At 37.3% G+C, this 72,089-nt stretch overlaps 2 long non-coding RNA genes and 2 other non-coding genes across 5 annotated transcripts; 3 read left to right on the forward strand and 1 right to left on the reverse strand.

Annotated features, from left to right (window-relative positions):
- The first annotated feature begins 1,738 nt into the window (after nucleotides 1-1,738).
- LOC145626966 (uncharacterized) lies at nucleotides 1,739-4,552 on the forward strand. The gene is made up of 3 exons (XR_014111219.1): nucleotides 1,739-1,918; nucleotides 2,035-2,680; nucleotides 4,402-4,552. It is a non-coding gene; the product is annotated as an uncharacterized LOC145626966 (long non-coding RNA).
- A 1,233-nt stretch (nucleotides 4,553-5,785) lies between these two features.
- On the forward strand, nucleotides 5,786-5,890 carry LOC145629749 (small nucleolar RNA R71). Its single transcript, XR_014111898.1, has one exon. It is a non-coding gene; the product is annotated as a small nucleolar RNA R71 (small nucleolar RNA).
- Nucleotides 5,891-24,755: 18,865 nt separating this feature from the next.
- Nucleotides 24,756-24,862, reverse strand: LOC145629537 (small nucleolar RNA R71). Its single transcript, XR_014111703.1, has one exon. It is a non-coding gene; the product is annotated as a small nucleolar RNA R71 (small nucleolar RNA).
- Nucleotides 24,863-39,766: 14,904 nt separating this feature from the next.
- On the forward strand, nucleotides 39,767-42,694 carry LOC145629113 (uncharacterized). Of its 2 annotated transcripts, XR_014111571.1 has the most exons (6): nucleotides 39,767-39,974; nucleotides 40,079-40,162; nucleotides 40,516-40,585; nucleotides 40,716-40,816; nucleotides 41,494-41,539; nucleotides 42,527-42,694. It is a non-coding gene; the product is annotated as an uncharacterized LOC145629113 (long non-coding RNA). The 2 variants fall into 2 exon arrangements; XR_014111572.1 differs by lacking the exon at nucleotides 40,079-40,162.
- Nucleotides 42,695-72,089: the final 29,395 nt, after the last annotated feature.

A 72,089-nucleotide genomic window follows, 5' to 3' on the forward strand; every position in this document is an offset into this window, starting at 1 on the left:
GTTGTTATAAAAAAAGGGTTGTTGCCAACTCAAATTATGCTACCTAAAAACCTTAATCAATGAATCCATACCACTCAAACATTAATGCCAATTGAATATTTGGTATTAGATGTTAAGATTAAATTATTAAATTAGAGTCAAAAGCATTCTATGAAAATTCTATGAAAAATGAATGAACATAATTTGTAACATGTTATAGAGACCCTAAATATTAAATTAGCCTTACAAAGAATCACTAACAACGAGTAATGTGTTATTAATGAAATAATCATGCATTCAAATGTCAAAGACTCTTTGAAAAAAAAGGAATTAAAACCCCAACTCATAACAACAATTAAAATTTGACTATGAAAGGACCAAAATTAGAGAAGCAAATACATGCAAGTCATCTTATTCATTCACTTACAAATCGTTCTAGCCTACATGCTACATCTAAACACCAACTCATAACCATCCTTCAAGAACAGAAGGGTAAATAAACATTTGTGAAGCATTGTCAACAAGAAATAAGAATCCTCAACGGAAATAATCAAACAGGGTTGCTCCAAACAGTTCCCCAGAACAGGAATGGGTACTAAAACCCCAAACTTACTATCAAGTCTCCTAAGGCTACTAAAACCTTATTAAACCCATAATCTAAACTAAGAGAAAACAATTGAATATCAATATTACAAGAAAAATAAAAAATGGGTTTCGGGGATTCAGAAAATTACAATAATTATCGAACAAGAGGGACTAAAAAAAAATTAATCGACATGTTCACCATGTTCATTGACCTCATCACAACATAACCCCAACTAATTCAGTCAAATTCCCTATCATTTCAATTGTTCATCATTAATAAAAAATTAAAAAAAAAAGTAATTAAAAATCAGAAACCCTAGATTTCAAATCGAAGAGCACATACCTTCGTGAAGAGATAAGAGAGATGGCGCTGCGGGGTGGGATGGATAAACGAAGCAACAAATAGATCGCCGGAAATTGAATCTTTAAGTCTAATTTTGTCGTCGAATTCGTCGAAGGAAGAGGAGGTGGAAGAGCAAGGAGAAGACGTATTGATGAACAGAAAGGGAGGTTAGTGAAGGTAATAAAAATGGTGAAAGAGAGAGTAATGGTTGAATACAGAAGTTAAAGAGGACGACAAACCCAGTAGAGGTCTGAACGAAGAGGAGAGAGGAGAGGAGAGGAGAGAGAGAGCGAGAAGGAAAGAGAAACAGGAAAGAGGGCCGGGGTTTTTTTACTCTAATAAATTCCCACCGGTTTAAACCGGTGCTATTTCAAAAATTTAGCACCGGTTTGGTTTGAACCGGTGTGATTTTCATTATACTAAATTCCGCCCAATTTTTTTGCCACCGGTTTTTAAGAACCGGTGCCAATAACTCGGTGCGCATTTGTGTTTTTCTACTAATTAGTTTCACTAGTACAAAATTGGGCTTAAGTAACACCCATTGGTAACACAAAAAAAAAAAAAAAAAAATTGGATTATTTGATTTTTACGTAACACTTTTGTAACATTGTCATATTAAGTAACATTTTTTGTAACACATTAATATTATGTAACATTTTACGGTAACATTTTAATATTAGGTATCACTTAGTTGTAACATTAAATTTATGCTCAGTCCTTTTTATTTTTTTCTTTATTAAACATTTTTTTCTTCTAATCTCATTGTAGAAAAAACTGAGCGGTACCCTTTATTATTATTTTTTTTAAACTTCTCATTCTATTCCATCTCATCCTCTCATTCTTGCTCAAATACCCGTTCTCTCTCTGAATGACTTTAGATTATACAATTAATGGAGTCGCCTTCATCACTAGTAGCGTCATCCTCTGAATCATCATTATCAATCAATGCCATCATCTGAATAACAAGCAACATCATCAAATGAATCGAGAGCGAAGGATTCACAGCATACGGTACTACAACGGTGTTCATTACTTCATTATATCTTTAGTTATACAGTTCATCAATTCATTATTGCCTCGCGAAATTCATCACAAAATCAGTACTTTTCTTTCAATTTGTCATCTAGTGTTTCAATTGTCACAAATTCGCCATCTGGGGTTTCAATCGTCACAAAATCACAAAACCAGTCGCCCAGTTGAACTAGTCATCTCTGATTTCATCTAATTCGCATTTCCAATAAGGTATTCTTCCTAATTTGTGAAATTTAGGCTTGTTTCTCATTGAAATTAAAGGAAATTTTCTCTGCACTTCAACAAATCAGAGAAAAAGCTATAAAAGACGGTCAAACAAAGAAAAAGAAGCCGATTTCTAGGTTTGGTTTGTTTATCTTCTTCAATAGTTTATTTTTTGAACTATATCTATAATTTCTGGAATTTTTACATTGTTGGACTTCATTTATGTTTTAATCGCAATTATCAGCAACATTAGACTATGAGTTTTTCTATCAAGCTGTTGGATGTTAACATCATAGCTTCTTAATTTATTGTTCATGTTAATTATATTAAATTCTTCCATCATGCATCAGATATTTCCCAATTTGACTGCATTTAAATTTTGCATGAAATTAGTCATAAAGTTTGATGAGAGTAGTAAATTGACATTTGAGTTAAATTCTAAGATTCGGACAAAGTATTTTTAGAATTTCAGGCAAGCTTTTGCAGAGGCAATGAAAAAGAGCTCAAAGGAGGTATCAACCAATACAAAATTTAAAGGTTTATATAATTGTCAATCCAATATACTCTTTACTCTTATATGCTTTATAAAGCAAATAGGTAGTTGTGAAAATTATTACTGATTGGAACCTTGATTGTGTAATGTGTATAAACTGGCCATTTAAAGAGGTATATAATTGGAATGGGAGTTTTATATCTACGCTTGGTGGTTTGGGTGCTGGTAGTTGCTACTATATAAGTGGCAATTATTTCTGAAATTTTATTTTAACTCATTGCTTGTATGTTGCTGCTTGTTAGCAACTTAGCATATCAAGACTACTTGAAACATTGGTTGTATAGTATAAGTCTAAACTCTAATGATGACAAGTATATAAACTATTGAATTCTGGTTGAAAGGTACGTAGTACCTATTCCTTTAGTTGATTAAATTGCATGATGGTGTGGATCAGATTCTCATTAACCCCTTGATATTGTCTAAAAAGCTTATGAAAGTCCTACTTATTTTAACTGCTGCAGTAATTTAAGACAGACTTGTGAGTAAAATAGTATATCTAATTAAGATCATACTAATATCTACTATTTTTTTTTTTTTTAAATCTCACCTTAATTTAATTTCTTATCTTATTTAGTAGAATTTAGAGTAGTTTGCATAAGCACATGAGTTTGCTTAAGCACATGAATTTGCATAAGTGGAGTAAGGGAAAGTGGGAGGAGGAAATGAATAATGTGGTGTTGTTTGATAATGATACTAGCTGAGTTGTTGCTAATGAAGTAACCATTCTTAGTGTTTCTGGTACGCTTACTTTCAATTTTCATATTCCCTCTTTTGAATTTTGAGTTTAAATTTAAGATATTTATTAATGATTATTGATTTAATTTGGGAATTTTGATCGATCAGATTATTTAGCTTAGGATATAATAGGATTTTGAAATGTATAATAGAGAAATATACATGGGTTTGTTAATGTTTTAAAAGTATATGCTAACATGAATAATTCTATAATTATATAGTTGTTTTTAGATGGGCGTGAATGGAAAAGGAACGATTATGGAAAACTTCTATTCTAAATTTGTTTGACAGTACACCAGATTTTCTGTTCTAATATTTTTCTAGCATATAACTATTCAAAATTTTGTGTTCAGGATTAATATGTTAATTAAGGTCTCAATTACATAGCTCATAAATTTTTGTATATGTTTCTCGACCTTGATCATGTGCAGATGAAGCTCTAATGGCTATCACATTGTATGTAGACATTCTTTACCCCTTAGTGGGATAAACTAGGTTGTTCATGATTAGCAATCGATTAGCTATTAGGGGCTACAAGAATCTATTATTTCACATTAGTGTATGGGTTCCAGAAGTCAGAAGTTTTAAGGGCTTTCCTAGTCTGGCTTGGTTTCAATTGTTTCTGAACTGGTGGCAATGCTTAGAGAAGCCTCCTATTATCGAGATATTCTTCCAAGAATATACTCCAGTATATTCCCTTGATTATTCTACTCCACTCACCTCTATCTCTCTCAATTTCTCTCTTAAATGATTATTTGAGCTGAGCTCTCCAATAACAATGGTGATCAAGAACATCTGCAGCAGGGCTCATAAAAGACTGGCATAAAGTATGATCTTGATTAATTATGTTGGTCATGTGGTTCTTGAACCTGAGTCTCCTCCTTTTGGACCAGTTTCTGAGCTATCCATTGATCTATTCAGAAATTATAATCATGCTAAGGTATAACTTAATTTCTTTTTTTGTTGGCAGGACATAACAACCCTATATACAGTACTCTTTATCCAACCTACTAACAAAACTTTTGTAGCTATAAAGGTAATGTTTTTCATTCTTATTTGCGGGCTGTCATTCTGATCTTTAACTAAGATTATAGTGATCTTATAAAGTCTTATACTGTGGATAATTGTAGGTTTTCAGATTTGAGATTGTAGTGAATAATTAATTAACTTTTTGTTTAAGTGTGCTTAGCATCTCCATTTTATTTGACGAACCTTGTACTGATGCACTTGTGTATGCATTGCAGAGGATGGAACTCCCATCTCAAACAACCAGTACTTGCAGAAAGGGAGGAACAGAGGAAGGAGAAGGTTGTGAATAATCGTGTTTTAACACTACTTATGTTGTGCCTTACTGATACTTAGCCTTAAGCATTGTATTTATTTATTTATTATTTTTTTTTTTTTTTTGTGAAATTGTAATATTACAAGCATTTATTAATAAAAATATCTAAGTTTATATATATAATGGTTTGTTTATCATAGTTACTTTTTTTTAGGCATAGAGGGTAAACCGGTGCCCTTAACGGCCCATGAACCAGTTTCTATAACCTCTATAATGGGCAACACCCAAAAAGGCGATTAAATCAGTGCCCTAAGCCGGTTTTGAACCAGTGTCCATTGTACATTACTTTTAATAAAGTGATACATAAAGACAAATATAGTGATACTATATGTCAAAAGATGATTAAAAAATGATACTTAACAATCAACCAAATGTTACATTAGTTCGCAAAAGTGATACACAATGTCAAATAAAGTGTTACTATATGATTGAAAAATGTTACTAAAGATAAGCTAGTGTTACATAAGAAATAAAAAGTAACACTCTAAAAATGATACTAATAATATAAAAAAGTGTTACATAAGAGGGCTTATAGTAACACTTTTAAAAGTGTTACCACACGTTGCCCAAAGTGTTACATAAGACCATAGGTAACATGGGCGGATGTATCACCCACTAAAGTGTTACATATTGTCTATAATAACACTTTTATCACTTTGTGTAACACTATTTGAGTGTTACTTAAAGTTAGTTATGTACTAGTGTTTAGTATTTTTGCCATAACTTCTTCATTATTCATCGGAATTGGGCTTATAATATATCATTGGAAAGCTCTTTAAGAGCTCGAACCAACTACACTTTTATTGGACCCTTGTCATGGACCAAGCTAAATTGAACTGGTTAATTTCATAAATAGAGTGGATTTTCAAAAACAGAAAGAAAGATTTTATTGAAACGACCATATCACAAGACTTTTCAAACTTTCACTTTGTTCAAGAATCAAGTAACGTGAAAAGTAATCATCAATGGGTTTGGTTTTTGGGGAGACACATTTGGGTATCTACAGGTAGGAATCCCATGGTGTGGGCACTCTCTTTGGTATTCCTTATACCTGTCCCATGCCTCATAAAGACTTTCATTGGATTTTTGCTTGAAGCTTTGAATGATAGCTCTTGCTTCATCCGTCTTCTTTTGTAGGTAGAACTGAGATAAAAACTCCTTAGTCACCTAATCCCATGTCCTCAAGGATTTTATTTTCACCTCCTTGTCCAACCACTCCAACGCACGTCCAATGAGAGAAAAAGGGAAAAGCTTAAGGTGAACAAACTCTTGAGAAACCCCATTCACGTTGATGGTATTACAATACTTCTCGAACTCCTTAAGATAGTTTAAGGGACTCTCATGTTTACACCAATGTATTGACGCTTCTCTATCAAAGTAATCATGGCATGTCTAATCTCAAAGTCGTTTTTCGGTGACGTAGGTAGAGCAATTTCACTCTCATACCTATAGGCTCTTGGAATAACTAACTCCTATAATGCCACTCTATGGTTATCTCTCATAATTACTTGCTCTTCTTCTTCCCTTGGAGAACGTCTAGCAACTCTCAACTTTGTAATTGTCCTTTTAATTTCCGGATTGAAAGGCAATAGAGAACGAACACAAGATCTACGCATACAATCTCATAGAAAAGACTAGTAGCACGACTACAAATGTAGCATAAAAGAAAGAGAGTCTTTTTGTATTTTTCAAATAAAAGGGAATAGACTCAATCAAAAATAGCAAATAACCATGCCACTCCTCGGCAACCACTAATAGAAAAAAGTAAATGGGAGCCCCAAATACCAAGCGGTTATTGAATTTTGCTTCCAAAAACACCAAAAGAAAACTAAAATAAGCAAATGGCAAGCGATTTTTGGGTGTTGCCAAAATGTAAAATGGCAAGCGGTTTGAACATTCAACTGCTTGCCATTGTATATAAAAAAACCCTACCAATACTCACGCCTCTATAATAGTCACGCCAATCATTTCTCACTTTCTCCTCTCATTCTCATGCCTCCCCCATTCAGATTCTCTCTCCATTTCTCACTCTCTCTCCTCTCATACAATCGCCTCCCCTAATTCTTCTATATCCATTTTTCACTCTATTTTCGATCTATCTCTGATAAGTGTCATTTATGACACTCATATGGTATCATTTTAGGATGTTTTCCTTCTATTTTACAGGTTTTCTCTTTAAAAAATGCTTTAGTTTTGTACATTTATGCCTTAGTTTCTTCGTTTATTTTATTTTGTACTTTCTTGTGAAAAAGGGTTTTTTCGTCTTTTCTACTTTACTCGCTTTACTTTGTTTTATTATAGGCTTTGTTTGGGTCTTGGGATCTACTTTGGAAGGTTCTACAAGTATTTTGGATGCTCGGGAAAAGACCTCATATCATTCGGTTAGCTAGAGTTTAAGATAAGAACCAAGCTCATATTCTTGGCATTAGCGCTCTCGTGCATCACCATCATCGCATGTCTTGATCATGAATAGGAAAAAAGGAATATTTGAAGGCTACCCCATTTGTGAGCATCATACGAGAGCGTCAATGAGGAGCATGCTTGTGAGTGCTAGAACTAAAGCAAGAGAACGAGTGCACGGCCATCACTATGGTGCGTGAGCGCAATAGGGGGCATGAGTGGCACACCATATGGTGCGCGAGTGCAAACCCTCTTGTGCGTGAGCACCATAAGTTGGTGCTCGCACGCACACCCTCCAGCGCGTGTGCACCGTGGCTCTCCGTCCCTTTTGTTTTTCTGTGCTATATATACTTGAGGCCTTTCTATTTTTGAACAACTTTAGACTAGCTTAGAATTTCTCTCTTATATTTTTATCTTAGGTTGAGAGTTTCTCTCTTTAGTTTTAGGGATAGTTTGGGAGTAGTTTCAAAAAGAGAAAGTGAGGGATTTCAATGGTTATTTGAGAGATTAAATATTCAAGGTGACAATTGTATTGAAGATCTCTATTATCAATCAATGAGAATTTCTCACTCTCTCTCCTCTTTATTGCTTTGTTGATTCATGTTTGTTTGGTTTGATTTTGATGTTTGATTCTTGATTAGAGTAATTGTTCTTGATATTTTGTTGATTCTTGATTTCTTTAGTTGTTTGTTGATAGATTATGATTCTTGAGTAGTTGTTTGGCTAGGAATTGGGTGAATGTTGTATGATTGATTGATTTTGATTAATTTGGGAATTGTGTTGATCAATTGTTGAGATTAAAGTGATAAATGAAGGTTTGAATGTGTGTAATTCGATTAGGACTTGAGAATTATGCTAGATTGCATTGTAATTGCTAATGACACAACCAATTGATTTAGGAATTATAATTATTGATTGGTTTGCATTGTGGTTCTCTTTATTAATCATTCATAGTGAACCATAGCTTGACTTATAAGAGATAGCTCATTGACTCCAATTGATAGCTTTTATCATTAGTCTTCACCAATTATTGTAACGTTTGTCCCAAGTTGTTGCAATTGTCATGATTACATGTTGATCCCCGTTTCTAGGGATTTATTTGTTTGGTTGTTTGTTTGTTAGTTGTTAGTGTTCTTTCTTCACCTTTGACTTTGACCTAGCTTCGGCGCATAATTGAGAGTGCTTGAACACTACCGTTCCTTTGGGTTCGACCCTTGAGTTACCTCTATACTTGTATTTAGGTTTGCTAAGTGTTTATGAATATGTTTGGCTCTAGAGAAGATTAGATAACGTCCTACATTTTCCCTACGTCAAAATGGTGCCGTTGTCGGGGAAAGATATTGGTTCTTTGTTATGTTTGTAGAGTCTACTTCAATTTTAATTGGAAAATACAAAAATATTTTTCTCTTTTTGGCTACATTTGTAGCCGTGCTACTAATTGCTTCTTTTGAGATTATATGTAAGGAGCACGTGGTCGATCACTAGTGCCAATTGATCTGGAAATAGAGAGGAAAATTGCAAGGATAAGAGTTGCTAGACGTTCTTTAAGTTCTAGCCCTGTAAGTGAAGAGGAACCACAATAAGAAGAACAAGAAAGGATGGGATAAAATCCAAGGGTGGCGTTGAAGGAATTGGGGATTTCGGGTGCATATAGGTTTAAGAGTAGGATTACTCTACCAACAACACCGGAAAATGACTTCGAAATATGGCTGACAATGATCACTTTGATAGAGAGGGGACAATTTAGTGGTGCTAAACATGAAAGCTCGCTAAACAATCTCAAAAGAGTTCGAAAAGTATTGCTACAATATCAAAGTGAATGGAATTTCCCAATAATTCATCCGCCTTAAGCATTTTCCCTTTTCTCTCATAGGGCGTTATTGGGTGTCATAAATGGCACCCATTTGATGAGAATTTAGGTTATTTTCTTCCTCTTTTTGTAGCTTTCATGCTCAATAAATGCTTACTTTTATGCTTTTGCTCTTTGTTTTACCTTTTCCTCTCTTATTTTGATGGTTTTTCTACTCTTTTCTCCATTAATTGCTCTATATTTATTTTTGTTGGTATTGTACAAGGTCCGAGTCTTGATATTAGTTATTTACTAAGGTGGAAGATGCTTTAGGAGCAAGCTCATGGAAATTGGAAAGCTTAAGATGCAAGGAAGTGGATTCTCCAAGTTCTAGCTCTTGCGCTCTCAAGTCGTGCTCTCATGAAGATTGGTGTTGAACCCACTGTCAAGTGCTTTCTGGGAATTCCACTCTTTGTGTTCATCATCATCATATTGCGTGTTCATTTGAAGACCTTAGCGAACGCACGTAACCAAGAGAACGGCCGAAAAAACCCAAAGTTGCGCAGGCGCGCCACATTCTAGCGCGGGCGCGCATCCTTGCCCACACGAGCGCGCTTCCCTTCGTATTTGCTTGCTCGATTTTTGCTTTGCACCTCCTATTTATACCTCTGTGGTACCCGATCTTGGAAGGGGGGAATTCACAATAATTAGATGATAATTTTAGCTTAGTTGAGAGCTTCTCTCTCTAGTTTTAGGGTTAGTTTAGGAGTAGATTTTAGAGAGAGAAAGAGAGGAATTTCAATGGTGATTGAGAGATTGAAGATTCAAAGGTGACAATTGTGTTGAAGATCTTCTCTATTATCAATGAGCATTTCTAGCTCTATCTCATTTTATTGTTTAGTTTAATATTGTTGTTAGTTTGTATTGATTTTGATGTTTGATGCTTGATTAGTGTAGTTGTTCGTTATATATTGTTCATTCTTGATTTCTTTAGTTTTTAGTTGATTAGGTTATGATGTTAGAGTAGTTGTTTTCTAGGGATTGGGTAAAACTTGGATAATTGATTAATTGTGCTTAATTTTGATATTGTGTTGATTAATTATTGAGATTAAATCGATTAATGGAAGTTTGCATGTGTTTAATTCGATAGGCCTGGAGAATTATGCTTGATTGCATTGTAGTTTCTAATGATACGGACCATTGATTTAGGAATTGCAATTGTTGATTGAGCTTGATTAGTGATGCTCGCAGTTAGAGTCTCTTATAGTTGGCGCTAGTTTGACCTCTAGGATATAGCTTGTTGACTCTTTTGATTGAGCTTTCCATAAGTCTTCACAACCATTGTCTTGCATGTATTTCGAGTTGCTACAATTGTCATGATTACTTGTTGATCCCCGTTTCTAGTGCTTTATTTGCTTAGTTTCTTTGTTTGTTAGCTGTTAGTATTCTAAATTTAGTTTGACCGAGGGAGGATTAGTTTCAACCACCTAGTTCCACCCCTCGTCAAAATGGTGTTGTTGTCGGGGAACAATGTCTATGTTTGAGTGTTTTTGATTGCTTGAGTCTAGGTCTTTGTATATACTTTTGTTTTATTTGACTTTTGTTTGTTTTTTTGAAGAAAAAAAAATGGCATGTCTATCATTTCCTTAATATGACAATGAGCCTTTTTGTGAATATTTCCATAGACTTGAGGGATTTCTTGACTGTAATCGTTGTAGTCTTTGGGAGGATTATGAGATTTGTTATTTTGGTTTGAATGAGCAAACTAGGGACATAGTTGAAGGAATACATAATGGTAGATTTAGAGCATTTTCAATTGATGATGCTTGGGAGTCTTATGTTTGGTTTGCTTGGGAAGTTCATAATGGGGGTAATCATGCTTTAATTTTGATGTTTAATGTGTTAATTCTTCTAATGCTAGCATGATTTCCCATGATGTGTCACATGATCCCATAGATGAACCTACGACAAATGCTTCAAATTCTATTTCCTCTTTTGTTCATGATAATAAGGTGCATGCTCGAGTTGACAAATTTGATATGTTTGATTGCGCCCCCTCTCCCCTATTTCATGAAAATGCTCATGATTTTAATGTGCAAGGACTACCCTTGGTTGTGGCTCTTCTTCTATGTACTCTTGATCCTCAAACCTCTTAACCTTCTAATTCTCTAAACTCTTGTGATGAGTCTCTAGTCCCCTATAGCCAAATTGATTAATCTATAAGGGAGTTAGAGATGAATCCTAATCTTAGGCCCTCACAGAGACAAATGATGGAAACATGAAGGAGCCAAATGGAGATGATTAGATAGCGTGAAGGTGTGTTGAATGAAGAATTGAAAATAAGAAAAGAATTGGAAAGTCAATTGTCATCCTTGATGCTTGTGTGTGAAAATTTCAAATCCAATGTGTGCTTTGAGGATGATAATGATGATTTAGAGCAACCAAGAGAGCGTGAGGATCCCTTTGATGAGCATATGAGTGATGGTGAAAGAGTTAAGAATGAAGAGAGAATTGAATTTGAAAATCCTAACGCTCTTTCCCATCTTGAGGAGCCTCAAGTACAGTGTATGTTTGTGAGCCTTCAATCTATTAATATATAGACTCTTTTGAGGTAATGTCCCATTTGTTTTGCGAGATTCATATGAAGATTTACAGATTCTTGGATGAGTTCATCGAGAACACTTTTTTTAGATTTAAATGAGTTTACAATGACTTTACCTCCATTCATGCACGGTTTTGAGGACTTAGGTTTTAAGATAGTTGAAGGAAAGGTTGTTTATTGTGGTTGAAAGGAGGATGAGGTTGATTCCCTTGGATTCTTTGACCTTGAGGGTGGTGTAGATTATGAGAGTTCTTCATTTGAGGACTCTATGATTGATTTTCATGCCCTCATTGGCAATGTGAGACCTTGTGGTGAGGGAGTAGCTACCCCTTTTCCCTTTTCTCATACCCCTTTTTCAAGAAGATTCAACCATATCCCTTACACTTCTATTTCCCTCCCTTCTTTTGTCAATGAGCCTATTGGGGACCCCCTTGTCTATGATGATTTGTATGTTGCTCATTTTTCTCCAATTAAGGAAAAGGGTGATGTTGCCACCCAAAAATATTGTGAGGAGAGTTTTCCTTCTTTTTCTTTTTCCTTTTCTTATTTTGTTGAATTTTCTTTTGATTCTTCTTCTTTCTCTTAGCATCTCTCTCCTCATAGGTCTGGACTAAGCTTGTTGCATGCCTTCTTTTTGTCATGTGCATGCTTAATTTCTTATGAAATGTCTAGTAGTGGATTTGACAAGCTCTTGTGATCGTTGCAATACTATTTTACTAGAGCGGTCAAGCTTTGACCATAAACAAGCCTTTCTCGAGAAGTAACCCGTGTTTTATCGCTTTCATTTTCTTTTCTTTTTAGAATAGATTTTCTCTCATGGAAATGTTTGTGTGCCTTTTGCTAGGTACATGACTTGAAGATATACTTTGGTGCATTGGTTTTGAATCAAGAATCAAGGAAGATTGACTCCTATTTTGCTAGCATATGGAATGCAAGTTTCAATTCTTGAGGAAATTGGCTTTGAAAGGTTGAATTGGGTCATTTGCGGGTATTTACACCCACCTAACATCCGGTAATATCTTTCTTTGCTCCTTCTCTAAATGATGATACCTTGTTGGACATGTGTTGGTATTGCTGGATTGATCTCTTTGTTTTCCCCTCCCATGGATTATTTGATTTGTGTTTGAGCATGTTGTCTCATTTAAGCTTGGGGGAGGGTATTCTATCATGTTTGGTGGGACTTTGATTCATATATGTCATGCACCATTGTATATGCATTTCCATGTTCTTTTATTTTGAAAAACTCCAAAAAGATTTTTGTTTCTATCAACGCAAATTTGCAATGTATCTTAGTTTTGTTCTTGCTTTGGACATAATACTTTTGGACTTGTATAGTTGAATGTTTTTCTTCTTAAATTGTAACGGTGTGCACGGTTTGAGAGTATGTTTTGTTGATTCTAGGATAGAGTATGCTAAGGTCGTCAACCTTTAGAACTATTGGGACCTTAAAGCCGAATTCTTTTTGTTTTTGAAAATTTGCAATTGCTACCTTTTGGTGAATTTGAAGCTAATAGTGAGTTTTTTCTACAACCTTGTGAGGTTTCATGATTTTCAAGCCTTCTACATATCTTGCATGAGCGGCGTGGAACCTTGACTATTGCGGACCTAATCTTGAATCTTGACTCATAATCTCAAACACGAGACCGAACCATCTAGGGAGGATAAAGGCATCTTTTCGGGGTTGTAATTTTTCTTTTCTAGGATAATATTCTTCATTTTTATTTCATTGGGGTTTACATTTGCCTACTTTTTAACCATTTGAGCCTTTTCCCTTCTTTTCAAGCCACATCTTTAGAACTTTGAGCCTTTTGTTTCTTTTTGTTCCATTTTTGATTTTTGTGAAGCAAATGATCATGCTATTGGAGATTGTGTTATATGAGTTTGGAATTTGGTTCTATTCGTAAGTAAGCTTGTGTTTTGTAAATTTTGTGAATAATGGCAAATGAATGATGGAAAAAGCCATCCAAAGTTAAAAAAGGCATGGACATAATAAATGCAAAGTTGTAAGAGCCGTCTATAGTTAAAAGAGGCGAGGACAATTGCTTTGAAAAAATGAAAACAAAAAAAAAAAAAAGTGAAAATGAAAAAATTTAAAATCATTTAGATGTGAATTATTCTCCCTTTCTAAGCATTGAGGACAATGCTTCACTTAAGCTTGGGGGAGAAGCATTTACGCTTTTCGTATATATGTTTGTGAGTATAGCTTTGAATAAGCTTGGGAGTGTTAGTTTGTTTTAATTTGGTGACTACTTGATTGTGATTCTAAGAAAGGGCCCGTTCTTTGCTTCACTATTACGGATACCACCAAATTTTTAAATTTTAGCCTACCCTCAACCTTTTGCCTGTACGTTACAACCATTGAAAAAGACCTTTCGACCTAGAGGTTGAGTCACATATCGAGGGAGGTTATTATGAGTTAAAGCCTAAGAAAAGGGGATGTAAAGTCAAGATGTCGAGAAACCTCAAATCTATTTGTTTTTCCGGTTCCTTCGAGGAACTATAGAGACGATCACTAAAAGTAGATTTGAAGCTAAGTGGGAGAATGTGCTAAAATATTTTTGAGATGAAAGTGAATCGCGTTCCATTAATTCTCCATGCTTAGCATATCCTACGTTTCAATCATCCTTAGATATCTTAGAAGTGCACTCCCTTACTTATTTAGAAAGATTTGCATTCACTTGTTCTTGTACATTTGGAAAAGTCCTTTCATGAACATTTGTTTGCTTTTCTTGTATTTTTGTTTCTTTTTCATGCTTTTCCTTGTTTGTATTATTACGAGAGTTATTGGTTAATCTCTTAGGAAACCTTTACGAGAGCATCACTCGTCCTCTAGGGCGATCTAGGGGTTTAAATGGCTTGTCTTTAGTTGCTAAAATTGACCTTGATTCCTACGAAATTAAGTTAATGTATATTCTTGTCTCTTCTCTTTTTCTTTTGTTTGTTTGAATAAGCTCATCATTTCTCCCTTGGTTTTGTTTTGCTCGAGGACGAGTAGAAGGTAAGCTTGGGGGTATTTGATGGGAGTCATAAATGGCACCCATTTGATGAGCATTTATGTTGTTTTCTTCCTCTTTTCATAGCTTAAATGATAAATAAATGCTTACTTTTATGCTTTTGCTCTTTGTTTTACCATTTCCTCTCTTACTTTGTGGTTTTTTACATTTTGATGGTTTTTCTACTCCTTTCTCCTTTATTTTTACTATTTTCGTGGTTGCAGGTATTGTACGAGGTCTGAGTCTTGATATTGGTGATTTACTAAGGTAGAAGATTCTTTTGGAGCAAGCTCATGGCAATTGGAAAGCTCAAGATGAAAGAAAGGGGATTCTCCAAATTCTAGCTCTTGCGCTCTCAAGCCATGCTCTCATGAAGATGGGGTGTTGAACACAATGTCAAGTGCTTTTTGGGACTTCCACTCTTAGTGTTAATCATCATCATATTTCACGTTCATTCGAAGACCTTAGCAAACGCACGAAATCGCGAGAAGAGCCGAAAAAACCCAAAGAAACGCGGGCGCGCCACCTGCCAGCGCAGCGCGCATCCTTTCCCGCGCGGGCGCGCACCCCTGGGTATTTGCTTGCTCAATTTTTGCTTCGCGCCTCCTATTTATACCTCTTTGTAACCCGATTTTTGTTGGGGGGAATCCACAATTTTTAGATGATAATTTTAGCTTAGTTGAAAGCTTCTCTCTCTAGTTTTAGGGTAAGTTTATGAGTAGATTTTAGAGACTGAAAGTGAGGAATTTCAATAATGATTGAAAGATTGAAGATTCAATGGTGACAATTGTGTTGAAGATCTTCTCTATTATCAATGAGCATTTCTAACTCTATCTCATTTTATTACTTTGTTCACTATTCTTGTTAGTTTGGATTGATTTTGATGTTTGATGCTTGATTAGTGTAGTTGTTCTTCATATATTATTGATTCTTGATTTCTTTAGTTGTTAGTTGATTAGATGATGATGTTAGAGTAGTTGTTTGCTAGGGATAGGGTAAAACATGGATGATTGATTTGTGCTTAATTTGGAGATTGTGTTGATTAATTGTTAGGATTAAATCGATTAATGGAAGTTTGCATGTGTGTAATTTGATACGCCTTAAGATTTATGCGAGATTGCATTGTAGTTTCTAATGATACGGACCATTGATTTAGGAAATGCAATTGTGGATTGAGGTTTGATTAGTGATGCTCCTAATTAGAGTCTCTCATAGTTAGAGCTAGTTTGACCTCTAATAGATAGCTTGTTGACTCTTTTAATTGAGCTTGCCATTAGTCTTCAGAACCATTGACTTGCATGTATTTCCGAGTTGCTACAATCGTCATGATTACTTGTTGATCCCCGTTCCTAGTGCTTTATTTTTTTGGTTTCTTTGTTTGTTAGTTGTTAGTATTCTCTCTTTATCTTTGACTTCGACCTAGCTTAGGTGCATAATTAGGAGTGCTTGAACATTACCGTTCCTTTAGGTTCGACCCTAAACTTGCCTCTATACTAGTATTTAGGTTAGTTAAGTGTTTATAAATTTAATTTGACCGAGGGAGGATTAGTTTCAACAACCTAGTTCCACCCCTTGTCAAAATGGTGCCTTGTAATGGCTAAACAAGGATGTCTAACCCAATTCTCTAAAGACATGGGATGAAGTGACCAAGGAATTTCTATTTTGTTTCTACCCACAAAAGGAAACGGCGGAGGCCAGAGCTTTGATTCAAGATTTCAAGCAAAAGTCTAGTGCAAGCCTCTATGAAGCATGAGAGAGGTACAACAAAGTATGAAAAAGTAAGCATCACAAATGAAAAATAAAGAATAAAAAAGAGAGTAGAGATAGAGAGACAATTACCTTAGAAAGATGGTATAAATTGGAGTTGTTGAATGTGTTGACCGGTGGATGGAATAATTCAAGAATCCCACACTTGATCCCTTAAGCATGGTGGCGTCCAAAAGGTAGGAAGATAGAGCAAAAAAGTCGCGAACAAGTTTTAGGAATTTGTAAACCGTTCACAGGGTGAAGGTTACACCCCTTCACAATCTAAAAGATCGCTAACTCCATAGTGGTCCTGAACAATGACTTGATATTCGGCGATGAAGGTACAAATCCAACCTAAGAGAGATTGAACCTGCCCTAAAAATAGGCATCTAATTTATTTTTTCAAATTCATGTGTGTTTTCTGACTAACACACAATCAATAAATTAATCCTAAAACTATTTAATCTTAAGTTGAATATTAATGCACAAATAAAATTATTATTGGCGATCGTCGAAGATTGCTGCTTGTAGCTATCTCCAATTCCAATTTTATTGCGATACCTCGCCACGGTAGTATCTCGCCGGTATAGAAGACCACTGGTTGTAGATGTCTCCAAAATCTTGTCTCTAGCCTTAATTAATCATTTTTATTGACAACTTTTACACCTAAGTGAAAGTTGACGAAGACTAATACTTGTAATTTTCCTCAATTTGCTAATATACTTTGCTTGAACGCTTGTTGTGTTGATGTTGTGCTGTTATTTTGATGTGCTAGTACCCCAGCGCATATTTATAGATGTAACGAGCCGGTACTTTAGAGCTTGCGTTGCTTGTGAATTAATACCTTAGTGCTTGTGATGAGCTAATACTTATGCGCCTAAGTAAAGTGGGATGATCGTTGTCAGGCCGATCACTTATTGCGATTGTAATCAAGCTGACTACTTATCTTGTCAATTTGCTTATAGGGGCTAATTGGCGTACCAAGGAACCCAAAACGCTGATTAAAGTCCACATAAACTACTTATAGGACCCAGGAATTGCATCACTGAAGAAATGCTAACGCATGCTGCCACATGCCATCGCGACGTGTTAATCCAATCGCGGTGCAACAGCTTTGTTGCGGCGCGATATTTTTATCGTGGCGTGATGGAGTTGCGTTTTCCAAAATAAAACCCCTTCTTCCTCATTTCGGTTGTTCGTCGTTTCTTGCTTGTTTTTCGCTCAAACCTTTAAATTTTTCTTTCTTGCTCATTTCTCAACAAAATTCTGGTAAATCGAAGCTCTTGATTTGTAGTTTGTAGATTTATGTAAGTTTTACTCAAACTCCTCTTAATTTAGAAGAATTTCGTTCATGTTCTTTGCGAATTTCTGAAAATGAACTTGCCAGTTTTGCATTTTTTTTTATCAAATTTCTTGCCATGAAATTACTTGAATATGTTTGTACAACACCTTAGGAGTGTTTTGATACTTATTTGGCTCAATTTGGTGAAGAAACGAACAATTTTCCATTGTTGGGCACCTTGAGTTTATGAACAAAATGTGGCTAGTTCTTCTTGTTTTTGCTTGCTTTTTCTGTTTAATTTCTCATAATACTTGCTATAATATTGTAAGAAATGGTTTAATTGTTCTAAAATGTTGTTATTTCTTGAACCCAAAAACATGCTCTGTTTTAGTACTACGTACTCTTTTTTTACGAACATAGTATCATGCATCTAAGCGAACCTTAGATACTATAGAACCTTTTAATTTAACTACCTTATGTTTAGAATGTAATTAGTATGGCTTGACATCGTGGCCTTGGCTCACTCTCTCGTGGGGCTCATTGAAAGGACGAGCCTACCTACGGAGGCGAGGGTACATCCACTAGTCTTTGGGAGTTCCCTAAGTGGGACAAGCGTACTCTATACTTTTCCCTCACCTTTCACATTGCGGAGTGCATTCGTCGTGGCATTATCGATGATCGAATTCGTTGCCACGACTCAGGAAACTGTGATATTGGGCATATGTACGACACCTACTTTCACAACAACATGGAGCTACTCACGCTTTGGGAGTCATCCGGCTTGACTTCTCTACTCCAGACTACGCAAGCGCTTTACTCTTTGCAGTCTCTGATAGAGTTCTTTTGGGAAACCACTAACACGTTCAATTTTCCATGGGGAGAAATGACTGTCACTCCCCTCGACTTCTTTGTTATCACCGGATTGGAGTTCTGGTCAACTATTGTTCCTCTTGGTTTAACCTTACTCTTTCCTCACTAGAGGTGGATGAGCTGCTAGGTCCTATCGTCGTCCGAGCTTGTGCGGAGTCTAGGGTGGGACAGCTTAGCGGCCGATCCATTCGTCAGTCTCTACTAATGGAGGCCTTCCGAGTTGATGCGACCATCCTGGAGTAGCGAGTGCACATCTTTGTTTTGATTCTTCTATCGCGGAGTTTTTCTCCTACCAAGGGTAGTTGAGCGTTGCTCTACTACCTCCTTGATCTTCACGACCTTAGATAGGTCGGGACCTTTGACTGGGCAAGCTTGGTCTATACTGACTTTCTACTTAGATTGCGACTCGCCTGTTGCTATCGAACTTATAGTGAGGAGGTCACCATCTCTAATTTCTGGAGTATCGTAGAGGTATATTCTTATTTTCCTCTGATAGAATAAACTATTCCGTGCTAGCTGGCTTTTGCTGATCCTTTCCTGTTTACTATAGGTTTGGTTCTACGAGTAATATCCGACCTTGTCTCCGGCTAGTCCTTTGCCTCAAGGCTCCCCATTGCAACGAGTTGGAATGGTCGTTATGCTGGCACGGTTTCTACCAGACTCGTGCGAGAGTCAATTCTGGCGGTACGAATTAAAACCATTATTTCCGCTTATTCTTCATTGCAGGACACTGCCTTATAAATATCTCCTTTTTCAGGATCCTAAGCCTACTTTCCGTCCGTGGGTCGGATTGGATGTTCCCGTGCGGGATGTTCAATATACGGCTAACTAGTGTTACTTTGAGGAGACGTAAGACGCTATGGTGTATTTGGGTAAGAGAGTTGCAATTCAACACTCATATGTGTTTTTCATCGTTTTGACTAGTCCATGTAGAGAATATTGGTAGGTGACTTTTATGTCACTTTTAGGGTATTTTTATGCTTTGTTTTAGCTTGTCTTGAGGTTTTTTGTAGTTGTTTTGTTCAAATAATGCATTCATATATGTCTCGATGTGTTTTGGATGAAATCGCGTATATGCTTAAATGCTTCCCTTTATTGCATGTTTCACCGTTGCCTATACCTATTGCTTCCCTTGGTGCTTGTGCTTAGGTATTTGAAGTCGTAGTTTGCAAAGAAGAGGACAAGTAAGCACGATAGTAGAATAGAAGAATCAAGGTGCGAGGGAGCGCAAAATGTGCGCGAGAGCGCAGCCATAGTGAGCGGGCGCGTAGCCCTGTCAAAACCCACGCAGAAGGATGCAAATTTCATAATCGAGGCAGAGAGATTTGCGCGGGTTGTGTGCGACCCGTGCGTGGGCGCACACTCCCTTGCGCGAGCGCACAACTTAGCCAGCAAGCCCCAAAACACGAAGGCGCGGGCGCACAGCGAGCCCTGTTCTGCGGTTTTGCGCGTATCTATTTATATTCGAGGCTTGTTTTTGTACGGGAATTCTGGATATCATTAGATATTTTTCTCTAGTTTTAGGAGAGCTTCTCTCTCTAGGTTTTAGCTTAGATTAGATAATTTTAGAGAGAGAAAGTAGATTATTACTCAAGTTTCTCTATTTTTTTTTTCTTTGGTAAATATAAATTTTATTACCAAAGAATATGGTTACAACTTACAACAAAGCTAAGATGTAACACCCCAAACACCAAAGACCAAACTAGCCAACCAAACACCAAACAGATTCCAGTCCAAGCCTAGCAACCTTCTAGGAAGGGTTCTAGGAAGAACGGGAACCAACTACTGGACTCAGGAACTTAGGCACCTTCTAGGAAGGGTACTAAGAACCAGGACCAGAACAACAACCTAAGCAGAATACAGTAAAAATCTATTAATGCTATTACATCTACAAGCAACCAAAAAAATTATCTCCCTAATTAACTTAGAAGCTGATTTACAGTTTCCTATAAACATTAAAGCATTTCTTTGAAGCCACACATTGTAGACTATTTCACAAAAGCATGTAACACCCTTGAAATTCCTTTCCTTTAAATACACGCTTTACTCTTTTTAAAATACGTTTTAGGAATATCTAAGACATTACCGCCACCATGAAAACGGCTAAGGCAACTATCAAAGATACACAGCGGAAGACTTGAAAACCAAAACTATTTAATTAACACAATTTAAAAACCAAACCAACGAAAGTAAAGTTGAAAATTAACAAAACCAAAGTCAAATAAAATCCACTACAACTTGGAACCATTTAAGGCCCTTATTCAAAACCGAAACAACCAAACTTTTGTGTTAGTCCATAAAGAAATATAATAAAATATTCAATGCAAAAAACACATCATATTCTAATGGAAGCTAGCATGATTCTCTCTTCACTCATGCCCCGTCATGAACATGCTTCAATACCTGAAAAGTGTATCTCTACTTGCCCCCACTACTCTCCATTAAAATGGATCATCGTAGGGCCAAGATAAAGACATGGCCAGAAACAAACAACACACACAATCAGCAAAGCTGAGTACATAAGCGTAATTAAACACACTAACATGCATTCTCCTATGATCACACACACTTACCTCATTGCACCTGTTTACAAGCACACAGAACAATCAACAAGACACTCTAACTAGACACTAAATAATTCATTTAGCGTTGATTACGCATCGAACGGGTTTCCAACTATACCTATCCCAATAAATTTGGGGTTAACTGACACGGGAGCTAACCGTGCCAGCAACAAACCTGTGCCACACATAGGTAGCGGAATTCCAGCGCATAATAATAAAAAGGAATATACAGCGTCCTGTACTCCGTTAGAAGTTATGATCAAATGTAAAGTTACATAACTCCCCCCATATGTTCATACTCAAGGTATATACGTTCCAAGAGTTTTGGTGCGTAATCTCTTTCACTTTACGTTATTTACATATTATTAGACTTGGTGATGACCCTCAAAGCATAGCAATTCAAACATCAATAATAACTCAATCACTCAAACATACCAATTTAATTCTGGAATATTTAGTGACCACATAATATTTAATGTTGAACCCTTTTTAATTCTACCTCAGTGTCAAAGACACCTTAAACGCATAAAGCGCCAAAAATCCTATCCCTCGGTGTTAAAAACACCTTATGTGCACAAAGGCACCAACATACAATTTATTCCTTGTATACATAGACACTTATATAGCTCCTTTCTCATGCTTAAGGCATCAATAAAAATTATATGAACCATAGTAAAATTTCTTTTCAATATTCCAAACATAATTAAACAATTAGTTTAATTAAACATGCTCTCTATCATGCCATAAATAAATATGTAGTCCATATAATCATGCCAAAAATATAATTTTCCAATCCATAAACCATCACAAATAATTCATGCTTCACAATTCAATCACCGACACCAATAATTCACATTTCAATACATAAACCTTAGCATGATACTACTTGTAATCGATTGAAATTAAACCTAGCATGATTCTACATCATTAAAATATGCTAAGTACGCGAACGTACCTTGAATACGATCTTAAAATCGTCACGACTAGTAAAAATTGCTCACTTCGAAGTCTCCTACACATTAAAATTATAATAGAGCATTAAAACCACTCTAAACAAATTTCCAGCAATATATACTATTCTAAAACCCCTCTTCAAATAATTAGAATAAGCTGAAATTATATTTAAAACACCCTAATTAAGTCCCACTTAATGGGTAATTTAAATTTCCTTCAAAAACATAATATTAAGTGCTCTACATAAAATTCCAGCACTTTATTTCTAATTAAAACTTGCTGTAATTTAGTCTTAAAACACTTAAATTGAAGATCTAAACATTAATACCTCATATACTTTCATAATTTTCATAAATCAAGGACCTAGGGTTTCAAAAATTGGGGCATTTTAATTAAAAACCAAATCTGAAAATTAATTCATACAATTACAATTATCAAACATCAAAATTAAACCCCCAAACTCATAATTTATATTTAGATCCAAGAATAGATGAAATTAAAACAAGAAAGCTTAGTTTTTTTTTATATATATATATGTAGTTCGAAAAAGGGAGAAAAAGGGGAGGAAGAACGGCAGCCACCACCGTCTGTCGGCTGCTGGCGGCGGCGGCCACCAGCTGCCAGTGGCTGGCAGCGGTGGTAAGGGAGGAGGGCAGCCGAAAAAAAATAAGGGGAAGGAGAAAAAGAAAAAGAAAGAAAAAATAAGGAGGAGAGAGAGAGAAGTTTACCTTGGGTTTTCTCCACTCTGGGCAAAGTTTGATTTGCCTCATAAGTGGGATATTTATACCCCTTCTCTACTAACCCTCTTCCAGGTTTTTCCTAATTCCTTCCCTAATAAACTTGTTGAAAAATTAAACTTTCCTAAAATAAAACCCTAACTTTTAAATAAAGTAATTAAATAAACTTTCCTTTAATAATAATATTAATTAAAATACTTTAATTAAAATAATTACAACTATTTAAATACTTTATAAAATACATACTTTAAATAAAATACGTATAAAAATACGGGGTATTACAAAGCACATCACAATGAGTCTGCTCCTAGCATCAGTTTTCCTGTAGCATTTTGCAATCAAGTGTAGTTCATCAGCAAAGCTTAATACATGCCTAGTGAAACCCAGAATTTGTAACATTGAAGACCAGATCACATTTGAATAACTGCAATCAAATAAAAAATGGTGCACATTCTCATTAGCACAAGCACAGAAGAAACAAAGGATCACAAGGGATTTGCCAGACTACCAGTCTGTCCTTAGTGACCAATCTATCCAGAATAGCAAGCTCAAGTTTCTGTATTGTATTCAACTTTTAGGTCAAGTTTAATCTTCAATCAAGCAACACATCAAGATTTCATCTTTCATTAATCCTCTCTTTAGTAATCTCTAATCACTTCTTTTAGCTTTATTTATTTGCTTTATTGTTGATTATTTTCATTCATCTCTTTAGTTCATCTAGTTGTTATTGTTTTCATAGTTCTCAATCATGCTTTGTTTTGTGCTTCTTGAATTCATGTTTAGCATAGTTACTAAGCTTAATCTCCCTTCCCTAGGCTAATTTCTTAGCTAGGGGAAGGGGGTGGAAAATATGTGTTGATATTGGATGAATGATGATGGTTGGATTGAACTCATGCCATAAATTGATGAAAGACATGATTTTTGATAGCTTAAGATTATTGTTGCACTTTATTTGATGTTTTCTATTTTAAATGCATGAAAGTGATTTGAACTAGATTAAGATCGTCTCTATTTTAATGATTGCATGAGAATGAGTTATATATTAAAGTGGAGTTTTTATGGATTGTGCTTCTTCATTCTCTTGATTTGATTGTAACTAATAGGATGCATGAGAATGATCCTTATTAGTATCGACCTTTTTCATTGATTTGCCGAGACTATTGCATGAGAATGAATTGTTTAGGTAGAATCTTGTGTTCTTTGGCATTTTCTTCATGATAATCATTATTATTCCCCTCTTTCTAATCATATTTGACACCCCCGTATCCCTAGCATCGTTATCTCTTGATTTTAATCATCATCTTCTTTGCTTATTTGTAGTTTTAGTGCTCTTTATTCAAAAACCAACAAAAACAATCCCCTTTTACTCTTGCATTAGTGAGAATTGATGTTGAATTAGTGAGATTCCTTAGTGGTTTGACCCTTTACTTGCCACTAACTAGTTTGGTGTAAGTTTAGGTATTATAAATGACTAATTTGATTAGGGTAGTGGTTTAACGACCTATCTAACCCTCGATCAAATTTTGCCATCGTTGCCGGGGAAGTGTCTTGTTTAACATTTATTTTTGCTATTGTTTGAGTCATTTTATTTGCTTTCCTTTTTTTATTTGGCTTGTTTTATCCTATTCTTTATTTCTAGTCGTGTGCTTAGCTTTGTTGTATTTAATGAGAGATATGGCAAGACAAGAGGATGACCTTCTTTTTAGGGAGTTTGGAAATCCGGAAATCTATGAGCTCACGAGTGGTATACTTCTCCTAACCACCGAGACTAATTTCACTATCCATCCACAATATGCTAGGATGGTACAAATTGAGCAATTTTCCGGAGATGCAAGTGAAGACCTCATTCAGCATTTGGACCGATTCCTTGAGTTGTGTGCAATGATGAAGTGAGCCAAGATTACATTCGTATGCATCTCTTTCGGAAATCTCTCGTCAAAAGAGCAAAGAAATGGCTCAAGCTTTTGAAGCTCAACTCTCTCACCACATGGAAGGAAGTTGCGAAGGCCTTTCTCAAGAGGTTCATTTCCGATGAGCAAACCGCAAAAACTAAGAGGAATATAGCTTCCTTTGAGCAAGAACCAGATAAAACTCTTGGGGAAGCATGGGAAAGGTTTAAGGATTTGATTAGAGGATGTCCTCATCATGAATTCAACCATAATTTGCTCATGATATTCTTTTATGATGGCTTGGAGCCAATGTCAAGAACCAATCTAGATGCGGGTGCCGGTGGCCAATTGATTAAGATCCCTCAAAGCCAAGTTGAAGCTACAATTGAAGAGGTGACTACTAGCTATTCTTGGGGAGGTCAAAGAAAGTCCCAAGGAAAGAAAGGTGATCTTTATGAGTTAGAGAAAGTCGGTGAATTTAAGCACATAGTTAAGCTCTTGAATGAAGGCCTTTCCAAGTTAAAATCAAGTGTTGGTTTAGATTCAAAACCGTCACAAATCATTGATTTCTCATGTGCTTGTTGTGGTAGGACGGATCATGATGCATCCTATTGTAGAGAGTTCAATCCTAAGCATGGTGAGGCTTTGACTTTGAGGGAAGAAGAGTTTGTAACCCAAACTCAATCTCAACAACTTCAACAACCTCCAAGGCAAGAAAACTCCTACCCCCATGATGAACCTCTCTTCAATCTACCAACCCAAAATTTTTCCTACCTTTCCATCCAAATAGGGAACTTTCAAGATCAACATCATAACCAAAATCCTCAAGAAAATGAAGAACAATCCCCACCCGACCACACACAAACCCAAATTCTTCAACAACGTCAAATTATCACTCAACAATTCTAAGAGATCAAATCTCACAATGAAGTTGTTGATTCCCAACTATCCAAAATTTCTTCACTCCATTTAATAACAAAACTCCCCTTATAATCATCTACTAACCCTTCACATACTTATCAACCCAAAACTTTCAAGGAGGATGAGAGCAAGGAGGACAAGGTTGTAGAGGATGTGATTGAGAAGAAGGTTCAAGAACAAAATGAGGAGCCATTTGATTTTAGTGAACCAAACAAGTTTGAAGGCCCGATTCCCTTTCCTTGTAGGCTAGTTGAGAATGTTTTTTTGAAGATCCCTATGGCGGTGAGCGTATGTAGAGTTGATGTGGTCGATGGTGTGATGGCTAATGAAAGCTTACCTCCATGTGATGATAAGGTTACAATGAAGTATGATGACTTACTTGAAGTTCCCGCTTGGTTTGAATGCTCTCTTGAGGAAGGTGAGGTTTCCCTTCCTAATATTGAGGATTCCAAGCTTAATCTCCCATTAAGAAGGAAAATAAATAAGAGTGAAAAAAGAAGATTAATCAACAAGAAGAAGAGAAAGAGAAAAGATGAGCCACCTTTGGCTCTTATTGATTCATCCCCTCCTTTCACTTGTGGTGATGTGAGAACTCAAGGAGTTCTAGTTCTCAAGCTTGGGGGCATCTATGATTCAATCCTCAATTTTATGAGGGTGATGTTCTTTAGTTCACCTTGAATGAGGTGAAGGGTCAAGCTAGAGACCATAAACAAGCGCTTCTCGGGAGGCAACCCGGAGGATTTCTAACCCTTTTTCTCCCACTCCTTTCTTTTTCTTTTTGTTTTATTTCTTTGTTCTCTTTTAATGTTTTCTTTTGTGTCTTGTCTTTCCTTGTAGGTTTCTTTTTGGAAGTTTGGAGTGGAGTGACATTAGGTGAACTTTATTTTATGCTCCTTTATTCTTTTAAGCCAACCTCCTGGCGAGACCTTTCTTATTTTTACTCTTTTACTCTTTCTTTGAGTGCTTAGTTTATGACTATTTTAGGAAGAAGATGAATGGTTCGGGGATGTTTTCTTTTAGTTCTATGGAACCTGGGATCGTTGATGTTGTCATCGAACGATCACTGGTATGACGATTAGGACTTATTTGGATTTTATGCCTCGTTTGTGAACCTTTTTTATTTATTCCTCTTTCTTTTGTTTTGTTTCCTTTTTTATAGTCAAAAATGACTATGGCAAGATGAAATGAATTTGTTTTGGAATTCGCTCATGCATTTGGAATTGATTGCTTTGATAATGTGCCAAAGAATGTATTTATTCCTAATTGATGATGGCCTACACGGTTTAAGAGTGCTTGTGGTTGAGATAGACAAATTTTAAGCTAAGGTAGTCGGTTTAAGAACTTTAGAGGACGCTTGAACCCTTAGTTCACGGGAAAGTGGTAAGATGGTGTTGCTCTCTATAGTGGATATGAACCTCTTTAGTTGGTATTTGCTTACTTCCCATCCCTTGTGAGGTCTAATATTTTACAAGCTTTCGTCAATCTTGTTGAGCGGCATTTAGGATCCTTGACTATGTGTATGTTAATCCTTGTGTTGTCCTATAGCTCCCAAGATCGTGACCAAGCAACTTAAGAGGAGGAAAATTAAAGGGCACTTCTTCTCATTTTTCTTTATCTTCTTTTTGTTTTGTTACATATTTTGTTTTTATTTTGCATTTGCTCCTCTTGCTAACCCTTTGAGCCTATTCCCTTGCTTGATTATGATCCGCATTACTAGACTTAAGACCTTTTGTTTCCCTAACCCTTAGTTTGTGAAGCATTTCAGTTTGAGATTTTTTTTTGTGTTCTAATGAAAATGAGAAAGTATTATGCTATTTGTACCAAGCAAGAAAGTAAATTGTATAAATTGTGTGTAATAAAGCAAATGCATCCCAGAAAAAACCGTCCTTAGTTTAAAAAGGCAAGGACATCAAATAAGAGTTTATAAAAAAAAAGGGTAGGTTTTGTTTTTTTTCCCTTAGTTAAACATTGAGGACAATGCTTCGTTCAAGCTTGGGGGGAGCGTTACTTCGTTTTTGTTTTTATGGAGTGCTGGTGCTGAGTAATCTTGGGGGAGATGGCATTATTGGTATTTTTGTTTGATGTTTGGTGATTTCTTGAGTTTGTTTTTGAGATTTGATTACCCTTTTGCTTCACTCAGGAAATATCACCAAAATTTTCAAATTTTTACCCCGCCTTAACCCTTTGCCTTACATTACAATCCTAGTTAAGACTCTTAGACTTTAAAGGGATGAGGTCAAATTCCGGTGGAGGGAGATAGATTTCAACCCTATGGAGAGAGTATGCATAGTTGAGATGTCGGGATGACCACTAATTCCATATATAAATTGAATCTTTTTCCAGTTCCTTCGTGGAATCATGAGGAGCTAACCAGGGGGTGATTTGAAGCTAGTGGAGAGAACGTGGAACGTGGATGGGGCTAGGGCGGAGAATGAATTCTCTAGTTCTCTATGCTTAGCTTAGGTTTGTCTCTTTCAAGCATGAGCATCTTAGAACGTGTTTTCCCTCATTGAATTGAGAAAGGTGAGTATTCTTTGGTGCACGTCTCTTCTTTTTTAGTCTAAATGGAGTATTTTCCGCCTTTGAGCTTGATTGGTTTTCTAAACCTTACCATGTTTGGTTGGTCATGATTGTGTTTGAATTTTTTATTTTCTTTTCTTTTTATTTTTGTTTTGCCTTGGTTATTCTCTAGAGTTGTGGGTTAAGCTCTTAGGAAACCCTCACGAGAGCACACTCGTCCTCTAGGGCGATCTAGGTGTTTAAAGGGCTTGTCTTTAGTTGCTAAAATTGACCGTGATTCCTACGAAAGTGAGTTAGTGTATATTCTTTCTCTTTTTAGTTTTTCTTGCTTGAATAAATCATTCTCCCTTTCTCTCATGTTTCGTGTTAATTTGCTCGAGGACGAGCAAAAGTTTAGCTTGGGGGAGTTTGATAGTGACTTTTATGTCACTTTAAGGGTATTTTTATGCTTTGTTTTAGCTTGCTTGAGGTGTTTTGTAGTTGTTTTGTTCAAAGAATGCGTTCATACATGTCTCGATTGTTTTGGATGAAATCGCGTATATGCTTAAATACTTCCCTTTATTGCGTGTTTTCAGTGTTGCCTATACCTTATTGCTTCCCTTGGTGCTTGTGCTTAGGTATTTGAAGTCTTGGTTTGCAAAGAAGAGGACAAGTAAGCATGAGAGTAGAATCGAAGAACCAATGTGCGAGGAAGCGCAAAATGTGCGCAAGAGCGCGGCCATTGTGAGAGAGCGCGTAGCCCTGTCAGAACCCGCGCAGAAGGATGTAAATTTCAAAATCGAGGCGGAGATATTTGCGCGGGTTGTGTGCGACAAATGTGTGGGCACACACCCTAGGCGCGCGGGTGCACAACTCAGCCAGCAAGCCTCAACCCATGAAGGCGCGGGCGCGCAGCCGCCTTGCGCAGGCGAACCCTCCCTTGCGCGGGCGCGTAGCCGCCTTGCGCGGGTGCACACTCCCTTGCACGGGCGCACAGTGAGCCTTGTTCAGCGTTTTTGGGCGTATCTTATTATATTTGAGGCTTGTTTTTGTACGGGACTTTTGGATTTTATTAGATCTTTTTCTCTAGTTTTAGGAGAGCTTCTCTCTCTAGGTTTTAGCTTAGATTAGATGATTTTAGTGAGAGAAAGTAGATTATTGCTTAAGTTTCTCTATTGTATTCAACTTTTGGGTCAAGTTTAATCTTCAATCAAGCAACACTTCAAGTTTTCATCTTTCATTAATCCTCTCTTTAATTATCTCTAATCCCTTCTTTTAGCTTTATTTATATGCTTTATTGTAGATTATTTTCATTCATCTCTTTAGTTCATCTAGTTGTTGTTGTTTTCATTATTCTCAATCATGCTTTGTTTTGTGCTTCTTGAATTCATGTTTAGTATTGTTACTAAGCTTAATCTCCCTTCCCTAGGCTAATTTCTTAGCTAGGGGAAGGGGGTGGAAAATATGTGGTGATATTGGATGAATGATGATGGTTGGATTGAACTCATGCCATAAATTGATGAAAGACATGATTTTTGATAGCTTGAGATTATTATTGCACTTTATTTGATGTGTTTCTATTTTAAATGCATGAAAGTTATTTGAACTAGATTAAAATCGTCTCTATTTTAATGATTGCATGAGAATGAGTTATGAAAGTGGAGTTTTATGGATTTTGCTTCTTCATTCTCTTTATTTGATTGTAACTAACAAGATGCATGAGAATGATCCTTATTAGTATCGACCTTTTTCATTGATTTGCCTAGACGATTGCATGAGAATGAATTGTTTAGGTAGAATCTTGTGTTTTTTGGCCTTTTCTTCATGATAATCATTATTATTCCCCTCTTTCTAATCATATTTGACACCCCCCGAATCCCTAGCGTCGTTCTCTCTTGATTTTAATCATCATCTTCTTTGCTTATTTGTAGTTTTAGTGCTCTTTATTCAAAAACCAACAAAAACTATCCCCTTTCACTCTTGCATTAGTGAAAATTGATGTTGAATTAGTAAGCTTCCTTAGTGGTTCGACCCTTTACTTGCCACTAACTAGTTTGGTGTAAGTTTAGGTATTATAAATGATTAATTTTATTAGGGTAGATGTTTAACGACCTATCTAACCCTCGATCAAATATTTCAAGCATTACCCCAAACTTGAACCCCACTATGATCATACACTTAAGCATGGTGGCGTCCAAAGGGAAGGAAGCTAGAGCAAAAGAGTCACCAAAAAGTTGTAGGAACTTGTAAACCGTTCACAGGGTGAAGGTTACACCCCTTAACGATCCATGAGATCGCCAACTCCAAAAGGTCTGGAACATAAACTGGAAATTTGAGGATGAAGGTACAAATCCAATCTAAAAGAGAAAGAACATTCCCTAATAATTGGCCTCTACTTTATTCTTCTCGTATTCAAGTGTGCTTTCTGACTAACATGCAATCAATAGGTTAACCCTAAACATGTTTATCTATGTTGGTTGAATTTTAATGCACAAATAAAACTATTATTGGCGATCACTTGAATTATAATCAAATTAACCCTAAATAAGATTATTAATTATTTTATTAAGCGATATTACAAGTACCGAATTCCCTTTAAACATGCATAAAGGCGAGATCAAGCAATAACAATAAATATTAAGCAACATAATAATAACAATAACAATTGTTATAATTATATAAATAATCATCAAAATAACAATCATAATAATCATAATAACAATCATGATAATCATAATAAAGCATAATAACAGCAAGATTCTAGGCATGATACTAACAAGATTAATAACAAACCATAGCATGTCACTAAACATATAAAAATCGAATCTTTAGCCCTAACATGACACTAAAATGATATTAAGAAAGAAATAGGAAGCATCATAGGAATCATAATTGACATTATACTCTTTACCCTAAACATCATACTAAGAAAAGTATCCTAACATGATACTAGGAATCGAAATAACAACCTAAACATGATTTCTATATCATAATATCAATTAAAGAATTAAAGCACTTAATTGGCTGCCTCGTACCTCTTTCTTTCACGTCTAGGGCGAAGACAATTTGAATTGGGCTAGGTGTTTCTAGATCTTGTGAATGTGGAATTTTATTTGTGAAAAGTTGGTTTAGAATAAGAGAGAAAGAGTATCAAGATTTTCTTGATGAGAGTTGGTAATTAAAAACAAAGGTTTAAGGACACTATTTATAATGAAAAATAGTCCGGTATAGATAAAAAAGAATTGGAGTTTCAAGAGGAATAAAACACGAAGCTAGCGCCGCAATAGCCTCACTCGCCAGGCAACAGCCTGGTGTGCAGCGCTGCAGGCAATTTTCCCACAAGTATTCTATTTTTTGACAAAATTAAGCGTAAAAGTCCGTACAAGGGGTAAAATCATAATTTCATTTAAAACACTTCTTTTATTCCAAATAGAACTCATAGTATTCAATTATCAATGCTAATCACATTAGGATTCAAAAGAACCTTCTAGAAGACTATAATCAATCCTAATCGCATTAGGAATGATAATTCATAATATGCCCTCCTCTAGATCATTGGGCCGCATATAAAGATCAAACCAGGCCTAGTTTAGTAATTTGGCCATAACTTCCTCATTATTCATCGGAATTGGGCTTATAATAAATCGTTGGAAAAATCTTTTCAAGCCCGTTCCAACTACGCTATTATTGGACCCTTGCTATGGATCAAACTAAACTGGATTGGTTATTTTCATAAAATAGGTTTTCGAAAACAGAGAGAAGACAATTTTAATAAAAATTAACCGCAACACTAGACTTTCCACACTTTCACTTCATTTGATTATGATTCGACGTGAAAGGTATTCATCATTGGGTTTGGTTTTGGGGAGACACAAATGGGTGTCTACAGTCCTCCACCGCACATGATGGATAAGGCAAGTCTTAGGACTTTTATGGACTCGTCGCCAGCTGGTGTTGCTTGTCAAAGGTTCAGCCACCCGAACAAGTACTTCGGTGAGAGGCTTTTGCCACCTTTTGCTCCATTACCTTTGATATTGGAGGAAGCGGAGGTAAGTTTTTATATCTTTTGATTTTTACTTTTGTAGCCCCCAACGATGAATAATTGATGGAATTTTATTTCCGCAGGCTGATGCTGAGGCAGCAGAGTTTGTACCTCCGACCATGTCCATCACCTACTAAGAGTCTAACGAACTGGTCGAGGAGATGATACCCCGGCTCCTGAGGAGTGGCGTCTAGTGGAGAGATCAATCCATCCACGTCAAACTTGGGTAGGTGTAGACACCTACTTTTGGCCTCTTGTCCCAAAAGAAAGTGCGATGATGTTACAAAAACTTGTTCTTCATGCTAAATCAAAGTTGAAGTGTTTATGGAATACTAAATGCATTATGAAGTAAGTTAAAACCCATATTTGAAACCATGTTATATTAAAGCCTTATCCGATTACAAATTAGGCCTTAAACGTGCTCATACATGTTTTAACTTGATTAACAACGGACCCAAATGCGTCTAATGCAATGATTGGATCCAACAGATCTTAAATTGTTGAAAACCAAGCCAAACAGATAAACCAACCATCCTATTTCCGTGCATGGCCTATACATATGGATAACACTTTCAAAGAGCTTTCCAACGGTATATTATAAAGCCCAATTTTAAGCTAAAACGAAGATGTTATGATCAAAACACTAACCCGGTCCCTAAACCGACACCCTTCCACTCCAACGGCCATATCTTTTGATCCACAACATATTTTAACCTAATTTCGACGGAATTAGAAAGTAGACATTAAGAGCTTTACAATGATATCCCACACGCCTAACCGCATCCCAGCGCAACTCAGAGAGTTGCGCGTGCCACCTGACGGCGACTCCAAAACTCTAAACCTGCTTGATCCCTACGCCTATAAATAAGGGTCTTCGTTTAACCTGAAAGAGGACCGAAAAATCCTAATTAAAACCCTAGTGATGACGGGTGGAACTAGGTCTTTGAAACTAAACCTCCCTCGGTCAAACTAAATTTATAAACACTTAACCAACCTAAATACTAGTATAGAGTCAAGTCGAGTGTCGAACCCAAAGGAACGGTAATGTTCAAGTGCTCTCAATTATGCGCCTAAGCTAGGTCAAAGACAAAGATAAATAGAGAACACTAACCAACTACCAAACAAAGAAACCAAACAAATAAATCACTAGGAATGGGGATCAATAAGTAATCATGGCAATTGTAGCAGCTCGGAAATACATTCAAGTCAATGGTTGTGAAGACTAATGGAAAGCTCAATCAAAAAAGTCAACAAGCTATCTCCTAGATGTCAAACTAGTGCCAACTACGAGAGACTATAACTAGGAGCATCACTAATCCAGCTCAATCGACAATTGCAATTTCTAAATCAATGGTCCGTATCATTAGAAACTACAATGCATTCTAGCATAATTCTCAAGGCCTATAGAATTACACACGTCCAAATTAAGCACAATCAATCAATCATCCAAGTTTTACCCAATCCCTAGCAAACAACTACTCTAACATCATCATCTAACCAACAAACAACTAAAGAAATCAAGAATCAACAATATATGAAGAACAACTACACTAATCAAGCATCAAACATCAAAATCAATCTAAACTAACAAGAATATTAAACAAAGAAATAAAATGAGATAGAGTTAGAAATGCTCATTGATAATAGAGAAGATATTCAACACAATTGTCACCATTGAATCTTCAATCTCTCAATCACCATTGAAATTCCTCACTTTCTCTCTCTAAAATCTACTCCTAAACTAACCCTAAAAACTAGAGAGAGAAGCTCTCAACTAATCTAAAATTATGATCTAAAATTGTGAATTTTGTTCTTACAAAACCGGTTTATAAAGAGGTATAAATAAGTGGGGGAAGCAAATACCGAGCAATAAAATACCCAGGGGAGCGCTCCCGCACTGGCAGGTGGCGCGCCCGCGAAGGCTGTTGGCGCGCCCACGCCCGCGCTTCTCTGGGTTTCATCGGCTCTTTTCGCGATTTTGTGCGTTCACTAAGGTCTTCGAATGGATGTGTAATATGATGATGAACACTAAGAGTAGCAGTCCCAAAAAGCACTTGACAGTGGGTTCAACACCCCATCTTCATGAGAGCACGGCTTGAGAGGGCAAGAGCAAGAACATGGAGAACCACTTACTTGCATCTTGAGCTTTCCAATTTCCATGAGCTTGCTCAAAAGCATATTCCACCTTAGTAAATAACCAATATCAAGACCTAGACCTGGTACAATACATACAACCACGAAAATAGAGAAAATAAAGGAGAAAAGAGTAGAAAAACCAACAAAATGAACAAAGGCTACAAAATAAGAGAGGAAAGGTAATACCAAGACCAAATGCACAAAACTAGGAATTTATTGAGCATGAAAGCTATTAAAGATGGTAAAAATAACCTAATTGTTCATCAAATGGGTGCCATTTATGACACTATGACACCCATCACCTAGCATTCTCAAAACCCTAATCTCTCAAGTTCTCTTACTATCATACTACTTTTCTTCTCTCTTCCCAAATATTTTCCAACCCTAATTGAATCTATTGAAGTCCTTGGAGGTACGAAGAAGAAAGAAATTCCATAAACGCATTAAACGGATACTTAACATAAAAGAAGAACGGTTAGTTTCCTGAGCACTTAGATAAATCACTTTTCTTTTATTGTTTAAATAACTTTAATTGAATAAATAGTGTTTTTTGATCACTTTAAATAAAATTTTAATTAATTAATTCACATAGTATTCTTTCGTTAATCAAGACTAGAATATGATGATTAATTTTTGTTTTATCACTTAAGACAAGGCGAATATTGTTTATTTTGTTCTTTTCACGAAAATTGATTAAATAAGAATAACGACTTTTGCAATGTAATTCCTACGTGATTGACGCTTGTAAATAAAACAACTAATTTAGTTTTTAGGAGCCACGTTGCATATATTGTTAGGTGATGAAATTATTAAAAAGGAAGAGCTAGTAGAGGCAGTAACTAGGGCTAGAATATCGATTCCTCCCTAAAAGGAACGTTATTTTAGTACCCTCGATCCCCAACTGATTTCTGGTACATGTAGACCAATTTAGGGATGGGTAAACGTATGATTCGTGCTAATTATCCCTTGAACTCTACTTGGGAGAAAGGCATGAACAAGTTTTATGAGTTTTCCTAAAACTCATTGGCGACTCCTACTTGTTTCTTACAAAAAAGCGTGATGAGAGGATCATTTCTAATTCAAGGTCCCCCAAACAGTCAAGAATTCAAATCCTAATACACCCTAATAAGTGTAAAGTCCTAGGATTTTAAGGGAACATGGGTATCTAAGGAGAAAAATCCCCTACGATGGGAACACCCTTCTTACTGTGGTGACTCAACTGGGGATTTAGAGGTTACAAGATTAGTTCATAGCTATGGTTCAAGGTTTCCAACACTAGGTTTCCTATGGAATCTAACGAGAATCAACTTGGATAATCTCTAGTTAGAAAGCGAGACACGAACACATAATATCTTCCTTTTTCACAAAAGTAAAAATCGAACAAGCAACATTGCATCATGCATAATCGTAGCACACTATAACCTAGAGATATAATAAATAAAAAAATTCGTAAAAATTATGGTTCGGCAAAAAAAAAAGAAAATAATGTCTGCACTTCGACAAAAAAAAATTATGGTTCGACAAAAAAAAATAAAAAATCAAAAATCAAAAAAATTGAAAAATTGAAAAATTTTCGAACTTACCAGGTGGCGCGCGCAACTATCAAAGTTGCGCGCGTCCTCGAAGCGCAAGTTCAGAAGTTGCGTGTGGCACCTCCGCGCAACTCTGCGTCTTGCACAAGCCCACTATTTAACGTTGACTTTGACTCGTTACGAGCAGTATCATACGGATAAAACCATATTACCGCTTAGCTTCAAGGTTAATTTTTAAGTAGGTGCTAAACATATCTCTTTGGCTAACAACGTTCGCTAACTTAGTTACCGTTACTTTGATCGTCTTATTTCTTTTTTATTTTTTTTCAAAAAAATCAAAAAACGTTTCGTATCTTTCTTACAAAAATAAAAAAACGCATGTGGCAGATGCTATTCTTGAAGTTGCACTTTCCAACTTAGCGCAAGACCGAAAATTGCGAGCGATATTTTTTATTATGGTGATTCGTTTACATACTTTATAATCAAATAAATAACATTATTTCTTATGAGGTTCATCATTAGAAGTTCGCATCCCTTAGTAGGACATCATCAATATATTAATTCTTAAACGTGCCTATTTTCATGTTCATCATGTTTTAGTTGTAATTGATCAACAATGATTTAAGAGTATAATTTATTTACCTTTTCTATGGTTAAAAAAGTATCCCAAGAACCTTACTTGGGATGTTTGCCTCACAGAAAAAAAAAGAGAACGAAAGAAAAAGAAAAGAAAAAAATCGTTCATAAAGAAAATAAAAAATAAGTATGATAAAAAAAAATTATTATTCTAAAAAAACAAAAGAGAGAAGATAATGAATGATAAAACCGAGAAAATGATTTAATTATTTATTGAATTTTTCATTTGGAGGTCATCATTCTTTTTAAGCAATAATAATATATTATCCTTTAAAGACGACCTAATATGAGAATCATAATTAAAATAAACGATATAGATCTCTATTGTAATCTAAATGATCAACAAATACCATAGTATATTTGACCATTTTAAGGAGTATGTTCGGGTTGATCAATATTCCTAAAATATTTGATGAGCATTTTCAATCCAACTTTCTTTTCTTTCTCTTCTACCTTTTTCGAAAACAATTCATTAAAAGTAAAATCCTTAGATAATTACCTTATTGAAGTCAACACAAATCATGACATTCCATTAATGATTGTTCGGGAATTTTTTGACATTCTTCATCAACAAACTTGCTTAAAGTGAATTCGTATTGCAAGGAATAAAAAAAAAAGAAATAAAACAATCATTTTGACTTTGATTCATCATTTGAACGATTGGCAGAAAAGGTTTAAGTGAACACACTCAATTTCTCGTGATACATATTACTAGATCATCTTCCACATTCGCATACTTGTCCAATCATGGGTGACAAAGCAGCATTGTAGAAACTTAGAGAGGAACTCAAAAACCTAAAGGCCCTACGAGAAGAAGAAGACTAAATGAAGGCTCATAAAAAGCAAAAAAAGAAAAGAAAACATTCTACAAGAAAAAGCAAGAGCCAAAAGAGTAGAGGCCTTAGAGAAACTTGTCCTTCTAGCTAGCTCGGGGAATAAGTACTTCAATTATGAGCTTACACTACAACCTAGTGGCAAGACTCTCCCAGAAAAGTTCTTGACTACGAACTTACCAACCTTTAAGGTTACGGACAATCCTAAGACTCGCTTAATGAGCTCTATTGGAATTATGGCATTGAAAGGGGTTGAGATAAGTCTATATGCATGTACTTTTCCTCTTTCATTGGACCAAAGTGCTAGATCATGGTTTTATAATCTCGATGCAAAACAAACTTCCACTAGGAGTGCCCAATATGGAGATAACATCGAGCTCACAACTACCTTGCGCGATCTTGAAATGCTTAAGAAAAGGGAAGAAGAAGGCTTCATTAACTTATTTTCCAGGTGGCAATCAAAGTTTGCTCTTCTTTCACAAAGACCTCCGGATCATGAACTTGTCCCAAAGTTCATAGACAATATGTCTCTACCATACAAGTGTCATTTACAATACCTAAGTTTAGACACATTTCAAAAGGTCGATACTACGGGAACAATAATTGAAAGGGACTTGATAAATGAAACAATGAATCATATAGATGGACTACATTTTTAGAGAGGATTTCACCTATGTCAGAAACAGACAGAGCTCAAAGACACAATCTCAAGAAGTTGTCAACAATTCAAGATGTAGCACCCTAGGTCTTGTTTTGTTTCTTTCCTTTGTTTTTTTTTGTTTTTTTTTTTTGTTTTTTTTAAGACAGACTAAGAGATTCATGCTGTTGAATCTTGTTATTTTGTACTCTCATTAATTAATGAATAAAAAATATATTTTCAAGTACGCCTATATTGTTGTCTTTTCAATCTCTTTATTGTTATTGGCTCAAATTAAATAAAGCATATACATACAAACAGGCAATATCAAAAAGGCATACATACTCAACACAATAAGAATCTTGATGAGCTTTGGCTTACTAGATTTATCAAATGAAAAGAGGCCCATCTTTAGCCCACAAATAAAGAATCTGATGATTTCACCAACGCAAAAGAAAACTTGAAACTCCATAAAGATAATCCCATGTTCTTAACCTGAGAGAAAATCCATCTTTTTTACAGCCTTTTTGAGCCTCGTCAGTTGAGCCTTAGTTATTCAACCTACATTATTCCATACCTTGGGATGGGAATGGTGCAAAGAGATACAAATAGGAAATTGGGGGAACGAAATATAAGAGGGGGACACAAAGTTAGTCTAAACCCAAAGACCCAATGCGAAATAAAGAAAAGTCATTCCAAACCCAAAAAAAAAACTTGTCAAAAAAGCGAGAGAAAGAAAATAAAAAAGAGAGAGAGGACAAGAAAAAGGCAGCTAATGTAGGAAGTTGCCACACAAAGCAGAAAGGTTTTAATTTGATAAGCACCAAAAGTAAAGGACAGATTTTGGGAGTATACTTGAGCCTGTTCATTCTTAATAACCCCAAACCTAGCCATGTTACAACCTTGGAAAGGCCCTCCTTGAGGTAGACCATAACCATATACCAAAATAATCATGCCATGAAAATATGGTCAATCTTAGGCCTTTGCACATATGGACCTACTATTGAGTAGTCATGATCATATATAAAATGCATGAAGTGTTGAGTTATGGTTACAAAATCATATATAAAAATCAAATGATTTGGATGATTTGATAGCCATTGGCTTGTTGGCACTTGTAGGCGTCGTTCGAAGTGCGCCTACGTTAAAGCATGTGTGAATATGCTTGGCACTCTTAGGAAGTGGGATTTAACATATACGATTAGGGACAAGGAAAGTAGGGAGCCGCCAACAAGTTTTTAAGGAACTTGTAAACCGTTCACGGATCATTTAAGGCAACCACGAATAAGGGACAATGAAGGCAACAACGATTGACCCGTGAAGGTTATACCCCATTCATTATCCATGAGATTACTAACTCCATATGGTTTGGAACCACAAAAGGAGGATCAGGGATGATGGTACGAAGTGAGTCATGGAGTCACATTTGCCCGTATTGGCCTCTACTCGATTCTTATAGTGAAAAGTAATTCTTGCGATCTCAAAGGCATACAAATAAAGATTCAATTCGCTCCAATCTATTATTAAGCTAAATTGGTTGAATATTAACGCAACATATAATTCTAAAATATTGTGATCACTTGAATTAATAACAAGATTAAAAAGGATCCTAAACCGGTTGTCCGAATTATCTTATTATGTGTGATTTTCAATTACATATCTCCTTTAAACATGCAATATCACTACTACAATTTTCGTATTTTATGGACGCTTTTATCTCGACGCTATGGTACTAGCGTCAATGTAAGGATTTATATTCCGCTTATTATCGACGCTTTTCCAGGTCGAGGTCGTCTGTGGACACTAAAAAGCGTCGACAAAGTCACATGACCCGCACGTGACTATTTTGGTTGCCCGGGATTTCAATTTTTAAGGAAAAAAAAAAAGCGAGGTTAGAAGAATGTCCCGAGTTAAACCGCCTAATTAGCTAGGTCTAGTTTCAGAAAAATAAAAAATAAAAAAAAAAGAAAGAAAAAGCTAGGTCAGTCATCACCAAATTTGCTGCTTCTGGAAATTTCTAATTTGCTTCATCCATCGTTCTGACTTTCTCCATTCAAATTCATCTCCCAATTCGTTCTGGAAATTGTGGGAATTTGGGAAATTTCTTCTTCAACCTGTCAAATTCATCGATTTATAGAGGTAAACCTTCTTGCTTTTCCTTAATCTCTAGTTCAAATTTCATCTACGGTATAGTATAATGTTCAATTTCTCATGTTTTTTGTTTAATCCGTGGTTGAAATCAGAAAATCTCTTGCCTTTTGCGGTTTTGAACTGAAAGAGAACAAGAATCGCGCGATACTTCTAAGAATTCATTGACGGCGCATCATGTAATTTTTTGCACTTAATTACATACAATTACTTAATGGTCTGTTTGGAAACTATCATATCAAATTATGGAATTGTCTCAAATTGCTTGTTTGGGAATTATACGTATTTGCATTTGAATTTCACTCAATTCCAGACTTTGAATAGTTAAGTTAAATTTTCAGAATTTTAAGTCCAGCTTTAAAGCATGTCATTTCAAATCCTTCAAACCTTTACTCTGATTCACGGACTCATACGAGTCATACCCAGTCGCTAGTTCGCCGCCACTAACGGTTCAATTCATGTATTTCAATTTTTCAGATTTAATTGCTTCATTTTGTGATGAATTTCTCATAAATTTTGTTTCTAATTTCAGAAGGAAGAAGAATCTTGTGCCTGGAGGATTGTTGAAGGCTGAATTGAGACATGGTGGAGACCTTCTGACGGTGATCATGTTTTTGATAATAAATTTTTTCATAATTATATCATATTTTGATGATTAATATTGCCTTGATTAGTATAGTAAAGTAGTTCTTAATTTTGATGAAATAATTTGTATCACCGTTGCCACTGCAGGCACGCCACCTGCAACTTTCTCCCACCTTTTAATTGACCTCTGCTACCGTAGCCACTGCCGGCACGCCACCTGAAACTTCTTGAAGATTGGCTACTCTGCTGTAAATCCTTGACTATTGCCTTCACCTTCTAAAAATGTGTTTCAATAATAAGGATTTTCAATAAAGTTCTCCCTCTTATTTTAATTTCTGGTTTAATTTGTTATATATGGTTGATTTAATTTCTTAATTAGAGCATACTGCATTTTTAGAGGGAGAAAAATAGAGGCATGCAACTCAAAATTCATAATGAGTTAATTATGGTTTCAAAATACATAGTGAATTCAGAGTGATTAATTTGGAATTCTATGTTTATACAAATAAAGAATTTGGAATTGAATGTTTGTATTTGAAATAACAGATTTGAAATTCCAGATTTGAAATCAAATACTTGAGTCCAAACACTACCTAAATGTTTTTCAATTCATAAGTTGTGCTTTCAATTTCCAAATTTGTCATTCCTAAATTTTTCCTTTTTTTTTTTTTACTAGATATGAAATTGTTTTGGCTATTTTGTACTAGATATGAAATTTTTTTGGCCATATAGACATCAAACAGGGCAGACATTGATACTTTTTCAAGGATTTCAATTTTGAGCAATCTTTCTTGTCCTCTAATCTATTTACACTTGGTCACTTAATATGCTATAAAGATACATAATTTTTTTGCAAGCCTGATATATACTTGGTAACCTTTAATATCATCTAAATCTGGTCCCCACTTTATGTTTTGCTGAACAGATTGCTGAGGAACTTTCACCTTGGATGCCAACTCAAAATTAGATTGGTAATGATGTTTATTTTCTCCTTCCTCATATATAACATTATTCATATATATTACCCACCCCTGAAAAAGAGTAGGCAAGTTCAATTCATTACTGGTGTTGTTAAGCATGTCTAAGTCATGGGATCATGGAAGAAATTGAATTGTTGAGTACTACTATTCTGTTTTATTGCTACATGGCTTTTTCTGCAATGGTTTTTATTTTTATTTTGATTTAATTTAAATTTTTTTATAACGCCCAATCACGTAGGTGATGAGTGCATGACTTGAGAAGTGCCTTTTATTGGTCAGCTAAAAATTGAAAGTATGAATGTTTACATACATCTAGTAGATGGAAATTCACAGGTTCACACGGCTAAGTGGTTTCTAGGTTTTCAATCTTTCACCTAAGTGTTGTTTCTGGTTATGTTCCCAGAAATTAACAAGAACTTCGGCTAATTCATAGACAGCTAGGTGTAGTTTAGGTTCAGTTCGTTCTTTCATGTTGGTATGATTAATGTCATTAATGGTTTACCCAAAGAAGAAAGTATGGAAAAATTACACATTTTGTTTTGAGTTATCATCTATTATTATATGGAAAATCACCTTTACTCATTTTTTATTGATAACATATTATTTTAATATATTTCTCATAAATGTAAGAGATTACATATTGGGGTAAAAATGAAAACAAACATTTTGAAAGGCATATAGGTCCGTGCACGCTTCATAAGCGCAAGCTCCTGCTTTTTATAAGGTAAAGAAATAATAAAAATGGGTCGTTAGTAGTTCTAAAATTTTATGGCGATTTTTATGGGTTGTTTGTTTGGATTTTCTAAATTTTCTCATCCTAAGGTAAAGGTTTCATCTGTAATTATTTAGTTTAGCTTAATTTCCCCTTTTAATTTTTCCTAATTTTCATTAGATTAAGTTCCTCTCCCTATATTTAGCTGATTTTTCTCTCAATTTCATCTATAATTGAATTTTATTATTTGTTCTCTCTGTAAGCAGCACTTGAAGAACTTCGTTTCAAAAAGAAAGAGGCCAAGAGATAGAGGACAATTAGGTATGTTTGCTGCATTTTTGAGATAATATATACTTCATATTTTTGTAAAGCAATTTCTCATCAATAGTGAATTAATTTGGTAGCATTTAATATATGAATCAATGTTTAGTGTATTTTACTGTGTTTATAATGGGTGTTTAATTCATTAATATTATCCTCTATGGGTGAATTTATTCATTAATACACTCTCTAGATGTTTAAAACGAAATGTTTCGCAAGCTGAAATATGAGATTTTAATTTAATACAACCTCTTGATAGCGTTGGTGGTGCAATTGCATTGTCGGGGTTGAAACTTTTATTTGAATCATTCCTTCTTTTCAGCATTATTAGAATCACAACAGAATGATATGTATGCAAGTGACACATTCTCGATTTGATTAGTTTTTGTTTCATGGATTATCTTTGAGTTGGTTTGGTTCAATTTTGTTTTCTTGGACTACTTGGGTCTTTGTTTGCTTTCTACAGTTACTCAATACTCATTTACTTTGGTTGGTAAATTGGTCACATCGAAGGACACATTAAAATCTATCTTGTAAAATGATATTTTATAATGTACATATATATAATTTGTAATTACCTATATATTTCTTTGTAGACATGGATACTAGTTGGATTGATTTACCAAAAGGTGATCCTCGTTATTATAAAGGTCGCATGAAATTTTTAGACCTTGCTAAAGAGACTCTGTCACAAGATACATTGGTAACTTGCTGCCCATGTAACAAATGTAAGTTATAAATGGGATTTTGTAGAAGAGGTTGGAGGGCATATTTTATTTAATGGTTTTTATAAAAACTATAGAAATTGGATATTCCATTGTAAATATAAAGGGAGTAAGACTCATGATCCAAGTAATGATCAAGCAAAGGCAGTAGGTCGAGATGATATGGATGGGTTACTAAGAGAAGCTTTTAAAGTTGATACTCAACCTACCGACAATCCATCTTCAAGTGAACCAAGTATTGAAGATGGCAATTCATATGACATGGATGATGGGTTTACCATTCATTGCAAGGTAGATGATGAGTATCAATCAACAGTCTCAAATGACGAGCATACAAAGTATAAAAAAACTCATGGAAGCTTCTGCAAAAGGCTTGTACGAAGGGTGTACTACTTTTTCAAAGCAATCATTTCTATTGCACTTGTTTAACCTAAAGTGTATGTTCCATTGGTCTTCTGAGTCATTTAATAAATTACTTGAACTTCTAATTGATGTATTTCCCATTATTAAGAATTTTCCATCGTCTTATTATGAAGGCATGAAGATAATAAATGATTCTGGATTGGGATATGAGAAAATCTATGCATGTCCAAATGACTGCATGTTATATTAAGGCGAATTTGTGGATAAAAGTGAGTGTCATATATGCCATACATCGAGGTGGAAAAATGAGAAAGGAAAAGAAGTATGTATGAAAGGCGAGGCGGCTAAGGTAATACGGTACTTTCCCCTTATCCCTAGATTAAAGAGGCTTTACATGTCATCGAAAACCGCAGAAGAGATGAGATGACACTTTAATCGTAAGGATGATAAGATTCTACGACACCCTACGGATGACGAGGCTTGGAAAAAATTTGATGAAAAATATACAGAGTTTGTTGTTGATCCTCGCAGTGTTAGACTGGGCCTAGCTAGTGATGGTTTTAATCCATATCGTCTAATGAATACAAATTATTGTACATGGCCGGTGGTCCTCATTCCTTACAATTTACCACCATTGTTGTGCATGAAGTCATCATCATTTATTCTTTCTATAATTATTCCCGGTAAATTTGGTCCCAGTATGGATATTGATGTGTACTTGCAACCACTAATCCATGAATTGAAATTGTTGTGGGAAGGTGTTGATGCTTTTGATTCTTATAGTGGAAGCAACTTCAAAATGCGAGCAGCCCTAAAATCTACTATTAATGACTTCAAAATACTGAACCCGACCAATAGTGGCGGTGAAAGGTTGTTCATCATTGGGTTTGGTTTTGGGGAGACATTTTTAGATGTGTACAACACCATTTTAGTAAAGCAATCATATCAAACTAAATTCGATGTTTTCCATTTTTTTTGCCAAGAAAAATGAGATGACTAATAACTTAAAAAAAAAACAAAAAAAAAACACTCATCTTATTTTCTTTTAATAATAGGGCTATTTATTACCGAGGTAATTCAAGTTCTATATACATTGCCTAGAATAAAAAAGAGTTAATACAATAAATTGATTTAATATATCGACATCCTCGACGTCAACTTTAAATGTCTTTTACAACTCTGAGCATTGGTCTTCTCACTTATCATGAGCAACTAATATATCCTACGGCGTGGGATATCTTCAGCTTCTCCAAGCGAGGAACTTTGATTGAACATGATTGCTACATGAAAAAAATGATTGTTATCACTATCACACGTATACCTCACTGCCAAGTCATCACGAGGATTCAAATATTAAGTCAATGATCCTTGATTTTTAAAACATGTCTAATTCTCTTTCTTTATTATTCTATGGGAAAGTTGGATTCCCCTTCCTTTTTATACAAATCCGTCTTTTTGTTCATTTTTTGTTTAGGGGGAAAGTCGGGATGATCCCTCCCATTTGGAACCTAAATACTTGAAAAATAGTATAAGTTTTTTACTCTTTGCCTCAAACCGGGGGATATAAAAGCCTAGACATCCCCACTTCTCTCTATTGACAGATTTTAACACGTTATTTATGCTGCGAGATCAATGTCATGAAAAGCTTATTACGAACCATCTTTAGATGACAAAGGGAAGAATACCACTTCCTATTATTTGATCAAGATAATTAATTATGTTACTTGATCTGATCATAAAAATCATGATAAACATATGCAATATTCCACAAATTAAAAATACAAATCTTAGGATTTCAAATAAACATGTGAAATATAACCTAGCATGTGTATACAACAAAAGCCACCTAAGGTTACACTTGGGGCTACCAAAATATAGGTCTCACCTTAACTTTCGTTTTGAAAGAAGACAATATTTTGGAAAGTGATTAGTGTTTTGGGTATTTTTGTCCCTCGGGAGAATTACGTCACAAAGATTGATCCGGCTGAGCTATACCTGCAAAAAAAAAAAAAAAAACGGAGACTCCGGGTGGTGGAGCTCCGCCTCCGACGATCAAGTTAGTAACTTGAAGAAAAATAAAGAGTGCGGAAATTTAGGTGGGGATCTGCTCGGATTCCAGGCTTAGGTGTTTCTCTGATGAGAGAGAAAGTAGGTGTAATAAATGATTCAATTGTGTCCCCAAAATGGGGAAATATCTCCCTATTTATAGGGTCGTTGGAGAGTGCGCCCCTATCTAGGTCACTTGACCTAGATTTTAGTGGGTTGCGCCGTTTTACGGTGCTTCTTGGGATTTGGGCCCTTGAAGGCCGTCATTTCAGGAGCTTATTTGAAGGGGCCACGCGTCAAGAGGGCATTGGGCCACTTGGGCCATCCTGAACTCGCCACGTCGCCTTCTCTCATTAATCCACATGTCAAGGGTATTTTTACCCTAAACATTTGCCCCTCACAGGGGTCACATTCATGTAACGTGACACATGTGACATGTGTCCACCTATCACGGGCGAACAGTAACAACGGATAGTAAAATTTGAAATTCAAATGGGGATGCCCCCGTTTTCACCTTCTATAAATAGAAGTTTACCCCCCCCCCCTTTTTCTCTCACTTCACTTTCATTTGACTTTTCTAGAGAGAGAAAAAGGAGAGTTTTAGAGAGAGATTCTCTGCTTCTGTCTGCATCAGAGTTTTCAGGATTTCCGTGTGCTAACCTTGCAACACCCGGTCACCGTTTGTAGCTATTTTCAGATTTTTCAGATTTAAAAGCAAGGTAACCGCCTGTACCATTTTTAGTTTTTCCTTTTTCAACTTTTATACATTCTTTTTCCGCCTGTATACATAGTTTTAGAAATAAAATAAGTTCTCAATCCACACACTCGACACTGCCTAGGATACTCATCCAGTCTCCCGGAACGGCTGAGTCTAGAACAGGGGGTGCCTTTTCTAGACTGTCGGAACTTCTGTGCTCATCTCCGAATTCCTCCCTCTCTGTGTCTGTGCAGGACACAATGCCCAGAGTCAAACAGACGGCCAGAAAATCTAAGAGTCAGCGTACTATGGAAGTGCCAGCCGATGAGGTTGTTCCGGATGGGGAACATGAGGATTTGGAGGAGAGCGGCAACTCTGACGAAGAGGCTCCCTCTTCTTCCGGGAGCTCTGGGGTGCGGGAGGTAGCCGGAGAAGAGGCTGCCTCCTCTAATGGATCTGGGGAAGGATCCCGGCGGTACCGAGGCCACTGAAAGATTGGGGGCCAAGGCTTCTGGCTCTGATCAAGATAACTTCGCGGCTGACTACCAGCAGCCGACGAAAGTTGCTGACAACCCTAACCCAAAGAAAATTAGAATGCTTCTGCTGAAAAGTGGCTTCAGAGCCTTCAAGGAAAAGCACCCCTTTGGAAAGGAATGGGACATTACCATCCCGCCTGCAAATGCAATGATGGCATGGGATGATAACATAGAGAATGCAGACAATTATTTTGTCTGCTACGAGGCGGTAATAGAAGTCGGTCTCCGGTTCCCCCCTCCATACCGGGATTAGTAAAATCCTAAAGGGGTCTGATCTGGGAGTTTGGCATCTCACCCCCACCTCATGGGTGAACATTTTAAGCTACATTGTCGTCTGTGAGCTCTATAACTTAGCTCACAGCTTCTCCGCCTTCGTTCATATGCATTACTTGAGCAAGGCACCAGGCGGTCATGGGGCGTGGTACACTCTTTCTACCTTGCCCCAATACTGAATGAGTTTGGACAAGGTGTCCAAGTGGTCAAGGTGTCCAAGTGGTCAAGGTGGAAAGATAAGTTTTATTTGATTTCTTATCCAACCCCGAGACACAACCGGACACTGCGCCGGTACAACTAGGAACCGGTTCTTCTGGCAGGAAATGCCCCCTCTTGGCACTTTCTACTAGGGTTCGGGACCATATAATGGATCCGGGTTTCTTTGAAACTACTACTGAGCCCATGGGGGATGGGACTCATATCATTGTTCCAAAAAACTAGATTCCCCACCTGTAGGTGTCGTTTGAAGTGCGCCTACGTTAAAGCATGTTGTGAATATGCTTGGCACTCATAGGAAGTGAGAATTGACATAATACGATTAGGGACAAATAAAGTAGGGAGCCGCCAACAAAATTTTAAGGAACTTGTAAACCGTTCATAGATCATAAAAAGGCAACCACGATAAGGGACAACGATAGGCAACAACGATTGACCTGTGAAGGTTACACCCCATTCATAATCCATGAGATTACTAACTCCATATGTTTCGGAACCACGAAAGGAGGATCGGGGATGATGGTACGAAGTGAGTCATGGAGTCACATTCGCCCGTATTGGCCTCTACTCGATTCTTATAGTGAAAAGCATTCCTGTGATCTCAAAGGCATACAAACAATAATTCAATTCGCTCCAAACTATTATTTAACTAAATTGGTTTAATATTAATGCACACGTAATTCTAAAATATTGGTGATCACTTCAATTAATAATAAGATTAAAAAGGATCCTAAACCGGTTGTCCAAATTATCTTATTAGGCGTGATTTTCAATTACATATTCCTTTTAGACATGCAATATGGTGATCAATAATAGAATAACATTAATATTAAAACCAATTTAATCACAATTCCAACAACATAAAATCGTTAGAAAAATATTAAAAATAAAAGGAGCATGACTCTTACTTTGATTTTTTTTTTCTGTTTGTTTGAAACTACAAAATAATAAACGAGTTAGTAACTTCAAGGAAATAATAAAACGATAACTAAATTAAATTAAATAAAATAAAGTTTATTTTGGGGCCAAACCCTCAAACAATTCTACCTTTCACGTCTTGGTTTAATGACAGAACCTTGAATAAAATATGGACTCCTTTGAGAGCTTGAAGAAGGAATTTTGAAGTGAAAAGGGTAGGCTAGTGTTTAGGCTAATAGCATAGAAGAGAGAAAAAAAATAATAAAATTACTCGGTGCCCCGTACATCAGAAATGAGGGGGTATTTATAGGGAAAATGTGCTGAGGGAGCACACTGAACCCTAAAATGATAAAACCCTAAAAAAGTATCCCGTGACACGGTCAGACTGTACCGTGACACGGGAAGCTCCACCGTCAGACGGTACACTTTCCCGTGACACGGTACAGTTTTGGAGTGACGCGGGAAATTTTCAGAAAATGGGATGAAAAACACGTTAAGGGTTTACGCGGAAAGGACACGGAATGTCCTGTGTCACGGCAGACCTCCCGTGTCACGGGAAGTCTCACCGTCATACGGGAAGGATTCCCGTGACACGGTGGCAGTCTGCCGTGGCGCGGGAACTTCCAGTCCATTTTTCCGTCTAAATTCATTTTTAACCCTAATTTCTTTCGGCTTTTTATGTGCCGATTGATAATTTCGGGCTTTTTCTGGCTTTTATTATTCGGGCTAAAATAAGAAAATAATTAAATAAAAACAAATAAAGAGGTTTGGGCCAAAAATAAATAATAAAACAATAAAATAAAAAAGGTTTGGACTTAAAATAAATTGGGCTGAAATTAAAACTATGCTTTTACCAAACATCAAGACTAATCCATGGACCGTTCAAAAGTATAAATTTAATAAAATACTATTTTTTAAGCACTCTCGGGATTAAATACTAAACCCGACCAATAGTGGCGGTGAAAGGTTATTTATCATCGGGTTTGGTTTTGGGGAGACATTTTTAGGTGTCTACAGAAGCCCCCACTTTGACTGAGTTTGTAGAAACGTCAGTTTCGAAAACGATAGTCAAAGTAGCCGATAGGGACGGAGAATGATTTAAGACGTTCTGCGATCCTAAATCACTCTGCATACCCCGATACCTGCAGAAAAATGTTAATTCCACAGATAAAAGAGTAAAGGGATAGAATACGTATCTGGCACCAGTGTATCGGTGACAAACGAATTTGGCAGCTTCCTAAGCTTGAAGGAATCCACCGAGTGACATTTGTTGAAACGCTTTCCATGCTTGAGGAAAGCCGACTGAAGAGTTTGGTACCTTTCTAAGCCTGAAGAAAGCTACCGGATAATACTTTCCATGCCTGAGGAAAGTCGACGAACGAATTTGGTATCATTCTATGCTTGAAGAAATCCACCGATAATGCCTTCCATGCTTTAGGAAAGCCGACAAAGGAATTTGGCGGTTTTCTATGCTTGAAGAAAAATCCATCGATAACGCTTTCCAAGCTTGAGGAAAGCCGACTTGGCGGTTTTCTATACTTGAAGAAAAATCCACCGACAACGCTTTCCAAGCCTGAGGAAAGCCGACTTGGCGGTTTTCTATACTTGAAGAAAAATCCACCGATAACGCTTTCCAAGCCTGAGGAAAGCCGACTTGGCGGTTTTCTATACTTGAAGAAAAATCCACCGATAACGCTTTCCAAGCCTGAGGAAAGACGACTGATGAATATGGTGTCATTCTATGCTTGAAGAATTCCACCGATAATGCCTTCCATGCTTGAGGAAAGCCGATTTGGCGGTTTTCTATGCTTGAAGAAAAATCCACCGGATAATAATTTCCATGCTCGAGGAAAGTCGAAAGATGATGAGATTGCAAGTCTCTGTGTATCGAGAACCTTGCGTCATGAAATGATGGTGGTCCGCTTATCCCCGAACGTGGGCTGTAGATGGTCCGCTTTTCCCCGGACGTGGGCTGTAGATAAGACCTGCAAAAATAAATTTGCCAATAGACTCGTATATACTGTGATTGACTTGACCACTAACTTGACCAAGTTTGACTTGATGTGACATGACATGTGTATGACTTGTGAGTGTGTGTGTGTGTGTATATGTGTGTGTGCAGACACAAGCAAACGAAGATGCAAAAGCAAAAATTTTCCGTCAATTTTTGTCATGAGTGGAGGGTACCGACTTTCTCCCGAAAAAGAAAGATGTGAAAACTGAACTTTTATTTTTGTACATCCTTCGATGAAAACATGGAAAAAGTTTTTTGAACTTCCCCAAAATAAAATAATGAAAAGGGAGAGAATTTTTGAACTTCCTCCTTGAGCAAGACGAAATGATTCGTATGGATTGAATTGTTTGTCCTGAAAATAATGTATGATGCATGTTCTTAGGCCAGGAGGCTAAGGACAATTACATCATTAACACGATAGATGAATGAACTTAAGTCATGGAGCTAAGCATCATATATGGTGTAAAGAAGCGATTTTGAACGTCACTTAGGTTGAAGCCAAAGAGTCCAAGAAAGGCGAGGTAAGACCACCTGACTTAGTATTATTTTTTTTATTATTATTTTTTTTTACATTTCTTGCAAATGCAGTTTGCCGGTTGGGTATATTTAACTTCTTAATTTGCAGGACTCTGTTAAACGCGTGCCACGCTCCTTCTCCAAGCTTTTCAAAAGGCAAGTGGAGGATTTGAAAAAGGCCCCGGCTTCCAAGGCCGCCAAGAGGGACCCCCCATTCAACTTCTACTGCCAAAACTGATTGCCCCACGACCGGTGGCAAATCGCCTTCTGCAATGAATATTCTGAGCGAAAGCTCTGAGCGCTCGCAGAAGAATGCGCCGAATGTCTCTACGACATCGAAGGGTGGCCAGCCACCTAATGTTGCAGCCGGTGCGGCAACAACTGGGGAGGGGTTTCCTACGCCCCATCCGGACACACAAGGTAAGGGCAAGATTGAAATACCTCGGCCACTTGACTTCATGAGAGTCAAGACTAAGGTAGACCCCTCCAGGGGTTCAGTCAGCAGCCGGCAACGGATGAATGCTAACTATGCTGCTTCCTTCTCACCAAGTACTTCTACTTCTTTTGGTGCAGATCTTACATCCGACGAGCCGGATCTTGTTAGGTTTGCCAAACGGATGGTGAGGACCCTTACCCGGTCGGAGAAAAATTCTATACCTGTTCTGCAGGTAGTGGACTTTGACCGGATAATGGGCAGGTGGCTGAGGTAAAGAATCCTAACCTTAATTCTGATATTTTTCTTCATTTTTACTAAGTATGTCATAATCCGGCTGCTCTTTTCTCAGGTAATAGTGAGGGTAGACGGGCTCTGAGGCCCTTTTAGGCGGAAGCAAGAAGAGGTAAATGACGCCAAACGGAGGGCCCTTGAAAACCTCAACTTTGCTGAATATGCTAATTATGTGTGTAATTTAGAGATTAAAGCAGTAGAGTTGAAACAGGAGGAGCTGATCCAGAGCTTGACGGCTGCAAATGATGAAGCCACCAGCCGGGCTAATGACCTTGAGCAAAAACTAAAAGATGCTCAATCTGAATTCAAGGCATTAGAAGATGCTGACAAGGAGAACACAAAACTCTAGGTAGACGTCTCCCGGCTGGGGGTAGAGATCACCAATCTGCGGAACAAGCAGTTGGATAAGATCGCCTAGGAGCAGAAGCGGCTGATGAAAGAGTATGAGCGGGACAATGCAGCCCGCCTAAAGATAGCATGGGGCTCCTCTACCCGGATGTGGACTTTGAAGTCTACAAACTTAGGTATGATTACGCCACTGCGGTGTATGATGCCCAAGTGCTGGGAGAGGCAGCTCCGCCTCGCTTCCATGATTGGGCTGCAGAGCTGGGATATGAATTCTCAAACAATGAGGAGCCGGCGGAGGAAGAGCAAAATGAAGGCGACCAGCCACAAGTGGCTGACGGCCAATCAGAAGCCCTCCCAACCGGTCAGGACCAGCCGGAGCAGCAGCTTCCCCCTTAACCTTAAATCAGCCTCCTCAAATTCAGCGGCAGTATGCTAACTTCTATTCTTTGCCGGCTTGTATGCCGAGCAATGTTATATTTTTACCAACTATGGAGTTGGGTAAACAATTTAATTTTTTGTTTCTTCACCGGATGTGATTCCGGTTAACAATTATTCTGGCCTTTATGCCATTTCAAATATTAATGAAGTAGTTCGACTTAGTCGGTTGTTTATATATATATTTGTGTTTTAATTTTTTTTTTATTTGAATTTTGCGTATATACTGCAATTCTTTAATATTTTGCCTATCTTAAAAAACCATGCGGCAATTTGTAATCCGGCTACTCTTGCCCCTGGACGGCTATGTGGTTGGTTTTATTCTAAATAGATTGATTGGCTTGAAGACACTTGATACTGGAGAAGTATGAAGTGTTTTTAAATTAGGCCAATCAATCACAATGGTGATTTCCCCAAACCAAGTGCACTGCCGGCCATTAGAACGGGTGCTTCTAGCCTCTTACCCAGGCAGTAATATTTCGTCTGGGATTATTTCATAGCCATTACACAAACTCTTTTGCCCCAATTGGGAGAGAGAGTGTAACTTTGGAATAAATAATCTAAGTGAAAACTTCAGCCGGCAACCGACTGATGCCTCAGGGCATCCGGTATTCGAAAACTTAATCGTTCTTTTAGATTATTCTGGTCAGACGGCTATGAGTTGACCAATTTAATCGTTCAATCTTTGTCGTCTGCATAGGTACGTAGAACTGACGAAGAGTTTGCTCTCTGCGACGATTGCACATGGAGGGGTGTCACCGGACGCCAACGTCCATGTTGGGACAGGCGGTTTTATAAAATAAACCATCCGGCCATTGGCCTTTGGTATTGATTTAGACCGGTTGTATAGCCACTAAGCGTTTTTGTGCTTAGTTTTTTCAATCTGGCCATTGGCCACGCGTTATTGTAACATTGAATTTACACTAAATGTCGAATTTAGTTGGTTAAGCAATTAGTCGTCTAAGATTACCAAGGCGGACGGCTAATCATAACATTAAATTACACTAAGTATCAAACTTAGTTGGTTAAACAAAAATTCCGTCTAAGTGTAACCCTGACGGATATCATAATAATAACAAAACAATTTTGCAAACAAAGCCTGATTTCTCATTAATAGATTCTTTGTTTACAAAAATTTACAATTCTCAAAAGTAGTACTTTTGTAAGTTATCTACATTCCAAGTTCGAGGTAGATGTCTTCCGTCTGGAGTTTCCAGACGGTAGGTGTCATCCCTGACTTCTTCATATATCCGGTAGGGGCCTTCCCAATTAGGAGTTAGCTTTCAAGCCTCATTGGCCCTACAGGTTGCCTCCATTTTTCGTAACACAAAGTCTCCATATTTCAAAGGGCGCTTGTGTACTTTCTTGTTGTAGGCTCTCGTCATTCTCAGACGGTATATCTCATGGCGCAGGGCAGCATTGCCCCTGCGTTCCGGTAGGAAGTCCAATGCTAGCCGCATGGCCTCCCAATTTGCCTCTTCATCATAAAGCATGACCCTGAGAGTCGGCTGGTAATGTTCAATGGGCAAGACGGCTTCAGCACCGTATACCTTAAGAAATGGGGTTCCACTGGTTGCCCCTTTGGCAGTTGTCCGGATGGCTTATAGGACATGAATAAGCTTTTCTGCCCATAAGCCACCGGCTCTTTCAATTTTCTTTTTTATGCCGTCTGAGATAAGCTTTTTGAAGGCTTCAACTTGGCCGTTTGCTTGGGGTCGGCCAACTGATACAAAACAATGTGAGATACCCTGATATCCCAACCAAGTCTTATGGTGAGGTGTTTCAAACTGAGGGCCATTATCAAACACCATAGACATAGGTACCCCAAACCGGGTGATGATGTTCTTCCAAATGAAAGAGATGACATCCTTTGTCTTGATGTTCTTAACCGGCCCAGCCTCTACCCATTTGGTAAAATAATCCGCAGCCACCAAAATATAACGTTTTCCGCCTGGAGCAGGTGTATAAGGACCTAGGATATCCATGCCCCACTTAGAAAACGGGACTGGGCTTTGGATTGCCGTCAGATAAGTAGTCGGACGGTGAATAAGCTTGCCATACCTTTGTCATTTGTCATACCTCTTTACCAACTCTTTAGCGTCTGCTTCAAGAGTAGGCCAAAAGTAATGCCGCCTGGCTCTGACGGCTGGGGATCTGCCGCCTATTTGAGAGGCACAGTATCCAGCATTCTTCAAGAACTTCTTTTCCCTTTTCTAGGGTAACACACTTCAATAGAGGTTTAAGGAAACCCGCCTTGAAGAGCTCTCCATTTCTCATCTCGAAGTTTGCTGCTCGCTTCTTCATGACGGCTGCCTCCTGTGGTGATTCTGAAAGTGTGTCGTCTGTTAAATATGCTCGGATGCCAACCATCCAGGTAGAGCTTCGGTCCAAGATTCCAATGGGCTCTTCATATATACTTCTTTTTTCAAGAACTTCCCAAAAGACTGAACGAGGCGTATCACAGCAGGCGGAAGATGCCAATTTGGACAACGCATCCGCCTGGTTGTTATCTGACCTGGGCACTTGACTCAAACGGAATTCCTGAAGTGCCCCGACCTCTTCTTTGACTGCCTGAAGATACTTGGTCATAGACGGATTGTAACACCCCAATAATTCTCTCTTAAAACCTATAAATACCTTGAACAAAATCCAAGAGAATTACCGGCGTGCTACCGCCACGTGTTCAAACGTTAAGGCTTTATCAGAAAATAGCAGCGGAAAAACTAACTCAGTTATAAATAAGTTTCAAAACCAATAACCAAAACCAAATTAAATGATACAAGCTGGAACCATTAAGACCCTTATTCAAAACCCAACAAAAGTAGTAAATAAATAAAACCGGAGTTTAAATAAATTCAAACTTATGAAAAGAAATAAACTGCGAATAATAACCAACTCTCTACTCAAAATCCCACAACCCTGATGCGAATGCTGCATATGTAAGAACCCGTGGTTAATCTGCTCCCCAATATTACAAGTGTAAAAATTGGATCGTCACAGGGTCATTGAAAGGGCGAAGGCCATGACCAAAGAAAGACACATAAAGCACGCAATCAGCAAAGCTGAGTACATACAAGCTGAAAAACATAAAAGAAATCCCTAACATGCTACTAATAATCAAGCATAAGCATCATTAAATTATAGACTCGGCACATGACTCAACCCTCAAATTTATTAAGACTTCACTAGTTAATATTAACTAACTCATTTATTTATTTCATTGGATTTGGCAATAGACAAGGTTGTTCAACCCATGTCCCATTTGGAACATCAATAAAAGAAAAACCCCATGCCTCCTTTCGGAAACATCAATAAACATCCAACGACCACGGGCACGACTCCGTGATCGTAGTTAGTATGAGATCTCACCTAACTCCTAGTTTTGAAAAATATTTGAAATAGGAGACTCGTAAATTAGACGGCCTCGATAAAAGTACACGGCTAATACCCCGTGTACCCCAACCCCTGATTGTCATTACTCCAGAAGTGCACCAATCCAGAGTTTTATTGCTCATCCATTTTGCACTTTACGTGATTTACAGGTTTAGACTTGGTGATGACTCATATGCAAACAATACAATCAATCCAATATCAATTCAATCAAGTAAAACAACTTTTCAATTTCAATTCTTCATTTATTAGTGACAAGCAACATTTATTAATTATTCCTTTACTACCTCGGTGTATAAACACCTTGAGTGCATAAGGCACCCCAAAACCTTAACCTCGTCTTATAAGACTTGAATTCTTCTGTTACTCATTCTATTTCAATAATCATGATTGAGTAATAAATAAATCATTCCACAAATCACATACCTTTGCCTCTAAGCGCACCTTGCATAATTAGAGCACAAATAATTCTTGCAATATAAAATAGTGCACGTCATACGAAACTCACAATGTATAACCAAACAATTTAACTCAGTCATCCCTATACATGATACTAAGTTCTCGATCCATCCTTAAACATGCACCTACAAGCAAGGTTTCATAACTTGTACGTACCTTGAATAAACGAATTGGTATGCCACTTTACTAACTAGAAATCACCTTCAATAAACTCCTCTCCTAAACCAAACAATAACATCTAAATCAATACCCAATCAATCAAATTTAGAGCAATACTAACTTACTTTAAAACCTTCAAAATCCAAATCAAACAACACTTTAAAACCTTCCCTTTAGTTAAAATTAAAGGCTTATATATAGTTCTTTAAATTTTCTTCATAAAAACCTTAAAATACATTCTTATATATGAAATTACAGCATGTTTAAAGTTTAATAAAATCTTAAAATTAAGTAAAAACTCCGAATAATCTCCCTTTTTAATGGGTGATTAAACCCTATTTATAAAACATCAAAAGTAGTACTTAGAAACTATTTCCAGCACATAAAAATTCAATAGAAACATATATTTATGCTTAATTAACTTTAAACATAATTAATTTTATTAATCAAACTCAAGGATAATATTTTAAGTATAAAAAAACTTCATTAAAATCAAAAACTGCCCGAAAATCATATTTAGAGGCTGAATTTGGCCACGAAAGGGTAGTGCTTACTACCAAAGGTAGTGAGTCTTTCTTAAAACGTTATTTTCACATGAAAAAACTACTTTTTCATCAAAATCGGATGAGTTCAGAACCTGATCGGGATTAAAACGGGATTAATATTAATGAACGAAAATCTTAAAATTAAAACACGAATTTAAGTGTTTAAAATAATCTGGAATTAAGCTAAACTAATTTGTAGTTATAATCACCAAAATTTAAAAACATAATTACTATAAAAGCCCTAAATCAATTGTTCATAAAAACCCTAAAATCATGATTTTCAATAATTAAAAACCCTAGGTCATAAAATTTACAAAATCTGAAAATTATGACATTATAAAATCTGAAATTATAAAGTTTAATCATCAAAATACAACTTGATACTAATTATATTACTTTCAAACAATAAAATCAAAATCTATAAATCAATAATTATAATTATACAAATTAATAAAACAAAGGAGAGAGAAAATAAGACTAACCTTTTTGTGTGGGAAATTTTCGGGGATTAATGGGGTATTTATAGGAGAGAATGTTGTAGGGTAAGTAAGAAGATTGGGCCTCATAAAATTAATGGGCCAATTAGGTAAATGAAATGGAATAGACTTTGTTTGTATTGAAATAAATTATAAAATGAAGGTTCATAAAATAATTTGTACCAAAATAATTTTTGACCCAAATTAATAATTTGAATATTTTGAAATTAAATTACGAAAAAATACAAAACAATATTATAAATAAAATTAAATTTCATTTATAACATATTTAAAAATACGGGGGATTACACGGATGAGTTGCCTCATATGCTCCCTCATACTGGCTTACATCCAATTGTGAATAAGAGTAGGCGTCAATTTTTGTTGCCCCTACTGCCTTACACATGCGAATTCCGGCTAGCAGAGCTTCATATTCCACCTCGTTATTTGAGGCTTTCTAGGAGACTCATATATAATTCCTGCACTGCAGCCGTTCTTCGTCGAGCTCCCGTCTACATACACTTTCCAAACCTGATCAATGTTATCCGGTGGTACCGGTCGTGTCATTTTGACAATGAAGTCGGCAAACGCCTGACCTTTCACTGCCTTTCTAGGTTAAAAAGTGATTTTCAGACTTTGCATTTCAATAGGCCATTTCAGCATTCTGCCGGATGACTCCAAGGTAGACAGTGGCCGCATGAGGGGCTGATCGATGTAAATTACAACCGGATGTGCCAAAAAGTACGACTTCAATTTCTTGAAGGCCATATATAGAGCAAGGCAAAATTTTTCGACCATGGGGTACCGGAGTTCAGCATTTTTTAGCACATGACTAATGAAATAGACCGAGAGCTGGACACCGTCTCTCTCATCAAGGAGAACAGCACTGAGCGCATGATCTGACACGGCTAGGTACAAATATAACGTCTCTTTAGGCAGAGGGCTAACAAGCCTTGGCTAAGAGTGCAAATGTTCTTTCAGCTTTTGAAAGGCCGCCTCAGCATCATCCCCCCATTCAAATCTGGTCTTCTTCCTGATTGCTTGGAAGAAGTAATGGCATTTGTCACCTGACCGACTGAGGAACCTTCCTAGTGCCGCCAGGCAACCGGTTAGTCTTTGTGCTTCCTTGACAGTGCGGGGTGACTTCATGTCAATTACCGCCTGTATCTTCTCGGGGTTAGCCTCTATCCCCCTTTGATCAATCAGGAATCCGAGAAACTTCCCACACTCAACACTAAAGACACATTTCTTAGGATTTAACATAACCTTATGCCGCCTAAGTGTGGTGAAGGTTTCTCGGATATCAGCAAGGTGATTCGCCTGCTGCTTGGATTTGACTATCATATCGTCAATGTGCGCCTCCACATTCCTCTCAATTTGATTAATGAAGACCGTATTAATCATCCATTGGAATGTAGCCGACGCATTTTTCAAGCCAAACGGCATCACAGTGTAACAGAATAACCCCTGATCAGTGAGGAATGCCGTCTTTTGTTGATCTTTTTTCCACAGGGGTATCTGATGGAAGCCGGAGTAGGCATCCATGAAACTCATCAAGGCATGCACGGCTGTCGAATCGACCAGACTATCGATCTTTGGGAGCGGATAACTGTCCTTAGGACATGCCTTGTTGAGGTATGTGTAATCAACACACATACGCCAGGTACCATTCAACTTCTTTACAAGCATAACATTTGCAACCCAGTCGGGGAAATTGCATGGCCGAATGAACCCGGCTTCTAACAACTTTTTTACTTTGGCAGCTGTCGCCTGACTTCTTTCCTCGCCGTGGTTTCTTTTCTTTTGGCGGATGGGCTTCTTCTTTGGATCCACGGCGAGTTTGTGGACAGCAAGATCTGGGTTGACGCCTAACATCTCTTCCACTTCAAAGGCAAAGATGTCTTTCAATTCTTTTAGCAATAGGTATAGGTCTGCACCCAGCTTAGCATAAGCAGCCGTCGTCCAGAGGTATATCAATATGGTCTCCACCCGGGTGGGGACGGAGCTCAGCTGACCGTTCCCCGGTCAGTGATTGCTATTTTTTCTCTTTTTTCACCTCCACCAGCAGAGGAGCCTTTCTTTTCTTCCCGGCTGCTGGTGGGGCTGGAGCGGCATCCTTGACATTGTCAAGGTCTATTGGTTCCTGGCCTTGCCCGTCTTGGGCCACCGTATCCTTGAAGGCTGAGAGGTAACACTCCCGGGCCGTTTTTTTATCCCCATTCAAGGAACCAACAGAGCCATCTTCCCTCTCATACTTGATGAGCATGATAGAAGGGATGATTAAAGCCTTGGCTTCGTTGTGGGTTGGCCGGCCTAAGATAATGTTATAGGTGGTCAGTTCCTCAACGACCAAGAACTTAACGACCATGTGTCGTCCTTTTCCTTTTTCACCCAGCCGGATTGGTAAATCAATCTTACCGATTGGGTAAACCATCCAACCCCCAAAGCCAACCAAGGGGTGGGTAACCAGATGCATGCTGTTGAGGTTGTATTTCAACTTCTTGATTCAGAACGTTCTGCGATCCTAAACCATTCTTGCAACGCCGATACCTGCAAACTAGCGTTAGTTAAACAGATGAAAGAGTTAAGAAACGTGTATCTTGCATCGTCGAGCACACGTCTCTTTAGTAACCGATTTGCCGTATTGCCGTATTTTGTATTTTTGACGAACTCCTGCAAGCTAGAGAATGCCGCCTGAAGACTGCTACGCTTGTAACTGCCTCCAATTCCGCTATGATAGACTTCTGCAAGCTAGAGAACCCCATCGAAGATTGCTTCGCTTGAAACAATTTTCTAGCACTTTGTGACCATCTTCCGCAAGCCAGGGAACACGATCGAAGACAACTTCGCTTGAAATCACCTTAAGTTGTTTGTGACAACTCTCCGCAAGCTAGGGAATGCTGCCGAAGATATCCTCGCTTGAAGCTCCTGCAAGCTAGAGAATGCCGCCTGAAAACTGCTACGCTTGTAACTGCCTCCAATTCCGCTATGATAGACTTCTGCAAGCTATAGAACCCTATCGAAGATTGCTTCGCTTGAAACGACCTTCTAGCTTATTGTGACCATCTTCCGCAAGCCAGGGAACATGATCGAAGACAACTTCGCTTGAAATCACCTTCAGTTGTTTGTGACAACTCTCCGCAAGCTAGGGAATGCTGCCGAAGATATCCTCGCTTGAAGCTATCCTCATTTGTTGCGATAATATTCCAAGGAAAATTACCGATGACCCACGCTTGTCGATCTTTAAATGCTTGCTTGAACTTGCTTCTGCTATGCCTGTACGTCGGCGCTTCTACTGCTTTTGAACCTGTATATCGGTGTCTTTGCTACATGAACCAGTATGTCGGTGCCTTGCTACATGAACCAGTATGTCGGTGCTTTGATGAATGACTCATTATGTCGGTGCTTTTGCTGTGATGACAATCCTCTTTTCTTTGGGAATAGTTGCCAACACAACTCTTGTATGATGTATGACAATCCGATTTAGGGAAAGTTGTCAATGCTTCGTAACAATCCATCCTTGGAAATGTTGCCACGACGAAGCGACAATCCGTATCTTGAAAAATTTGCCAAAATCCAATTTTTGGGAAAAGTTGCCAATGCTTCGTAACAATCTGTCATAAGAATTTTGCTACGATCGACAATCCACATCTTGGAATATAACTCTTGAAAGCAATCCACCTTGGAAATTTGTCAACTCTATGCGACAATCCTTTTAGGAAAATATTGCCACAATTGACAATCCGCGGCTTGGAGGATTTGCAAAAAAGAGTCGACCGACAATCCACTTCGGGAAAATTTTCCACTTACTGAAATGAATGACAATCCACGTTGAGGAACCTTTGTCGAAATTTATGATGAATAGAGTCCAACAATCCTTTGGGAAATTTCGCCATAGGGAACTGGGTGTATGACAATCCAATCTCGGACAACTTGCCAGCGATGACAATCCGAACTTGGAAAAAATTGCCAAATAGAGAAGGAGCACGACAATTAACGCTTGGAAAATTTGCCAGAGATGACAATCCAATCTTGGAGAAATTGTTGTTGACGAAGATGCACGACAATCCATTTTTGAAAATATTGTTTGTTGGGGATGACAATCCAATTTTGGAAAAATTGTTGTATAAGTGATGCGCTTGCTTTTAAACCGATGCCTTCGTGCTTGTAATGAGCCAATGCTTAGGCGCTTAAGCTAAGTGAGATGATCGTCGTCAGGTTAATCACTTATTGCGATTGTAATCGAGCCGACTACTAATCATGTCAATTTGCTTATAGGGGCTAACTGGCATACCAAGGAACCCGAAATTACTGAAAGAGGTTGAAATAACTGCTCTGAGTGGTTGAGCGTTCTGTTGCCTCTGCAATGCCTCTAGGGCCACAATTTGGCTCTGTCGCTAGACGCTGGGATCTAGCGCCAGGCGCTGAAATCTGTTGCCAGACGCTAGATGTTGTCGTCTGGCGCTGGAGTAGGGTCTTCCCTATTTTGCTCTTGCTGCCGCTGGGATGCACATGTATTTATCTTTGACTATAGGACTTTGCTAATTTCTTTGATTATTTTAGGGTTGACCTAAGTTTTAATGTTGCTTGACTCATTGGCTTGACACGACTCAATGTATAAACTTGACTCGCTGTGATTGACTCGAGGTTGACTCGACTTGATGTGACTCGTGTGTGCGTTGTATTGTGATCGAGCGACTTGAAAATGCAAAAAAACAAAGATTTTTCGTCATTTTTGTGGAGGGTACCGACTTTCTCCCGAAAAAGAAAGACACGAAAAAGGAATCGAAGTTTTCGAATGCATGTTGAATGAGCTTAGCCAAATGTTGTTTGATACTATCTCTCAAGGTGCAAGGATTAATCCATCCTAGGCTATCTCAATGGTTGACTCAATGATGAAAGTATTAGGGTAACTTAGGCACGGAGGCAAAGCACTACATACTTTGATGCAATGATGATTATGATTGATGAGTGATTTTGACATGACAAGGCATGATTCAGCGTTATGTTAAGATTTCATGACAAAGGGTTTCTAAGGGAAGTATATTTGGTCATGTATCTGTGCAGTGTGTGAAAGTGATACTAAAGTTAGGCCGTTAGGGCTAAGTGTGTGGAAAGATATTATTTTTAGAAGAGTCAAATGATGGTGACTCTTAGGCTTGGTAGGCTAATGATGTAGGGATCAAGCCCCCAAGTCTAGCTCTAATTAGATATGGATGAGCATTGGAGATCCCTTGATATGATCATGGTGTGATTGTATGAATGTGAATATGAATGCATGTGTATTACGGCCGCACCTCGATATGAGGTTGCCTACATATCCGTTAGGAATTAGGCCGAACGTAGCTCTAGCCGAACCTCGCACAAGTATGTGTATACCTCAAAAAGGTATTTTTAAGGGTTGTAACGTGGTTAGGATAAAGATTATGGAAGAAAGGGATAAAGGCTCAAGACCCTAGATAAGCCCCCAAGGTGTGCAATCTTGCTTTTGAATCTTTATATTTTTATGCTTGAGGCTTTCTACTCTTTTTTTTTTTTATTTCTTTTTGCTTTAGCATTTAATTTATTTTTATAAGTGTGGGCAATCTCGATCATGCGGTCTATCACTCACTTGGCATTCATGTTTCTCCGGCACGGTACCGAGCACTCGATAAGAAACGCAATCTGAGACATGTTCATATCACGGACATGTTCATATCAAAGACATTGGAACACTTGCCCTTTTTGTACACTTTTATTTATTTTTTGCTTATTTTATTTATTTTAATCTTTTGAAATCACTCAAACTTTTGAAATTTCACAAGTTACACACCATCCCATCCCAAGGTTTGGTAGATATGGGTTGAAGAAGAAAGGTCTATCGTTAGACGAGACTCAAAGTGGTTTCTCAAAAAAAAGGATTGTATACTTGAAGGGTGAAAGGTATATGATGTGGCTACAAGGGGTGCCTCAAATCATTGGTATAGCTTGTGCTTAGTTTGACAAGGATTTTTTTTTTTTTTTTTTAATGTGAGGTAATGAAATGATCATATGCAAGAAAATAAATGCTCATTTTATTAAAAGGAAAAAAGAAAGAATCTACAAAATTAATCTAAGGGGAATAAAAAGGTGCCTATGCTAGACTTATTGGGGAAAGGGTAAATAAAAAAGAAATAGAAAAAGAGGTCACGAAATCTTGTCGTTGAAGCTCGCCTCTTGTCTTGTGTTGTTTGCTTTATCATCACTCGCTCTTCTTGTTAACTGGAGGCATGGGAAGTTTGTTATTATCAATCAAATGTTGGATAGCCTCCTTTAGCTTCCAACAGCTCTCAGTAGCATGACCCCTACCTTGATGGTACTTGCAGTGTTCATCTGGATTCCAACTAGGCAATCTCTTTTCAGGTGTGGGATCTTGAATAGGTCCAATGGGAGTAATGAGTCCTTTGGCATGTAGTGGATCGAAGGCAGTATCATAGCTCATCCCAATGGGGGTGCAGTCTTTCCTTAGTTGCTTCTTAGACCCTTGGTTATCCATGGCTAAAACTTCACTGAGATCAAAGGTACTAACATTGTTACCAGAGTGGGCGTTTTCGGAAGAAGAAGGATTGACGTTCTTCTTTCCTTTCCAGCCACCGTGGTTACTATTGTTAGTAGCTTTTTGCTTTGCAAGGTCGTCTTTAATCTCGATTTCGATATCATAAACGGCCTTGAAAGTATTCAAGTTGTGTTGATATTTTAAGTGCTTTGAATACTTTTCTTGTAAGTTCTTGATAAACATCCTCACAGACTCTTTTTCGGTGGGCACCTCAATCATCTTAGCGGAAGTTTCCCTCCACTTATTGAAGAAAGAAGTAAAGCCTTCATTCTCTTTTTGTCTTAGCACCACGAGCTGTCTATAATCAGTTTCGACTTGAATATTACACTTATATCTATTAATGAAAGCGTTTACAATAGCATCCCAAGTAGAGGTTTTCTCTTTGTCAAGGGAGAAGAACCATTGTTGGCAAACAGTTTCAAGAGATAAAGAAAACAAGGAATGAAAGACTTCTGATCAATCCCCTTAATGTTCATTATAGTTTCAAAGGCCCTTAAGTGAAGGTAAGTATTATCTGTTGCCTTGAATTTTGTGATGTCGTTGGCATTGAACTTCTGCGGAAGAAGCTCCTTGTCCACCAAGACCCCTTGCGAACTGATGCCCTGAAAACTTGTAATCACTAGATATCTTGCTCAAGATTTCTTGCATAAGGTCCATTTGTTGTTGCTTCACTTCACAGGGTCATTGATTTTGAGAGCTAAAGCCTTCAACGCCTCAGTCACGTCAGTTAATTGAATCCTAAGTTCATTAACTTCCTCTTGAGTTTCCATTATCTTTTTAGCTTTCCTCTTTTGACAAATAGGTTTAACAAAAAGTAAGACTTGAATAAAGAGGTTGTCCTTGATTAATCGCCCTTCTCTCCTCGACCAAGTACTGCAGAAAAGGAATTTGGGATATTCATTGTTAATTATTTGACTCAAACTCTATTCAACATGAAATGGATGGAGGAAGTGAAGAAAGATGATGTAGATGGAGGGATATGAAGAATTAGGAATGGAATGTACCCCCAACTCAAATGACGGAAAAAACCGACTCATGCATGAACCTAAGACATGGTCGTGGTGATATATACTCAAAGTGTGTGCTATGACTAGTGAGTGTAATGAGTGTAGGTGACATATTAAGACTCATGTCATGACCATGTGGCTAGACTATGTGACTAGACTCAAGCAAAGACTAAGTTAAGACTTCATGTATATGCATTAAACTGGAGAGGTTGTAATATTTTAGTCATAACTTTTTATCTGTGACTCTGATTGGGATGAAACCAGCGCCAAACTAAAGATAAAACTCGGGGCTAGGGATCCATAGGTTGTACAACTCGTATTTCTTCCTAGAACTCCGTATATGACCAAAACAAGTTGGCGATTGTGCAGTATACGGGAATAAAAATCCGGGTTGACTTAAAGGAACTATGACTCGATTTTAGACATATTTATTAGATCAAATTAATTAATTAATTAATTAAGAAAAGTCCTTTAGTCATTAATTAGTTTATTAAGACTTATTTACAAGCACAAGTCAAACAAACGGTTAGGAAAAAACATAGAGTATGCACAACCAATAATGCACAATTAGTCAAGTAGGCACAACATGATGCAATGAGTTTGCAACCTAACCATGGCTCTAGTTCTCTAAAGTTCGGGATATGGGTTAGTCAAAAGAGGGTCCATGGTTAATTGTCCGGATGCACCGCGCGGAAGCCTAACCGTGAAGGGTTGGCGTGAGTGGATGGGACACCGCGAATTTAGAAAAACTCGCTTCCATGGTTTTGTGAATTCAACATTCTCGGATGTACCCTTTGTTGCACAGAGCGTTCAATCAGGTAGATAGAGCATGAATTCCCAAAGGGTTATGTCCATATGTAGAACACATATGGGTTTTAGAAAAGTGAGAAAAACTCAATCATATTTCTCAAATTTCCTACGTGTAAAAATCCTATGTTTTTAACTTATTACGGATGGTCATTCCAATGAGATCTTTTTTATTCATATAACAATAATGTTAATCAAAATTACGCACATGAAATACTTAGAACTTTTCAAGTCTCATCCACTCATTCTAAATCATTGTCGAAATAAATATCAAGAATTAAAATAGAAATCCTCCTAGTGGAGTCGCCAAAAAATGTAGGGAATATTTCAAGCATTATCTCTAGCTTGAACCCCACTGTGATCATACACTAAAGTATGGTGGCGTCCAAAGGGAAAGAAGATAGAGCAAAAGAGTCGCCAACAAGTTTTAGGAACTTGTAAACCGTCCACGGGTGAAGGTTACACCCCTTAACGATCCAGGAGATCATCAACTCCAATCGGTCTGGAACCATGACTGGTAGTTCGGGGATGAAGGTACAAATCCAACCTAAAATAGATTGAACCTGCCCTAATAATAGGCCTCTACTTTATTCTGATCATATTCATGTGCGCTTTCTGACTAACATGCAATCATTAGAATTTACCCTAAACTTGTTTAATCTATGTTGGTTGAATTTAATGCACAAATAAATCTATTTTTGGAGATCACTTGAATTATAATCAAATTAACCCTAAACAAGATTATTAATTATCTTATTAAGCATGATTACAAGTACAAATTCCCTTTAAACATGCATAAAAGGCGTGATCAAGCAATAACAATAAATATCATCAACCAACATAATCATAATTAATAATCAAAATAATAATTAAAATAATTATGTTAAAACATAATAATAGCAAGATCCTAAGCATGATACTAACAAGATTAATAACAAACCCTAGCATGTCACTAAACAATAAATATCAAAGCTTTAGCTCTAACATGATACTAACATGAATATTAGTAAAGAACATAGGAAGCATCACAGAAATCATAATAAGCATGTTTGATATTATAACTTTTTCCCTAAACATGATACTAGGAAGATCAAAACATCCTAACATGACATTAGGAATTATAATAACAACCTAGACATGATTTTGATATCATAATAACAATGCAAACAATTAAAGCACTTACTTGGATGCCTCGTATCTCTTTCTAATAACAAAATACACACGTTAGTAACTTCAAGGAAAATATAAAATCAAACAATTAAATTAAATAATTGAAAGAGAGATTTGGGACCAAACTCTCAGGAATTAAAACCTTTCACATCTAGGGCAAATGCAAATTCGAACTTGCCTAGGTGAGTCTAGATCTAATGTATGAGGAATTGTGTTTGAAGGCTAGGCTTAGAAAGAGAGAGAGAATCAAGAAATTTTTTATGAGAGTTGGTGATAATTGATGAGAAGGATTGATGAGAATTGATTCTTGAAAACAGAGTTTTTAGGACGCTATTTATTGAGATAATCAGCCAAAATGATAGAAAAATAAACCAGAATTCTGACGTGAAAAACGAAGTTAGCGTCAGACGCTAACATTAGCGCCGTACGCTAAAGCTAGCGCCAGGCGCTAATGCTGGCGTTAGGCGCTAATAAGTTTTTTTATGCGTTTTCTAAATTCAGATAGAATTTAACCGTACAGGAGGATAAAATCGTATTTTCCTCAAAAACACTCTTTCATTCTGATTAAAATTCTAAAAAGTCAACAAAAGTCAATTTATCAATGCTAATTGAATTAGGAATGAAAAGAACCTTCTAGAAGAATCTAGAAGACTAAACCATTCCTAATTGCATTAGGAATGATAAATCCATATTAGGCCCTCACTTAGATCATTGAGCCGCATATAAGGCTCAAACCGGGCCCAGTTTAGTAATTTGGCCATAACTTCCTCATTATTCATCGGAATTGGGCTTATAATATATCGTTGGAAAGCTTTTTTCAAGCCCCATCCAATTACACCATTATTGGACCCTTTCTATGAACCAACCAAACTGGATTGGCTGTTTTCATAAAATAGGTTTTAAAAAACAGAGAGAAAAGAAAAGAAATTAAAACTATCCGCAACACTAAACTTTCCACACTTTCACTTCATTCGAGTACGATTCGACGTGAAAAGTAATCATCACAGGGTTTGGTTTTGGGGAGACACAAATGGGTGTCTACACTTCTGCAAGCACTGGAGACTAATGATGTCCAACGAGCTGCCGGTGTCAATAAGGATTCATCCAACCAGCTGGTTAGCGACCTTACATTTAATGACAACCGAATCGTCATGGGGACGCTGGACAGTGCCCCTATCCTTCTCAGTGATCCGAACGTCTGGGAAGGAGGAACTTCCTACCGCCTGATCATCATCATCATCATTATCCATCTTTCGAAGATGGCTCTTGGTGCCCCGGATGGTAGGGCCACTGCATGAGAACCCGCCTGCTATGGTGTAGACCAATTCCTTATCAGTGTCCGAACTACTAGCAAGCTGGGGTGTCTTAGATGACTGCCCCAAGTTCTTCTTATTAGTCCCTTTGGACTTAGAAATATAGGACTTTAACATCCCCTTGTAAGCCAGACGGTCCATTGCCCGTTGAAGGCTGAAGCAGTCGTTGGTGTCATGGCCAACTTCCTCATGGTATTGGCAGAATTTATTTTTGTTCCTTGATTGAATGGAACTTTTCATTGGATTCGGCTTCTCTAGAGACAGCCAGTCCTTGATCTCCATGAGGATGGAGTTGCAGTCCTTGTTAAACTCGTACCTAGGAACGTAAGGTTTAAATTCTTTCTTTTTCTTCTGGAACGACTTGTCAGAATCACAAACCGCCCAGACTTCTTTTCTCTTCTTGCTCTCTTCTATTTTCTTGGCTTGCTGAGCAGGCCAACTGTCTTTCTGCCTGTCAAACTTCTTTGAGTCCGACTGGTTACCAGGCGAACAGAGGTCGGTTTCTTGAATATAACTTTTCGCCTCCCTCAGGGCTGCTTGTAAAGTGAAAGCCCCTTTTTAGACTAGGTCGAACTTAAAGGTCGACCCGTCTCTCAGACCCTTAAAAAAGTCTGTAAAAGCTACCTCATGAAACAGTCCTTGAATCTGAATTCTGATCAGATTGAACCGCCTAATATAGGAGCGCAATCCTTCTCTCTCTCCCTGCTCAATGGTGCTCAGGTCTAGACTTGTTTTCTTCGCAGGGATGTTCATTGAGAAGTTGGAAGTGAACAGGAAGGCAAGCTTCCTGAAACTATCGATGGACCCGGCTGACAAGTTGCGAAACCATTGTTGGGCAATGCCCTTCAATGTAGCCGGAAAGCATCGACACCAAGTGGCATCATCCAATCCCTGTAAATACATGAGGTTGATGTAAGCCATGAGGTGATCATTCGGGTTGGAGGAACCGTCATAGGTGCCTACCAACACATTTTTAACCTTGGCCGGTTGTGCCGCCTCGGTTATCTCCCAGGTGAACGCAGAAGGTTGTTCGCCCAGGCGGAGCAGACGAAGCTGTCAGTCCAGTGGCTGGACGTTGTTGTATGCCGCCTGACCTCCGAAAAGGGTCGGCTGCATAAAATGGGGAGAATACGGACCGTAGACCATAGATGGTACATACGGTGCATTCCCAATCATCATCTGAGGACCAGAATTGACGGTATTACCGCCTGTATGTCTCTCATGCAAGGAAGGTACATTCCCTGCAGATGTGTTCTTGAAGCTGTCTAGAAAGCTCGATGTAGAAGCCGACTCAGACAGCTGCTGATTTATCTTGCGGGTGATAATCTCTCGGGCGTCAAGAGTTGATTTTTTGTTTCCCATTGGCTAATGATTCCGGCGGGGATTGTTGGTATTTCTCTGAGGCAGAAAAATCTTGGACCAATCAATGGTCCCGGCTGGCTTCTCCTTTGGATGAGGAGTAGGCTGCCGATCTCTAACTGAGTTCCCCTTCTCCAGAGGAGTCTTTCTTGCCGACTGACCCCTGCTTGGGCCAGCCCGGCTCTTTGTGATCAGATCTTTAATTTCACCCTTGAAACTTGTCATGAAGATCATGAGTTCATCTCGAGTGACGGGAGCTGATCCACTGGCCATATGGGTTTCCCCTTCCGGCTACCCAGGGGGTCGGTTTGTAGCCGCTTGGTTGGTACCCCGCTCTAGAGTGTCTCTAGGCCGGACACGCTTGGTTATCAGAGACCATCATTGGCTATATAGGTCTCGACCTGAGGGTCATCATCCTCCTGGTCAGTAAAAACTTCCGGTTCATTGATCGGACGCTCAGGAGGCGGTACACACTCTTGAACCATCCTTGGGGTACTCTCCCCACGGACAACGCCAAATGTTTTGGGTGTTTTGTCCCTTGGGAGAGTTACGTCACAAAGATTGGTCCGGCTAAGCTGTACCTATAAAAACAACGGAGACTCCGGGTGGTGGAGCTCCGCCTCCGACGATCAAGTTAGTAACTTGAAAAAAAAATAAAGAGTGCGGAAATTTAGGTGGGGATCTACTCGGATTCCAAGCTCAGTGTTTCTCTGATGAGAGAGAAAGTATGTGTAATAAATGATTCAATTATGTCCCCAAAATGGGGAAATATCTCCCTATTTATAGGGTCGTTAGGGAATGTGCCCCTATCTAGATCACTTGACCTAGATTTTAGTGGGCTGCGCCGTTTTACGGCGCTTCTTGGGATTTGGGCCCTTGAAGGCCGTTATTTCAGGAGCTTATCTGAAGGGGCCACGCGTCAAGAGAGCATTGAGCCACTTGGGCCATCCTGAACTCGCCATGTGGCCTCCTCATTGGTCCACATGTCTAGGGTATTTTTACCCTAAACAATTAGAACGATTATATAAATTATTCTAACGCTCCACCAAACCTAGGTCTGATAAACATTCATTTTCAAACTACGGTGCTTATTTAATTGAAATAACTTCACTTTTAATAGCAAAATATGACAATGATGACAAACACTAAAAAGAAAAACATAAACCAAATCAAATATACGAAAGTGTCCTCACATTTTCATATCTTTGTTGAAATAAGTTGAAAATTTACAACTTACCTTCATCAATCTTGTACAAAAAAGTCACACTCAATTACGAGCTAGACTTTTTTTCCATTTTGGGTCCAATTTTGAAAATAATATGATTATATATTTTGCCTACGTACTAGAAAAAGTTGCTTTTCAAACAAATTTTCGTTTAAATTATCGGTCCCTTTTCAAATTTTGAATTCTAGTCTGAAATAATATGTTTCTAACAAAAAATAGTATTCAAAATTTCCTTTTTGAAATTTTATTTCATTTTCTCAAATAAATTAACTTTCAGATTCTCAATAACCGTTTGGATAATAAATGTATATACATAACTATTTCGAAAAGGAATGAACTAAGATTCGACTTCTTCTTGACTTGAACTTGTTCTCATTGGCTTAAGGATGGTAAACAAACCACCTGCAAGCCCAAAATCAAAGATTGATAAGAACAAATAAAATATTTGATGTTCCAAATCAACTTTGAGAATAAAATCACAATCTTTATAAACATTCAGACATTAGATAAGATTGTTAAACCTTAAACACAATTGTTTTGGATTTGTCGACGTAGACAAGTAAAGAACTAACTTGCTTTCTTGAACATGACTTTAACTTAGATGCAAAAGCCATGAATATATACATAGGTCCATCTCAATATCATGATTATATGAATGGCCTAAACAATAGCAAGTCATTAGAACTACCCCAAATTGGGGGCTCCAAGACTTGTGAAATAGCAAGAATGCGCATAACCCGATATATGGGGGCTCCAATATCCACGAAAAAACAACATGAGATATTCATGCCATTCGAGCTACATTTGAGAATCGCCTAAACTACAAATGGTTTACGTAGATCTCGAGCCTTAGAATTTTCAAATATATCACAATGATTTAATAATCATGTTGTTCCTTTTAAAACTAAGTTTGCAACTGAATTTGGCCATTAAACAGGTTAAATACTCGAGCTATTTTAAAGTTCAACTTCAAAAACTAATCTTAGTGCATAATTGTTGTTTCAATACTTCAAATTTACTCTAGAGATTAGAGAGTATGACTAGTACAGATCTAAAGAAACAAAATCATGATGCATAAAACATACTTGTTCAAAGGAAAGTTTAGTACTCAATCATTCATCATGCAAATTGTATCAGGACACTTTTTTAACATAAGACAAACAATTTCATGAGTTAGAATGTAAACAAAACACTCCTAATTAAGGAGTCT

The sequence above is a fragment of the Chenopodium album genome, chromosome 4, assembly GCF_948465745.1.
Source record: "Chenopodium album chromosome 4, dcCheAlbu1.1, whole genome shotgun sequence".
In the NCBI taxonomy this organism is placed as follows: domain Eukaryota; kingdom Viridiplantae; phylum Streptophyta; class Magnoliopsida; order Caryophyllales; family Amaranthaceae; genus Chenopodium; species Chenopodium album.